At 30.9% G+C, this 59,588-nt stretch overlaps 11 protein-coding genes across 19 annotated transcripts; 4 read left to right on the forward strand and 7 right to left on the reverse strand.

Moving 5' to 3' along the window:
• The first annotated feature begins 764 nt into the window (after nt 1-764).
• Nucleotides 765-4,318, forward strand: LOC107626304 (E3 ubiquitin-protein ligase RHF2A). Its single transcript, XM_016329156.3, has 10 exons — nt 765-930; nt 1,038-1,155; nt 1,826-1,960; nt 2,080-2,126; nt 2,494-2,556; nt 2,651-2,759; nt 2,842-3,191; nt 3,289-3,393; nt 3,492-3,856; nt 4,101-4,318. The coding sequence occupies exons 2-9, from the start codon at nt 1,150-1,152 to the stop codon at nt 3,802-3,804; spliced, it is 1,128 nt and encodes a 375-aa protein (XP_016184642.1). The 5' UTR covers nt 765-930; nt 1,038-1,149; the 3' UTR covers nt 3,805-3,856; nt 4,101-4,318.
• A 1,273-nt stretch (nt 4,319-5,591) lies between these two features.
• LOC107626302 (RNA polymerase II subunit B1 CTD phosphatase RPAP2-like protein) lies at nt 5,592-10,262 on the forward strand. Its single transcript, XM_016329154.3, has 7 exons — nt 5,592-5,740; nt 6,589-7,206; nt 7,442-8,260; nt 8,349-8,542; nt 8,656-8,919; nt 9,240-9,398; nt 9,881-10,262. The coding sequence occupies exons 2-7, from the start codon at nt 6,615-6,617 to the stop codon at nt 9,983-9,985; spliced, it is 2,133 nt and encodes a 710-aa protein (XP_016184640.1). The 5' UTR covers nt 5,592-5,740; nt 6,589-6,614; the 3' UTR covers nt 9,986-10,262.
• A 40-nt stretch (nt 10,263-10,302) lies between these two features.
• LOC107626303 (uncharacterized) lies at nt 10,303-14,429 on the reverse strand. The gene is made up of 9 exons (XM_016329155.3): nt 14,091-14,429; nt 13,453-13,699; nt 12,979-13,332; nt 12,772-12,866; nt 12,482-12,562; nt 12,314-12,392; nt 12,162-12,233; nt 11,790-11,897; nt 10,303-10,895 (listed from the first exon to the last, which is right to left on the reverse strand). Exons 2-9 carry the CDS (start codon nt 13,693-13,695, stop codon nt 10,512-10,514), a joined length of 1,416 nt encoding a protein of 471 aa, XP_016184641.1. The 5' UTR covers nt 13,696-13,699; nt 14,091-14,429; the 3' UTR covers nt 10,303-10,511.
• Nucleotides 14,430-22,211: 7,782 nt separating this feature from the next.
• On the reverse strand, nt 22,212-26,586 carry LOC107626306 (calcium-dependent protein kinase 26-like). Its single transcript, XM_016329157.3, has 8 exons — nt 26,138-26,586; nt 24,795-25,926; nt 24,237-24,380; nt 23,952-24,104; nt 23,657-23,772; nt 23,359-23,526; nt 22,693-22,917; nt 22,212-22,467 (listed from the first exon to the last, which is right to left on the reverse strand). Exons 2-8 carry the CDS (start codon nt 25,891-25,893, stop codon nt 22,339-22,341), a joined length of 2,034 nt encoding a protein of 677 aa, XP_016184643.1. The 5' UTR covers nt 25,894-25,926; nt 26,138-26,586; the 3' UTR covers nt 22,212-22,338.
• Nucleotides 26,587-26,988: 402 nt separating this feature from the next.
• Nucleotides 26,989-30,229, forward strand: LOC107626307 (Pentatricopeptide repeat (PPR) superfamily protein). The gene has a single exon (XM_016329158.3). The coding sequence runs from the start codon at nt 27,009-27,011 to the stop codon at nt 30,180-30,182; it is 3,174 nt and encodes a 1,057-aa protein (XP_016184644.1). The 5' UTR covers nt 26,989-27,008; the 3' UTR covers nt 30,183-30,229.
• Nucleotides 30,230-30,502: 273 nt separating this feature from the next.
• Nucleotides 30,503-33,407, reverse strand: LOC107626308 (DNAJ heat shock N-terminal domain-containing protein). The gene is made up of 8 exons (XM_016329159.3): nt 32,935-33,407; nt 32,163-32,259; nt 31,912-32,001; nt 31,597-31,662; nt 31,423-31,491; nt 31,143-31,285; nt 30,900-30,960; nt 30,503-30,775 (listed from the first exon to the last, which is right to left on the reverse strand). Exons 1-6 carry the CDS (start codon nt 33,309-33,311, stop codon nt 31,148-31,150), a joined length of 837 nt encoding a protein of 278 aa, XP_016184645.1. The 5' UTR covers nt 33,312-33,407; the 3' UTR covers nt 30,503-30,775; nt 30,900-30,960; nt 31,143-31,147.
• A 782-nt stretch (nt 33,408-34,189) lies between these two features.
• Nucleotides 34,190-39,085, reverse strand: LOC107626309 (polyketide cyclase/dehydrase/lipid transport superfamily protein). 2 transcript variants are annotated; one of them, XM_016329162.3, is made up of 11 exons: nt 38,716-39,085; nt 37,825-38,051; nt 37,580-37,698; nt 37,307-37,415; nt 37,168-37,207; nt 36,866-36,955; nt 36,675-36,774; nt 36,440-36,576; nt 36,121-36,223; nt 35,232-35,911; nt 34,190-34,830 (listed from the first exon to the last, which is right to left on the reverse strand). In XM_016329162.3, exons 2-11 carry the CDS (start codon nt 37,961-37,963, stop codon nt 34,536-34,538), a joined length of 1,812 nt encoding a protein of 603 aa, XP_016184648.1. In that variant the 5' UTR covers nt 37,964-38,051; nt 38,716-39,085; the 3' UTR covers nt 34,190-34,535. The 2 variants fall into 2 exon arrangements, with proteins under 2 accessions (XP_016184648.1, XP_016184647.1); XM_016329161.3 differs by having other exon boundaries at nt 38,311-38,726.
• A 2,780-nt stretch (nt 39,086-41,865) lies between these two features.
• On the forward strand, nt 41,866-44,788 carry LOC107626310 (L10-interacting MYB domain-containing protein). Its single transcript, XM_016329163.3, has 5 exons — nt 41,866-42,014; nt 42,921-43,267; nt 43,356-43,488; nt 43,597-43,979; nt 44,070-44,788. The coding sequence occupies exons 2-5, from the start codon at nt 42,929-42,931 to the stop codon at nt 44,655-44,657; spliced, it is 1,443 nt and encodes a 480-aa protein (XP_016184649.1). The 5' UTR covers nt 41,866-42,014; nt 42,921-42,928; the 3' UTR covers nt 44,658-44,788.
• LOC107626311 (dihydroneopterin aldolase 2) lies at nt 44,771-46,082 on the reverse strand. Of its 8 annotated transcripts, none has more exons than XM_016329167.3 (3): nt 46,008-46,082; nt 45,502-45,706; nt 44,771-45,119 (listed from the first exon to the last, which is right to left on the reverse strand). In XM_016329167.3, exons 2-3 carry the CDS (start codon nt 45,696-45,698, stop codon nt 44,918-44,920), a joined length of 399 nt encoding a protein of 132 aa, XP_016184653.1. In that variant the 5' UTR covers nt 45,699-45,706; nt 46,008-46,082; the 3' UTR covers nt 44,771-44,917. The 8 variants fall into 8 exon arrangements, with proteins under 8 accessions (XP_016184653.1, XP_020972290.1, XP_016184651.1 ...); XM_021116631.2 differs by having other exon boundaries at nt 44,771-45,134; XM_016329165.3 differs by having other exon boundaries at nt 45,502-45,734; nt 46,008-46,065.
• A 1,298-nt stretch (nt 46,083-47,380) lies between these two features.
• LOC107626312 (uncharacterized) lies at nt 47,381-50,512 on the reverse strand. The gene is made up of 3 exons (XM_016329170.3): nt 50,207-50,512; nt 49,200-49,376; nt 47,381-47,668 (listed from the first exon to the last, which is right to left on the reverse strand). Exons 2-3 carry the CDS (start codon nt 49,349-49,351, stop codon nt 47,593-47,595), a joined length of 228 nt encoding a protein of 75 aa, XP_016184656.1. The 5' UTR covers nt 49,352-49,376; nt 50,207-50,512; the 3' UTR covers nt 47,381-47,592.
• A 287-nt stretch (nt 50,513-50,799) lies between these two features.
• LOC107628012 (agamous-like MADS-box protein AGL80) lies at nt 50,800-52,328 on the reverse strand. The gene is made up of 2 exons (XM_016330816.3): nt 52,240-52,328; nt 50,800-51,872 (listed from the first exon to the last, which is right to left on the reverse strand). The coding sequence occupies exon 2, from the start codon at nt 51,870-51,872 to the stop codon at nt 50,913-50,915; it is 960 nt and encodes a 319-aa protein (XP_016186302.1). The 5' UTR covers nt 52,240-52,328; the 3' UTR covers nt 50,800-50,912.
• Between the last annotated feature and the right edge of the window lie 7,260 nt (nt 52,329-59,588).

Here is a 59,588-nt window from a genome sequence, read left to right on the forward strand (position 1 = left end):
TAATGTTCATAGAGCAACTCTTTTTTCTTAATTAAGTGTCTAATATATTATAATAATCTATTAAATGTTTGTTTGGGTACTATTAAGTTGACAAAAAATTATTTTTTTAATAAAAAAGATTTTTTTAGCGTATTTAATAAATTTCTAATAGTAAAAATAAAAGTATTAGAAAAATAAAAAAACATCTTTTTTAAAAAACTACAATTTACATAATTTTTTTAAAAGATTTTTTTTCTTTAAAAAAAATATTTTTTATATAATAAATAAATAAATAAGTACTTTTATATGATTATATCCAAACATAATTAATAAATAAAATATTTTTATTACATAAGATATTTAAATATAAAAATTATTTTTAATTTTTTATAAGATCTTTTAAAAAAACATAATTTAAAAAAGATCCTTTTTCACCCAAACAAGCCTTAGATTAATTTTAGTAATTGTCTTTTTTTTTTTCATATACCTGTATATTTATTGTTTATTCTCAATTAAAAAAATGATAATACAATCTAACTTTTTCTAAATAATTATTTATATTGATCCCTAATAACAAATTTAAAGTGTTAGAAATAAACAATAAATTACTAGTTAGGTGGTGATTGGATATTCATCATCATCATCATGATCTAAAATTCTTAATTAAACATCTTATCATTTTTTTTTCTGTATTATCATCATTGATTCTTTAATTTAATTAAGATTTTATTATCATTAATTGATAATAATAATAATAATAATAAGGCGTAGAAAGCTATAAAGTTGAGTATACTTTATTCTTCTTTGTGTCCTTTCTGTGATGCTTGTGGGGTTAGTGGGGGTTTCTTGTCAAAAATCAAAATTCTTCATTTCACACAAACACAAATTTGGTAAAGAAACCCATCAATCAAATCAAATCAATAATCAATAATAATCATAAAATCCAGCAAGGTAAACTGCAACACTCTTCTCTTTGTTCTTTTTGTTTTTTTCTTTTCTTTATGATAATCATAATTTCTATTATTGAATTGTTGTTGTTTTCTGCACTGCATCTATAGCTGCTACCTTGGAGGTTTTGAATTCAAGGCTTTGTTTGGTGGGTTCACAAATAATCACTACAAATTTCTTGAGACCCCTTTTTTCTCTTTTGTGGAGCTTTACCAATTCTCAATGGAGGTAAATCCTGTAACTATTCGTTTGTTTGTTGAATTTTGATTGCAAATTTGTGCTTTTTTTCCTTTTTTGTCAAATACCCATTTCAATTTATGTTTCAAAGATTAAACCTTTATTATACAGGAGTTCATTCCAATTGCATCCTTACATGATCCCTTTACTCTGAGCTGTTGTTTTTTCTTCCATTTAACTTTTCACGTATTGGCATATATTTGGTACATGTTTAGAAGGAATAAAAGATGTTTCAGGCATAAATCTGATTATATTTCTTTAGGAGAAAAATGATCAAATTTGAATTCCAATGGCTAGGCTTAGGTAAATTGTTAGAGTTGAAAGTCTGAAACAAAGATCATTGTTTTGAGTTTATTTGCTGAAGCCATGGAAGCCTTACTTGAATAGTGTATAAAGCTTATTTTGGCTTCATTGTTTCATTATGGTTATGATGATGATGATTAATTGAGTTAGTGTTGTTTAATCGAGCTAATGATGTTTAATGTTATTGCGTTGTTCCATTCTCTGCTGTCATCTAGTACACGAGGTAATTCCGGGTAGAATCTGTATTTTTAATGTACTTATCGAAACCATATGTGGTCCATATTCTGTTTGATAAAAATAATATGCACTCTAAGAACTTGGGAAATATTTTCTGAAGTTGTTGGCTGGTATTTAAAAGGTTCCAGAGATGGAAGGAAAGATTGAAAGCCATACAACATCAGCAGAAGCCTTTGTTGAAGGGGGGATTCAAGAAGCCTGTCATGATGCTTGCAGTATATGCCTTGAGGATTTTTGTGACAGTGATCCTGCGTCGGTAATGTTTTCTGCTTTTGATTCATGTGTCTTTTGATTCCGGAATTAGTACTATAATAAGCAACTATTTGAGTTCAATCGAAAGACATTTCTTCAATTTCTCCACCTCTTTTTTTCCAGGTGACTAATTGCAAGCACGAGTTCCACCTACACTGCATTCTTGAATGGTACAATACATGTTTTGCAAGTTGTGTATCTTTCGGAACTTATTACGTTTTAGTTACTGGTGCTTTACGTTCCTTTACAGTACTCATAGGGATATGCATTATGTCATCTAGTTTGGTTTCTATTTATTAAAACGCCTTATAGTGTTTCACCAATAACAAATTCTCATTGACAAAATAGAACCAGAAGTAAGAAAGCAATGATGTACTTATATGCCATTTCCGACTTTCATGTTTTGTTTTCTTTTGATCTTCGGGTTGGGCAAAGTGGAAGGGACCAAAATTTCGACATGATAAAAGGGGGTTACTAGCCGTACCGATGTAAATGGAACTATATAACTTTAGCAATTTTACGAGTGATTGTTCACAGGTGTCAAAGAAGCTCCCAATGTCCCATGTGTTGGCAATCTGTTAGCTTGAAGGATGCTACCAGGTTGTTTGTTTATGATTTTTCTTTTCAAATATGATATCTATTTTATAATTCTTTTTTGGAATTATATTATTAAACTCGTATGCATTTATGACAGTCAAGAATTGCTTGAAGCAGTAGAGCAGGAGAGGAGCATAAGGGTTACCCCATCAAGAAATGTTGATATCTTTCATCATCCAACCCTTGATGATCCAGAATTGCAGCAGGTCGGTTATCTGTCATCAGTTTCGAAGTTTTGGTTTGATTCGCTTGGTTAAGCACATCATAATATGTTTTCACATTATGCAGTTTGAAGAGCGAATAATTCAACATATAGCTGCTGCGGCAGCAATGAGGAGAGCACGGCACCTTGGTCACAGGGAAGGTCCTAGTACTCGGTCATCTGCTCATGGCCATCCACATTTCTTACTATTCTCGGCACAGTCGAGTGCACATCCATCTAGTCCTGAATCTGTTGCCGGAGATGGAAATGAACTGGCTGAAATCCCTGTAGGAAGTCCATCTACGCCACTTACATCTGATGGAGACGAACCATCAACGTCTCAGCTGATCGCACATATTCAAACTCGGAGCCCTTCTTTAGCTCACAGGTCTACTGTCTCGGCTACAAACCGTGAAGGGATTCACCCTAATGAAAGGTACTTAGTTAGGTCTTAATGATTATTATCTTAGGGATCATTATTAGTAGTTTGGATAAGTGGAGTTATGTATTCTTTCTTCCCTTGCATGCCGAAGTTCTACCACTCATTCTTCGACTTTGGACGGAGACAGAGCAGGGCCATCCGATCTCCAGTCATTTTCTGATTCTTTGAGGTCCAAATTTAATGCAATGTCCCTGAGGTACAATTTCTTAGAAAGCAATGGCATGTGTCCTTACTCCTTAGAAGTATGTATTTTCTCAAATTGACTTATACGGTATTGAATTGTTTTATGACTAGATACAAAGAATCGCTTTCGAAGGGCACAAGGGGATGGAAAGAGAGGCTGTTCTCTCGAAATTCTTCCGTGTCAGAACTCGGTTCAGAAGTCAAGAGAGAGTTGAATGCTGGAATTGCGAGTGTATCCCGATTGATGGAGCGCCTCGAATCTAGAGAAAATAATAGAGTTGGGGATGCATCTTTGTCGAATCATTTGGCGGATTCCTCCATCCCTGAGACTAGCAACCAGCACAATGTGGAAGCTCTCGGAAGGAACTCTTCGCGCGGCAATAATTCTCAGGCCACTTTTTCTACTGGCTCAGATTCAAACTAAGCATTGTTTTTGTTTCTGTGAATGCATACTCCTCAGCATCTCATATTTGAAGGTGAGCTTTGATCTTTGTTGTTTGTTGGTGGAACCTATTAGCCAGAACAGAATCAGCAAATCTTTCATCAAATTTAAAACCAAAATATAGCTGTAAAATGGTTCTAATGATAACATATTAAAACTCTTCCATTCACCTCAATATTTACCTAGAGATGGAGGATAATACAGAGAAATAATTTACATGATTTTTAATCCCATATTCATCCATATAGATTCTAACATAACTAATTTTCTTTTTTCAGGCTAATTGTTTGCCCAGAAATGACATGCTGAGGAGATTATGCCTTTGTTATGTTCTGGTTTTCAATTTTTTCTTTTAAAAAAAAAAGGGTCTAAAAGGATATTTGTGTCAAAAGCTGAGAACTCTTAGTCTTATCTTGTGTATATTAAATGATGGGAACATGGAGGAGTTTGTATTTAATCTGATGGAGAAATTGGTTTGAAATTGAATTATCAGAAACTGGTGTCCTTATATTAATTACTTTTGGTACAATGGAACCCAATGGGAATATATGTGGATCAAGGTGTGCCAATTTTAAAGGTTCATTAAATAATTCAGAAATTTTAATTATGCACAAAAAATGGCCATATATAGTTTTCATTTTTTTTTTGTCTAAAGCACCAAATAATTGAGAAAATTATTATTGGTCTCATCGTTATTTCATATTTTTTCTTTTTTAATTAATTATTCATTTTAAAAATTTTGTTTTTCCCAAATAATTGTTATATTACGTTATTAGATATGTCGAAAATTGAAGGAATGGATTTTTCCAATTTTTCTTTAAATTATTTGGTAAAATATAATCTCTTATTTTATTGTCTTTAAATGAAATCAAGAGAAAATATAAGAGAAAAGATATTAAATAATAAAAAATTACACTTTACCAAACAGCTCTGATATGCTCTATGCATGGGCTTGTACGCATGGGCGATTATTAGTATTCTTTAATAAGTGAAAGACAGAATACCAAAAAAATAATAAGTGAAAGACAAGGATGTGGTATTTATAAGTATTTGATTCGCACCAAATATTAAATAAATAAATAAATAAATAAATAATATATGTTATATTTATATTTTATTTTAATTAATAATTATTATAATAAATATTATATTATTTTAATTTTGTTATTTAAAAAAATTAATTTAATAATATTTTAGAAGTAAACATATTTAAAAAAATAAAAAAAAGAGTTTCATTAAAATAAAAAAGAGATTTTATTGATTTTTTTATAGAAATAAACTTTTTTATATATTTTTTCATTTTGCGCGTCGAATTGAAATTTTAGCCATATACTATTGATCCGCGAGACCGCGAACACCCCTAATAAATGAAAGAGAATAAACAAACAAAATAATTAAATAGAATAATCATTAATATTTAAAATAATTTTATAAATTATTTTATAATTTCAATAAAGTTTAGTTATTTTATTAATTCAAATGAATATTTTAAAATAGAGAGTTAATTAAAATTATAAATATAAATTTTAGTTCAAGTGATCAAGTCACATGAATACTTATTTTAAGTTTATTTGTATGATGGATTGATGATGGCCCTTGGTCATTTTTTTTTTTTGGATTAAATCACAAGAAAATAAAAAAGAATTAGAAAAACCACAATAGGAATTACTGAATTAGGAAATCACCATATTGCATTATTGCTTAGAGTCTTAAATATAAATTTCATTATTAAAATATTTAAATTAGATAAAGTGTATAAATACATAAATACCACCTTGTCTCCAACATACATTCCCCAATTCGGTTGAATCCCTAAAATCTTCTCTTTCCCTCTTTTCGCTCTCCTTCGCGCCCATCACAGGTTCCACTGATCCACCCACCGCCACTCGCCACCGTCCACCGTCAAGTCACTGCCGGAGTACCTTCCCTCCCTCTGCTTCTTCTTCTTCTATCCATAAACCCTAGGGCTTTGCAACCTTCTCAAATTTTTATCTATGACAATTAACTCTATTCTAAGTCACTTCTCTTGTTCTCCTTAAAAACGAAATCAATTTTATCACTCGGACCAATTGGTTTCAAATGATTTTTTATTCTTTGACCGTATTCGAAAATTCCCAACCTTTTTGAGCTACTTAGTGACTTGGGATTTTGCAAATGTGGTCACTTTTTAAATCAATTTTTTTTTTTATAAATATTTTAGCAATGTATTTAGTGCAGCTAAATCTTTTTAAAAAATAATTAATATAATCCAATTCCATATTATGCCAGCTTTGGTTGTTTTGTTGAAGCATGAAAGAGTTTAAAATACTTGCATTGGAATGAAGTAATAAGGTTTATATGAATGTACAAATAACAACTAAAATAATAAGGGATGTCACAATATTTATATCTGCATTGCATCTTTGTAACCAAGTAATGTACAGTAAGAGGTACAACTTGGTAGTAGCTATTTGACATTGAGTAGTATAATCTATGTTTATATGTTGAGTAAGCTGAGGGGAGTAGTTGAGTTAATTCTAGGAGCACGAGGATGATTTGATTATTGTAATGAATTTTGAAATCTAATACTTGATTATGTTTGTGTTTGAGGGAATAGAATCAATCTTAGAAAGCTTTGCTTTCAATATTTAATTATCATGTGCAATTGTTTGTCTTCCTGTTTTTCTGATCAGTTATTGCCCGAGTGCTTTTGAATTAGAAATATTTATTTTTTGTCTGGTGGTAGCTTAATGTTAGTTTTTTTTTTTTTGCATGACATTATTCCAGATACTACCTTTTAAGGATTTTGTTCAATGGGAAAGGATCAACTTGCATTTGTCAAAGATGCTGTTTTCAAACTGCAAATGTCCCTTCTTGAGGGCATCCAAAATGAAGACCAGCTGTTTGCAGCTGGATCTGTGATATCAAAGAGTGATTATGAAGATGTTGTGACTGAACGATCCATCACAAATGTGTGTGGTTATCCACTCTGCCACAATTCTTTGCCATCTGATCGGACCCGGAAGGGTAGATATCGGATTTCACTAAAGGAGCACAAGGTCTATGACCTGCATGAGACATACATGTTTTGTTCATCGAGTTGTGTTGTTAACAGCAAAACTTTCGCTGGGAGCTTGCAAGATGAGAGATGCTCAGTTTTAGACTCAGAGAAACTAAACAATGTTCTTAGACATTTTGCGGATATGAATCTAGAACCATTGGAGAAGTTGGAAAAGAGTGGTGATTTGGGTTTGTCTAACTTGAAAATTCAGGAGAAAGAAGAAACCGGCACTGGAGAGGTGTCTTTGAAGGAGTGGGCTGGACCTTCAAATGCAATTGAAGGTTATGTACCAAAACCAAGAGACAGTGATTCCAAGGGTTCTTCTCGGAAAAATATTAAGAAAGGTGAGAATTTATGGAGTCCTGATATGTTTAGGAGCCTAAATTATAAAATAGCCATATGCTAGTTCTTGTTTAGGGGTGATATTTTATTTATTCTATTATGTTCAATCAGTGGCATGTGAGTAAATATGATTGAACTGAAGCTGGCGACCTGATTTCTGAGAAATGGAATAGTTTAACTTTTAGTTCTTATCCTTCTTCACTTTCCGACAAAGTGGGCTTTGATTATGCGTTGCAGGGGCCAAAGGTGCTCGTGGCAAGTTGAACGGTGACAAAAATTTAATTATTAATGACATGGACTTCACGAGTACTATAATTATGACCGATGAGTATAGTGTTTCGAAAGCACCACCAGGTCAAACAGACACCAAAGTTGATCATCAAATTAAACCAACTGCATCAGTTGAGAAGCTGAAAACGGTTGGCAGTAAAGAGGTAGTTGCAAAAGATGGTAAGAGTATTGAAGAACTGTCTTCCTCTTTTAAGAGTGGTCTAAATTTAAGTGCCTCAGAAAAAGAGGAGGAGCCAAGAATCAAGGAAGTAGCTGAATCTTGTGATGCTGTGCTCAAAACCCCTCTTGACCCTTTTGATAAAAAAACAAATGTTAATTTCGTCTCCATATCTGAAAGACAATGTGATGTTGAAAAGAACAATTCTGAAGTGGCACCAATAAAAGATGGGGAATGTAGAGTTGCTGTTAATGATGGTGCTTCCACTTCCAATGTAGATGCAGCCAATGATGATGATAAAGTCCAAATGGAAAAAACAACCGGATCATCCAAGAATAAACCCAAGTCTTCTCTTAAAGCTGCTGGTGGAAAGAAACTTAGTCGCTCTGTTACTTGGGCGGATGAGAAAAGCAACAGTTCCGGGAGTAAAGATCTTTGTGAGGTTAAAGAATTTGGAGACGCCAAACATAAATCTGACTTGGTAGATGATACAGAAGTTGATGATGATGAAGATATGATTCGTCGCACATCTGCTGAAGCTTGTGCAATGGCATTGAACCAAGCATCGGAAGCAGTTGCATCTGGAGGATCCGATGTTGCTGATGCTGGTAACTTTTGTTTCTTTCATATGTTTTCTATTTATATATTAGATGAATTTTCACCTTCTTTTGGTGTCCATCAATGTGTCTCCTGCAGTTTTGGAAGCTGGGCTCATTATTTTGCCACCCCCACAAGACGGTGTTGAGAAAGAGATTAAGGAGAATGATGATATGGAAGAAACTGAATCGTTTACTGTGAAATGGCCACAAAAGCCTGGATTTCCCGATGTTGATTTGTTTGACAATGAAGACTCATGGTTTGATGCTCCACCTGAAGGTTTCAGTTTGACAGTGAGTCTCTAATCTCTACTGAGTTCTTTAACAAATATCCAATATCCTAAACTGTGCATGCTTTCTTGATTTAATCCATGCCATACCTTGATCCTTTTATAATTTTGTTTCAGTTATCACCTTTTGCAACCATGTGGAATGCACTCTTTACATGGATATCATCTTCTTCTTTGGCATATATATACGGGAGTGATGAAAGTTCTCATGAGGAATATCTATCAGTTAATGGGAGAGAATATCCATGCAAAATCGTATTGTCAGATGGTAGATCATCTGAAATAAAGCAAACTTTAGCCAGTTGTCTTTCTCGAGCTTTACCTGCAGTTGTTGCCGAGCTCAGGTTACCAGTACCAATATCAACCTTGGAGCAAGGGGTGGTAAGATTTTGGCTTTACTTTGTTCTATATACTAAGTAATGATGTATTACAGTTGTCAGACATCTGGTTCCATCTTGTGTTTACTAAGTAATCATGTGTGGTTACCTAGTAATGATGTTTCGTGTCGTAGGACAAAGGAAATTGTTTAGATGGGCACTGTGGAGAGTTCTTTGCACCTTAGAGTTATGCCTTAATTTTAATAGTATGAGTTGCATGTAGTTTTAAGTTATAATCTTCATAACTGTACAGAGAAATATCTTGTAATAATCCAGATACTATTTTTATATGGATATGAGTTACTTCACTTGATTTTCTTATAGGCATGCTTGCTGGATACAATGTCATTTGTGGATCCTCTTCCGGCTTTCAGAACAAGGCAATGGCAAGTGGTTGCTCTTCTGTTCATCGATTCATTGTCCGTTTGTAGAATCCCTTCTCTGACCTCATACCTGACAGATAGGAGGCCCTTGTTTCGCAAGGTGAGAGATGGTGATATCAGTATCTTTACCCTGGCAGGAATCTTATTGATACTAAGAAAAAAAAAACAATATAGTTATATTACTTAGATATCATGTCCTAAAATCTTAATCCTTTCCATATATGAGCTTTTTGTTGAGGTAGTTCAATTAACATTCAAGTATCTACATAACAATCTGCAAGAGAGATTGCTTAATTTTCATCTGTGTTTCCTGTATAGATGTTTTGCCACCTCTTTTTATTGGTTTTGGTGCAAAACTTAAACAATATAAGCCCTTCATGGTTTAGCAGATCATGCTTGATTTTCTTCACCTTCTTCTACTAAGATTTAATAGCCACATTTTACAATTCTATAATCAAGTTTTTTGAAATGAATTCTTATATCTCTTAGGTGCTGCTTCTTATTCTGTGTTACTTCTGATTTTGTTGCATAATCCTTTAGTTTTCATTCATAATTTGTTAACTATGGGTTTGATGAAAACAGGTTTTGCATGGTACCGAACTGGATGTGGAAGAGTATGAGGTGCTGAAGGATCTCATGGTACCACTTGGCCGCGCGCCTCAATTTTCTTCCCAAAGTGGAGCCTGATCACATGATGCAACTTCAACTTGAATTGATCATCTTCAACAACTGAATTCTGAAGAACTTACAATGATTTGAGTGCAATCTTTTTATTGTTTCTTTTTCTAGGAAAAAAATTGCATTTCAAGCATTGCAGTGATTGGAAAATTCTGTTTATACTTGAAACCAAGATACTTATATGTTGGCACTTGTAAGAAACCCAAGCAAGATTGGAACCAGATTTTAGTATGACTCAATTCTATTGAGAGTGATGAATGAAAGATTGATTTTCAATTTTGACAAATTTCTGATATGAATTAACACACGAATAACTTGCTAAACAATGAATAAACAAGGCTTTTTTACTATAGGTTATAAAGGTATGAGTTCAATACAAGAAGCAAATATAATTTAATACATGCTTTTGATGAACAAAGAAACAACCTCATTATACATGATATAATATAATGAAATGAACATGGGAACAATAAAAACAACTTCAACAAGGAATCCTAAGTTTATATAATCAATATATTTGATCTGGATTTAAATTCTACCCTCCAACAGTAACCTCATATGATACAACCAGTGCATTATTGTTCTGACCATGAGGATTTTCAGATCCAAGTTCCATGCCACCTCTTTGGTATTCAGAATTGTTAACTTGTGCTTCTTGGCATTCTTCATTGCTTCCTATACCTGAGACCTTGATTATAGACTTTCTAGAATCATTTTCAGTTTTCTTTGAAATTTCCTTAGCTTGTGGCTTGGTTTGAGTTTTGTTCATTGGTTTCTTTGAAGTAACATCTTTGTGAGCTTTCACCTTTGATTTGGTGGCTGAATCATTCTGAGAACAAGATTTATCTTCTGAATTGTTGCTCACAACAGACCCTTTATTCCTTCCAAGCTTTGGGGATATTGGGCGAGTTGTAGGTATCTGATTGGTAGATAAAAATGCATTAGAATTGGTTCGCTAGATAAGAAATATGCAACTCCGAAGAGTATAGAAGAGACATGTTATTTGTACTTATTTTGTCTTATAAACTGAGCCCATACAAGCAAGGTTGTCAAACTCGGGAGTCTAGGTAAACTCGTGGAGTTGACCTAGACTCGACTCATAGACTCGTATGAGTTTACCTGTTATAATTTTTTTGCAAAAAACATATATATCGTGTATAATATATATGTTTATTCAAATACAGACATTCAAACTCAACAATTTCAATATCAAAAAACATAATAAATTAACATAATACTTCAATTATAACAAGTACTCTAGAACACACATTCAAATCCTTCACAAGTATGCATCTAGTTCAACATAAAATGCAAAAAGGGCTTGGAGAAGAGAGTGATTGAATGAGTGCGGCAAACAAAGTGAGGAATTTAGCTGTTTAGGGTTACGTTCATACGTTGCTCCCTTTTTTCCTCGTTTTTTTGGGCCCAAAATGGCTCCGTTTTTGCAAAAAAGGCCAAACAAAGCAAACTCGTTGACTCGTCCGTAAACTCGCGAGTTTGACCGAGTTTATGCGAGTTTACCCAGAAACGAGTTTGTGTCTGAATTAACTCGATTCCACTTTAACTCGAGAGTTTGACAACAATTAATACAAGTAAAATGAGTACTTAAAACAGTTGAGCAAGTCAGCATTACAGAAAAGAAGAATAGATTCTCTAGCTAAAAAAACACACATTAGCAATATGAACTTGCTTTTTTATTTGCCATGAAAAGCCATGAAAACAAGCTTGGATAAATGGAAAAAGAAAAAACCACTTAGTTCTGACTTCTGAGAATGGAGAACTTCTTTAGAAGGCATTGTGAGAGATAAGTTACCTTCTTGAGTTCAACCTTTGGAGGAGGTTCCTTATAGAAACTTGGCATTGGAGTGGCCTTGAATGTCATGGCTTTCCTCAATTGCTTGATCTCTGCTTCCTGGTTTTCCTGCACAAAATCCACAAGACAAAATGAAGAAAATAATTTAGAAAACTAAGATCACAACAAGGAATAGAATCCATTTTGTTCGCGCTAGGGAGAATGCTATGATGCATCACTTTAAACTCGCTACATCATGCACTAAGGTAATCCCAACGGCTCAAATCCGGTGCATAATAGATTGACTTAAATCTACTCAGTTGGATTACCATAGTGCATGATGCATCGAGTTTAACTTGGTGCATCTAAGTCATAAACCCATGCCATATGTACCTTTGATTTCTCTTGGAGATTAGTCTTTTCAGCTTCCTTTTCCTGAATTTTCTCTTCCAACTTTGAGAAGAACTGAGGGAAACAAAGGATCAATATATCACAATGACTATTAACATAATCAATAAGATAAGATGCAAGGTTGCAGCAATAACCTCCTTCCTCTTTTCAGCTCTCTCTTCCAATCTGAAGGAGAATCCAGAACCACTGCTCCTCCGGCGAGGAGTGGTGCTTCTGATAGCATGTAAACAAAGTTTGATGAATATTTTAGTAACACAAAAAGAATGAACTAATAAGTGTGAGTGATAGTGTATGAATCATACGAAGTTGTGGATTGACCATCCTCATCTTCCTTGTTTGTTTTTTCAGATTTTTTTGAGTCTGAATTTTGATCAACAACAGATCTGCAATAAGGCCAAAAAGCCATAATGTCACAGTCCAATCAACAGAATATTGAATTATTGATCATCCAACTTATAGTATTGATGAAGGATAGATTTAATTACTCTGTAGTCTCTTATAGTTTCACTTAATTATCAATTTGATACTATAGTTTAAAACTTTATAATTAAATCCTTATACTGAGTGAAATTATAGGGAGGCTAGCACTTACATGGATGGTTGAGATGGTTGAGATGGCTGAGATGGCTGAGATGGTTGACTCTTGGCAACATCATTTGCCAGCGCGGCCGGAGTTGACCTTCCAAGCTGGTAGAACAATGAAAAGAAGCTATCATGAGCATGGACATGGATACCAATGAGGAAGAATTTATAAGTTAGACAGAGAAAATGCAATGTAGAAAAAAAAAAAGAATCTAACCATAGGGCGTTTAAAGCTAGAAGTTGATGTCAAATTCTTTTGGTTTGTTTTTACTTCCTTTGAGCTAATTTGAGAGTTTGTCAACTTGCTTCCATGGCGAATCGAAGACTCGGCTTTAACACTATTGCCTTGAACATGCTGCTTAGCTTCTGTTTTCACCTGAACTCCATCAATGCTTTTCTTTATACCATCTCTAGTAGTTGCTGATTTTGATGGGAATGAAAGGCTCTTAGAAAGATTTTGCCTTTGCTTTTGCTTTTGAGAAGATGAAGTTGAAGCCTTCAAATCTGGTTTGTCTTTGATGACAGCAAGTTTGTTGTTCTTCACAGCAACACCACCTTTTCCACCAGGTTCCTAACAACATCAACTTGTTTATATATTTCTATCTTGAAACAGTTACCAAATTCGCCACACTCGCTAAGTGACATTAACATTCACAATGTGATAACTGATAAATAACCATTAATGTGGTACCTTAGCATGCTTTGAGCTTTTACTTGCTGCTGAAGATTTTGTTTTTGCTTCAACTTCAACTTCAACTCCATCACTAGCAGAATTTGAGGCTTCACCTTCTACTTTGGGTTTAGATCCTTCATTCTTTCCATGATTCTCTTCATTGTTGCAATTGTTTTCAACTTCTTTATCCATGTTCTCATTAGTACTCACCCCAATCACATGTTTCTCTTCCTCCACAGCAACTCCATTTTCAGATTCCATATTGCTATCATAATGAAAAACAAAACCAAAAAACAAAGGAAAGAAGACGAGGTTAGCCGAAATATGGTTATTGATTCAAGAACTCAAAGTTCCCCTGCTTCTAAATTCTATATGATTTCTATAGAAAGGTGCATGGACTATTAAACATGCCATTGGAAATTCTTGAAAAGATTTGATACATCAAGATTAACTATCAGATTCCAATGCTACATTTTCTCAGTATAAACAATAGATAACATAACATTGGATCTTCATCACAAACTTGAACATTGACCCAGATAAGATGAACATCAATTATATCAAAACCACACAAAAGAATCCATGCAGAATCAAAATCAGAACAAAACCAAAAGAAAGAATCTGAAAACAGAAATTCAGAACAACTGAGAAAATACCTCTAGAACTATGAGAATAATAAGCAGTGGCTAATCAAATTCAAAGGCTGAATTATGCACAAGATTGGTGTCTATAGTGTAAAAACAGAAGAGAATAATAGAGTATGAAAATTTTGATTATGATTTGGATTAAAACCACTAGAAGAAGTGGATTTTTAAGCACTTAAGGTATGTATTATAATAGTTGAAACTGAAAGCTCTGGAGTTGGTGACACAATACTTTTCCTTTGAGAAAAGAGAGATATGAAATTAAATTTTTGGAGATTTTTGGAAAAGAAATCTCAAGTGGAACTAGCTTTCAATGAACTGGAATACATAGATAGATTAATAGGAACTGTCACAATAACTTTTCTATTATTCTTTTTAACATGTAATTTTTTTTGGTACAATTTTAACAGTGAGAGAGATAAAATTAGAATATTAACAAAATTAATGTAACTAACATTAAAGTTATGTTTGGTAAAATGTATAAAAATATCTTGTCTGTTTCTATATATATTATTATTGGATGAAAAAAAAAATAACTATAGCCGGAATCACTTGTTTTTTACTTTTTTTTTGGTGGAACCAACAATGGAAAAAACAAAAAACAATTAGGGTTGTTTTGTCTTTTGATAATAATCTATGTGCTAAATTAACTTTGATTAAGGTTGATTAGGATAGAGGTTAACTCCTTAACAAAAAAAGTTTATATGCTTATGTATCTGCATAACAGCATAAGTGTATACTTAGTTTAGTTTATTTTAATTTAATTTAAATTAATTAGTCAATTATTTATTTGATCCAGAAATTTAATGTAATAAACCAATCATTACATTCGTATGAATTAATTAAGATAATTCATAATTTGTCTCAATTCCTCCAACTAACTTCATGGAAGAGGGTGCCACTGCCAGCAATAAAATGTTATTTAAAAATAAAAAAGGTGATTATTGCCACAGTGTAAAAGATTCATTTATTTATTTTTTATTATATTATATATTTTTTTGGAGATTTTGGTTACAGACAAGATTATTGACTAAATAAATTAAGAATTCCTAATAAGGATAGTTCTAGTTTCTTAGGAGTAATCAAGAGATATTTGTCCATCTCTAAAGAATATATATATATATATACATCAACATCACATTTCTTCTAAATCTTATACTTATTAGAATTATTAAGATCAAGATATGCTTTTGGCTCCATGAATATATATAAAGGACCTTCAACACCCTAAAAGAAAAATTACATACTTATAAAATTTGTTCTATTTTTTGTAGTTTACGTACTCTGTAGTCCTTATAATTTTATTAAATTTATAATTAGGTCTTTTTCATATTAAAAATATTAAAATTGATAGAATATTTTTTTCAAAAAATATGTGATAAAAAATTTAATTAAATTCTTAATTATAAATATCTTTAATTTATAAAAAAATATTCAATTGACTTTAATATTTTTTATACAAAAAATAATTTAATTATAAAATTAAAAATAATATAAAAATCTAATTAAGAATTTAATAAAATTATAAAAACTAACGGATTAATCAAACATTTTTTTCACCTATACTAACCTTCCTATATTATAAATCTAATATGTGAGAAGTCTTTGTCATCAATTTTAATTAATTTGAGTGATGTGGTTATAATGACTATTTAAACACTTTCGTGCATATCCATTTTCTTCTAAACTGAATCATATATGGCTTTCTTCATTGTTTATTATTTATATCATAATCTAAGTTTGTGATAGAAACCAATCATTACCTATAATTTTTGCATATAAATGGTTATGGTATACTTCCAATACATTACACTGTTCCATTCAATGTATACAAGAAAATTACTATAGAATTTCTGATGAGGACAAATATATTTATTTATTCATTTATTTTTGTGTTAAAATAAATGTAGGCAAATAAAAATTTGTTACTTATAAGTGAAGTAAGACAAGATAATATTCTACCTTTCAAGTTGCAAAGTATTTAAGGAATTAAAAAAGATTGCTATTCAATTAGTTGAGTTATGTATATATGTATGATTTCATAAATATATGTTATAGTAAAAATAAAAATAAAAAAACAATAATATGAGAAGAAAGTGAAATAAGACAGAAGACAATGAATGAAGGAGGCAGCAAAACATATGATACTGTTTCAGAACATGGAAATGTAAGGAGTGAAGAGGGGCCAGGTTGTGGTATTTTTCTATTATAAGACATAACATTTATTACAATCTTCTAAAAAATAAAAATAGAAAATGAAAAAAAAAATATTTATGAGTAGTGGTTTTATTATTTACTGGAATATTGAGCTAGAATTTTTGTAACATACATTTATCATTGTTACAACATTCTGTTTTAAATTTTTAATGTATTATAAGGATAAACAATCATCCATGTATTATTTGGAGTACCAATATTTTGTTTTTCATTTAAAACTCCCTAAACCCGATTGTTAAAAAGATAATAGTTTTCTTATTTATATAATAGCTTTTAAGATTACACAAGTATTTTTCAAGTTTTATAATGTTATGAGAATAGAAATTACATGATAAATTAATTATTTAGAATTTAATTCAAATATTATATTTTATATTCAAATAAAATATAAAAAATATTTATTTTACATGTTAATAATATGTGTATAATTAAATTTATTATGTAATAATGTATGCAAAATAGTAATTTATCCATTTAATTTTCAAAAACACTAAAATAATTGTTTTGAGACTTGAGAGAATATGTTAGGTTTTCTTTAATATATATTACTCTTCAGGGAAGACTAGGTTTTGTTAGAAGGCCAAAATAACTTGTATCAAAATAAGGTAGGAGTGCGATATTTTTCGAAATTAACTTGTTATTGAAGGTGAAAAAATAAAAAATAAAAAATTTTAAATTTTAAATTTAAATTATTAATCTAAAATAACATAAATAAAAAATTAAAACTTTTTTAATTAAAAAAAATAAACATTTAAATATAATTATTTTTATATAAAATTAATAATTAAAAATTATTAAATAATAATTTAATTAAATATATTAAATTATTTAATAATTTTTAAATAACATCAAATAAAAATAATTACATATAAATTTTTACGGTTAAAAAAACAACATTTCTTATATTTAATAAAAAACAGTTAAAGAGACTTTGGCTGAAAATAATTTTGTAAAGAGAAATGAGTAAATGTTAAAAATAAATGAGTGACGTGGCAGAAGCATGGAACATGATTAGTCGCACATTAAGCCAAAATAGACACCCCACCGTTTGGCGCCAACCTCACGTGAGTTGTCAGAATCTGCATTTATCGGACGGCTGTCAAAGATCTTTAGCTACAATCTGCGTCGTCCATATCCGTCCAAAATCTAAATCATTCTCCACGTTTCTGTAGGTCCCACCCATTTCCCCTTAGACCCTGAAACGTTTCTTTTTGCAGAGGCTTTGCCTCATTATTTGTATTTTCTCATTATAAAAATAACTATATATTAGTTTGGTGTATAAAATAACAATATAAATACAAAGGAAAAAATTAGAAAAATGAGTATATGTGTGCATCACATTGTGAATTTTTTTTGTTTTGTTTCCTCTAAATTATTTAATACAAAAAGAAGAAATTATATATTCCCTTTCAACATCACATTATGTTACAAATATTCTTTAATTCTTTATATATATATATAATACTCTAGGAATAATTTGAATATTATTTATCACTTATTATTAATAAATAATTTAGATATACATAAAAATATTATATTAATAATATTTTTATATTAGAATGTATAATTTTTTATTTTAGTAAAAATATATATGAGAGTACTTTTAGAGTACTGTATTTATATTTAAATTATATCTAAATTTTAATAATATTTCTATATTAAAATGTATTATTTTTTACTCTAATAAAAATATATATGAGAATATTTTTAAAATACTGTATTTATACTTAAATTATATCTAAATTTTAGAGTACCGTATTTATATCTAAATTATCTATTAATACTTATTTATATAAAAGAATGATTCACTAATTAACCTTCAATATTTATATTAACAACTAATAAATTTGATCTAAATTATTCAAACTAGATAATTCACACAATATAATATGCATTATTTTAAGCCCCACTAATATTTATGTGTAATATTGTTAATTTTGTTTTTAAAAATAAAAAATAAAACTCGAATTCACAATCTTTTATATGAATATAAATAGATTATATTATTTAAATTATAATTCGTAATTAGTGTCACAAAAATGAGACATTATATTGCATAATAACAAAAATCAATTAATGTCTTTAGCTTATTATTATTATTATTCTTATTATTATTATTATTTTGTTTGGAATTGTGTGAGATATTATATATGATGATTTAGGATTTTGTGGGTGATACGTTGCATTTAAAAGGCAAGGCTGGGTGGATGGGATAGCAGCTGTCTCTATAATATGAAACCTTGCAACCGATCATTTCTCTCTGCAATCACCATCAAATATATATATATATATATATTTGGTTTTTTTTGTTGAATGGTTTTTAAAACCGTTTCAGAAATATGTCTTATAGTCTGTCTTTATTATTAGTTATTAGTAAGTGTACATGCAAGAAGAATAGCAGTTGTTGTTTCAGTCTATATTTTTAACTATTTTAGTTTTTTTGTTGAAAAAATAATTGAAAAAAAATTATTTTAAAATAATTAAGAATATTTTGTTTGTTTTTGTTTATGTCAGAATATAATTTTATTAATGACTTTGAAAGTTTCAAGCTGAGTGATCACTCTTCATGCATACACACATCATAACTAGTAATTAATTATATGTCCACATATGCTAGAGTTATTAATTATTTTGAAAAGTGTTTACAATAAATACACAAAATTTAATAAATTTCTAAAATATTTATTATTATTTATTAAAATAAAACATTTAAGAGTTTCTAATGATAGTAATGCGTTCTTAAGTAGTGTTTGGTGGAGAAACAGAAAAAAAAAAACTAAAACTGAGAGACAGAGACTAAAAAACAAAGATTGAATAAATCTCAGTATTTTATTTGGTGCAGAGTGGAAGACAGAAATTAAAACAATAATAAAATTTATTTAATTTATACAAAGAGTAAAATTGAAATAAATTAATTGAAATAAAGATATTTTAGGTATAAAATATTATTAAAGTTTCAGTCTCTGTCTCTCAAAATTTTAGTCTCTTTGTGTCCCTACTTTTTAAATGTACTGAAATACTAAAATTTTAAAAACAGAAAAAAAAATTTAGTATCAGTCTTTGAACTAATAAACATAATACTGAGTCTAAATCTCTCTCAATTTTTATTGCAGTATAATTAAACTCTTAACGAATTAATTAATTATTAATTAATATACAAAACAACAAGTCATTCATGCATCTATAAAGTTAAATATAGTTACAATCTAGTAATTAACGAAGATACACACTACCTGCTAAGTCAAGAAACAGACATAGATGATATACATATATATATGACAATATTATTATCCAAGGTAGCTAGCAATAAAAGTAAAATAATAGAGCATTGATATAACAATATTATTATTTATATTATTGTCATTAATTAGTTGTTATTACTTGCTACATTATGAAGTTGGAAGTTGACCATGTTGATGGATGAATACTCACCAATCAAGCAAATCTTATGGTGACAAATTAAGCTCTAATTTGTATATCAACTGATCAAAATTAAAGATTACTCCTAATCACTTGATTAGCATGATACCCCACTTAATCAAATAGTTCCTTAATTAATTGGCAAACCTCATCTCACTTATTTGGGTGCCATAACTCATGACCCCATTGACAAATACACCCAACCTCTGAATAGATAATATAATATAATAATATAATATAAGATATAAACTAAATGGATGTTCCTGTTATGCTATGCATTACCAATGAACTTTCCTATACTTTGACATCATCGTTTGGATTATAAAATATATATATATATATATATATATATATATAGTTATCTTGCACTAATTAATGTAACACCATCATGTTACTAAAGAAAAATTAGTAATAACAAATCAATAGAAACAATGATAAATTGGATAGCAACATATAACAATATCTAACCCACAAATTGAGCTTTAAAATGGATGACATTGACCTTGGTTTTATTTTGTTGTATTATTGTCTACTTCACAATCTCATTTGATGAGCTTAATTTGTGTCATTGTGTCTGTGTGTGAGTTCAGAGTATTTCCATCATACAACTAATAATTAAAATTGGATCCATATATTAGGAATGAAGCATTTTTCTTGCTAAGTCAGATTTAAGTCTTTTCAAACAATAGTTAGATTTGGAAAGAGAACATGTTTTTCTTATGATCATGCTTTTGGGTTAAAAAACATTAGTTTAATTATTCTATTAATTCTTATAATTTTATCAAATTTATAATTAGATTTTTATACTTTTTTTTTAATTGAATTTTTACATTATTTTTAATTTTATAATTAAATCTTTTTTAATAAAATAATAGAATATTCTATATTCTAAATCTTAAATTTTTAGTTAATTTTTATTTCGAGCCGACTTTTGTTTGGGGATTCAGTTTATCAATTATATGGTATGGTGACTTGTCAAGATGACTTTGAAGTTTAGCTTGGTGTATGACATTAACTCTATCTATCTATGATTATTGGCTAGCTCTATCAAAAAATAAATACAATAGTGATGTTTTTGACCTTAGGTTATGACATTATAACCCTTTGAATCCTAAGTATGAAGCATTACAATTTATAAGTGCCATTTTGAGAGCTACTCTTTACCAAGATTCATGTTAAAATTCGAATTGAATTTTTTTTAATAAAATTAAAAGAGTACATAAAGAGTATGCAAAAATAAAGAATGCTTTGTTATATATTTCTTGATTGATTGAATTATAAAAGTAAAACTAAATATATAGAGTATTGTCTACGAAAAATAAAAGCAAAAAGATAAGATAAGAAGGTAATATAAAGATAAGATGATAAAAACTAAAATTAAAACTGAATTTATGTATTTTGTTGGACTTTGTGGACCGTGAAACTTTTTTATTATTGTCATGGACTAAGGTAAAAAAATAGTTGAATACTTTTACACACTTAGGAGGCTGCAAGCTATATTCAAATAAATGTTGATCCTGATAAATAAATAATGTTACAAGAACTTAACTCTTAAAAGATCAATCAATTAATTAATTGGTTCCTAAAAGTTTTCTTTTTCTTAAGAATTATATATATAAACAAGATTTATCATAGGAGTAAATAATCGTATTGATAATTTTAAAATTATATTCACGCTTTAATCTAATCATCTCCAAAATTTTAATTTACTCAATTTAATTTTCTAACTTAATATTCGTGATTCACCTTAGTCCCTAATATTATTTTCGTCGTAGAATTGTTAACTGCGTGTTGAAATAGATTAACGTCTGTCGCGTTAAACTTCTTAACGACTATCTGATGTCGCAATTGAATTTTACCTCAATTACTTTCTAAGAAACTTTTAAAACCCTTAACTAAAATTAGGATTAAAATTTTAAAAGTTTCATGAGAAAAATCGAGGTAAAAAAATTCTAATTTTCACATTAAACGGTCGTTAGAAAGTTGTCCGTTTATCTTAGTATATTGTTAATGATTCTTTGACAAAAATAAGGTGAAGCCGATACAAGTCACAAATGTCAAGTTGAAGGACAAATTGAGATTGAAAGTGCAAATATAATTTCAGAGATTAATTTAAGTGTTAACTCTTGAGATACGATTAGTTAGTAAAATATCTATTAAGATGACATTTAGTTCTAAAGACATACGAGTCGTGTCACTTCTTTTTATCTTTTTATACATATAAAACTTAGCATAAAAATCTTTCTTAATATCGATACATGTTTTTTGCATTTTTCTATTTTAAAAAGTCAATCTTCTTAAATATTATTTTAGATAAAAATAATTTTAAACTTCTGTCTTTGTCTCATATTTTCAAATAGATTTTGTTCTTTACATTTGTGTCTTTTTTATTTCACAACAGAAGCCAAATGCTACTTTTAAAACATATATATTATGTGTCAGCACTTAACATTTTAATAATCTTTTAAGGATCAAATTGTTGGTTCATCCAAAACAAAAACGAACAAACCCTTTGTAATGTTTCTTCATCCAAAATTTACATGAACTAGGGTCAGTTCAGTTCAATACACACCTTGGAGAAAATTGTCTGTGTTACCAAAAAAGAAACTCATACACTATTTTCTTAACATACAGGTAGTGGTTCCCTAAATCCAATGCTAAAACTACTGCTACCTTTTCTTCCCCTTCTACCCATATCAGCATTGCCTTTTTGCATCATTGCCACAAATTCATTGTAGTCTATTCTTCCATCCTGATAGGGATCAAAAAGTAAACATGACAAAGATATCAATACATGAATGGAATTTGAAATTTATAAAATCATGTCCTCTGTTCTCTCTTTTTTCTTTGCAAAATCCTAAAAGTAGAAAACATAGAAAATAAAAACACAAATCAAACGCATAGTATTATATGATTTCATTTGATTTAATTTTTTATTTTTTCTGTATGTATGTAGAATATATATATGTATACTCACATTATCCTGGTCAACTTCTCCGATCAAATCCTCCAAGCGAACGTCCTCTATTCCAAATTCTTCACAAGCTTGTTGAAGCTCATCTTGAGTGATGTAGCCACTACCATCTTTATCAAAAAATGAGAAAGCTGCAGCTAAATGATCTTCCTTCTCAATTTTGTTTAAGTGCAATGTTGCTGCTAAGAATTCTCCATAGTCAATTGTGCCACTGTTATCAACATCTGCCTGTTGTTTTTCAGAACAAAAAGGAGTTAGATTGATTAAGACAATGTACTACTTAGAATGAAGAAAATTATATTTCCTATTTTAATATAATTTAAGTTTAATTACTCTAGCGATTCTTATAGTTTCTCTTAATTTTTAATCAGGTCTTTCTGTGTTTATAGATTTTGTTACCAAGTCTCCATACTGTTTAACGGATATTTTAGAGAAAAAAGAATAGTTTATTTTCGAGTATAGGGATTTGTTTACAAAAGTTTTAATTATAAGGACTTGACTGCAAGCTTTTATATTATTCTAATTGAAAATTGAGTGAAACTATAAAAACCTCGATGGTAATTTAACCATATTAATCAATCTATTATTATACTTTTCCTAAAATTATGATTCATGAAAGTTTAGGTTTAGTTGAGGTAAGAAATAAGATGATTCAGAATTAGTACTTACAGCTTGCATTAGGTCATAAATTTCAGACTCATTGAGATTATGACCATATCTTTTCAGTCCAATTTTTAGTTCTTCAAAAGTAATGTGGCCACTGTTGTCTGTGTCTATATTCTTAAACATTTCTTTCAATCCAGCAATCTCATCTTCATTGAGATTCTCTGCAATTACCTGCATAGAACAATATAGATAAATTCATTAAGGGTAAAATTTCCAGAATGAAGTCAATATATTTACATAGATATCTTTCTATTAACCTCTAATGCAAACCACTTTTCATAAAGATGAAAATAATACTCACTCTAAGAGCCATTTTCTTGAGCTTGTTCATTGCAGTAAACTGCTTCAGCCGAGTCAAAACTGCAGCATCAAGAGGCTTGTCTGGAGCTGCTCCATCAACCTGAATCCAGGGGTGTCCTGCATTGAATCAAAGAATGATCATTAAACGATGTGGTGACAAAATTTCGATAATCACAAGCCAGAATTTTGATTATTCAGGGCCTAATTAAGATACATGACACCATAAATGTGTTGGATAAACAAAAAAAGCTCATGTTTCAGAGTTATGTCAACATGTTAACAGTAAGGAAACTTACTAAGAACTTCAAAAGCGGATATTCGTTTGCTAGGATCTCTGTCAAGCATCTTCTTAACCAAGTCTTTTGCACCATCAGAGATACTAGGCCATGGTGCTGATGAGAAATCCAGTTTACTCTTCAAAATTGAGTCGAAAATCTCTTGCTCCGTTTCTATTTACCAAGGAACAAAATAAAGATTACCATTTTTAGAAACAGCTTTTACATCTTGGGGAAATAGAAATTAAGCACAATGATTAGAACTTGGATCATTGTGTGTTAAACTTAGAATTCTTAGTTTCCTACCTCCCCAAAATGGAGGTACACCACATAAGAGAATGTATATGATGACACCAGCACTCCACACATCAGCTTCTTGGCCGTAACGCTTTCGGAGAACTTCAGGTGCAACATAATAAGGGCTTCCTACCACATCATCAAAAATGTCTCCTGCAAAAGAAATTGTTGACAAAAGTTCATGGCACTTTAAAAAGTTGAAGGATGAAGAGACATTTTGTTATGTTATCACACTAATTTCGTTTAGTTATGCATCAAGATAGCATGATGCACATAAAAACAAAGTCTCTAAATACACAAACAATTATTTTTGTTTCAAAAACAAGTAACTTGTTTCACAAAATCAACAATGCTCTTTGCATTGTTTTGCAAAAATCAACTCAAACTTCACTTAGCATCAAATGAAAAGCTATACTTTACTGCATATTAGAAAAATGGCCTCAAAAGGATCTCAAAACAAAAAGAACAAAATATGGATAAAATTCTAAGATAACTCCTACTCAAACAAGGGAAGGAAAAATGGAAACGTTTTCTTTATTATTTTAGTATTATTATTTTTTGTCAAACCTGGTTTGAAGAAAGTAGAGAGGCCAAAATCTATTGCTTTAAGGACTGAATCTTCCTGCTTATCGACAAAAAGAAAGTTCTCCGGCTTAAGGTCGCGATGCATTACTCCAAGTGCGTGGCAAGACTCAATAACACCAACTATAATCCTTGCTAGTTTTGCTGCTTTTCTCTCTGTGTAATGCCCTCTTTCCACAATCCTATCAAAGAGTTCACCCCCTGCACACAACTCCATCACAACATGAACCGCGACAGCGTCCTCATAGGATTCCTTAATGGAGATCACATTGGGGCAACCTGCCAAGTGATGCATTATCTGAATCTCCCTCCTCACATCTTCAACATCTTCATCAGTCACCAATTTCCTCTTCAAAATGGACTTGCATGCATACTCGGTTCCAGTAGCTTTCTCCACACAAAGGTAGGTTGTTCCAAATTGCCCTTGTCCGAGCTTCGGTCCCAAAGTATAGAACTCCTTAAGGACACCAGTTTTCCTTTGCAAGATAGAACCTTGTTTTAGGCCTGCACTTATTTGCCTCTTCACAATCTGAGTCTTCTTTTCTTTTGCAGGCTCTCCTACTTTAACCTTTTCTTCCCATTGGTTACTTTTTGTTGTTGGAGCTGGAGCTGGAGCTGGAGCTGGAGCAAGAGCAGGAGCAGGAGCAGGATCAGGATCAGGAGCAGGAGCAGGAGCCGGAGCTGGAGCCGGAGCCGGATCAGGAGCCGGAGCCGGATCAGGAGCCGGAGCCGGATCAGGATCAGGATCAGGATCAGGAGCTGGAGCTGGAGCTGGAGCTGGAGCTGCCGGAGCAGGAGCTGGAGTTGGTGCTGGCAATTTAGTCTTCTCAACTTGTTTTATAGATTCCAGACGCTTAGTTTCATTCTTAACCTTTATGGATTGTGTTGGCTTCTCCACCTCCTTCTCAATTTTAACAACCTCTGGTGCCTTTTGTTGAACAGGTTCTGTCTCCTTTTCAGTTTTGCTCACATCTTCGTCTTTATCCGCGCACGCAGTTGCTTTCTTCGGCCGGCACCACGAGATGAAACTTGTATATGTGCCATCTTTGGAAGACTTTCTTGGTGCAACACAGTTGTTTCCCATCTAACATCAATACTCATTCCTTATTCCAAGCATCTAACAAACAATAACAATCCAAATATAAACAAATATTATAATTTAGAAAAATTATGATCCCATTTCAGTTTTCTCCTCAAACTTCAAAAGGCTAACATGATTAACATTTAGCTTAACATGAATTTCTCCAATTTGGCACCCTCTAATCCCTAACATTTCAAATTAAGAGAGAGAATGCGGGAAAAAGAAAATGAGGGTTTTTGCTACGTACTTTGAAGCATGAAGATGCAAGCGCTCATTCCTTCTTCTGATTCAGGATTCGAAGGAAATGCCGAAATAGCTCTCATTAATGAGAGGTCCCCACACTCATTACCATTATCATTATCATACGAACTTCAACAAACCCTATTCTTGCAATTAAGGAATAATAAAGGAGAAAATTCGCTGAATTGGAAGGGGGTTTTAATTTTGAAGGGTATAAAGGAGGAAACTTTGTGTGGAGACGGGAAAAAAATTAAATGAGGCTTGTTTTAAGGTGAGAAGAGAGAGTCAAAACTCAAAAACATGAGTTGTGTTAAGCTGCCAACTTTAATTTTGGATTCTCTAATGATGTTTGGTTCCAGGGAAAGAGGCACCAAAATGGAAAATGAAATTTTCTCAGAGAGGAAAATAAAGTTGGCGAGAGAATGAAGAAGGAGGGAAGGAGGCAGTTACCGCCTTACCGGTAATTCTGTTATGAAAGGTTTAAAAATTGGAGAAAACGCGTTTGACTCTATGAGGATCCAACGGACCAGATTCTAAGATATGCAAAGTAAAGTCTTATTTATACCTTTTTTTTTTTAAATAGGGTGGAAAACATATTTTATATAAATTTTTATGATAAAAAGTTAACAAAATTATATAATTAACAAATATTATTGTTTTTTATTAGTACTTAATTAACAATAATTTATATCTATATTTAGATATATTTTATACGCAAAAAATATATAATTTATATTTATATTTATAAAAATTTTACGTAAATAAATTAATAAAATTTATTTATTAAAATAAAAATAATTTAATATTTATATTAATAAAATAATTACTAAAAAATTATTACTCCTGTTTTTATTTCTCGCTAAGGACTTCTCCCTTTCATGGTGATGTCTGCTGTGTGCGATTTGCTCGGAGCCATGAGATCAATAAGCAAGCTCCGAACTCTGAATCAACCTTTGAGCTATCTCCTCTCACTGCCTCAAGTTCTTCATTTTTCTTCCAGCTCTTCCAATTCGTCAAAGCACTCACCTTTATTGTCTCGCGCAGCAACCCAACAATCTGATCCCGGCATCTACCGTGCACTTTTTGATGAAATTACTGACATTTTAGGGGCTGGCCCTGTGGTCCAGGACAATTCCTCATCTGGGTTTTTGTTTTTGGAGGAAGCTGATAAGGGGAAGTCGGGTTCTGAAGTGGAACATGATTGCACCAAAGATGTTTGTGGAAATGCCACAGCGAGTGTATTGCTTGATAAAGGCAAGAGCTTTGGTGTTTTTGGAGATTCCAAGTTGGGGAACATGAGTGAAGACGATGTGAGCCGAGTTGTTGGTGAGATTACTAGGATTTTTAGAGGTGAAAAGGATTGGAGTCCTGTGGAGGAGAAGTTGGAGAATTTGAATTTTGAGTTGAGAGCTGAGGTTTTTGATATGGTATTGAAAAGGTGCTTCAAAGTGCCACACTTGGCTTTAACAGCTTTTGATTGGGTGAAGAACAAGGAAGGTTTTAGTCACACAATGAAGACTTATAATACTATGTTGTGGATTGCAGGGGAAGCTAAGGAGTTTGGGATGGTGAATAAGTTGGTGGAAGAAATGGATGACTGTGGAATTGAAAAGGATGTTAGGACGTGGACTATTCTCATATCCCATTATGGGAAAGTGAAGCAAATCAGCAAATTGTTGTTGGCCTTTGAAAACATGAAGAAATTTGGTTGTGAACCTGATGAGGTTGCATATAGGGCAATGATACGTTCGCTTTGCAGTTGTGGGAAAGGTGATATTGCTATGGAGTTCTACAAGGATATGGTACAGAAAGATATGGTGCTTGATCTAAGATTATATAAGTTGCTCATGAACTCCATGGCAAGGGTAGGTGATGTTGCGGCTGTTCATTTCCTTGGAAATGACATGACACGGTTGTCTCTGATGCCGGAAAACAGTGTTCAGAGTTGTATGCTGAAGAGTTTCTGTATTTCTGGAAGGATTAAAGAAGCTTTGGAACTGATCCGTGACCACAAAAGTAAAGACTTAGCTATTGAACCTGAGTTTTTCGAGACCTTGGTGAGAGGGCTGTGTAAGGCTGGCATGATTACAGACGCTTTAGAGATTGTTGAAATTATGAAGAGAAGGGATATTGTTGATGGAAGGATTCATGGAATTATAATAAATGGATATTTGGTAAGAAATGAAGTTCACAAGGCACTTGATATGTTCCAAAGCATGAAAGAATCTGGTTGTGTGCCCACAATTTCCACATATACAGAACTGATACAGCATTTGTTTAAGTTGAATAGGTATGAAGATGCTTGCTTGTTGTACGAAGAGATGCTAGGAAAAGGTATCAAGCCTGATGGAGTGGTAATAACGACCATGGTTGCAGGTCATGTTTCTCAAAACCGTATATTCGAAGCATGGAAGTTATTCAAGAGTATGGAGTGCCAAGGCATCAAGCTCAATTGGAAACCATATGCACTGTTTATTAAGGAGCTTTGCAAAGCTTCAAGGACAGATGATATTATCAAAGTATTGTATGACATGCAGGCTTCGGAGATTGTAATTTTAGATGAAGTATTCCACTGTGTTGTAACATACTTGAAGAACAAAGGGGAACTAGACATGAAAGCGAAAGTTGAGAAGATTTATACAGCATTTAAACTTGATCTACAAAAATGCAGTAATTCCGAAGAACAAGTATCTTTGAGAATTAAGGTGGAGAAGGATGTGGTAATTGATCAATCAGAATCACAAAAAGTAAATTACTCCTCAGTTCACCCACATGATAAGACTTACAACGAGCAGGATGTTCATGAAATTTGTAGGATTCTTTCATCTTCCATGGATTGGTCCTTAATTCAAGAAAATTTGGAGAGAAGCACGATATGGTTTACCCCGGAATTTGTTTTGGAGATATTGCAACATTGCAGTATGCATGGCAACACTATGCTAAAGTTCTTTTCATGGGTTGGAAAGCAGCCTGGATATAGGCACACTGTAGAGACATACAACATGGCAATTAAGATTGCAGGTCGCGGGAAAGATTTTAAGCACATGCGCAGCCTGTTCTTTGAGATGAGAAGAAACAATTATCCAATAATGCCAGAGACATGGACAATCATGATAATGCTTTACGGTCGAATCGGTCTAACAGATCTGGCCATGAATTGTTTTAGAGATATGAAAGCTGAGGGTTACAAACCAAGTAGAAGCACATACAAGTACTTGATCATTGCTCTTTGTGGAAGGAAAGGAAGGAAGGTTGATGAAGCTATCAAAATATATGGTGAGATGATTCGTGCCAGACACATCCCCGACAAAGAATTGGTTGAAACTTTCCTTGGTTGTTTATGTGAAGTTGGTAGGCTTTCAGAAGCTAGGAGATGCATAGATTCTCTCAAAATATTCGGATATTCAGTTCCTCTTAGCTATTCCTTGCTTATCAGGTCTCTTTGCAGGGTTGGAAAAATGGAAGAAGCATTGGCATTGGTTGGAGAAAGTGGGGCAGAGAAACCAACTTTAGATCAGTTTACATGTGGAAGCATTGTCCATGGCCTACTCCGAAAGGGTCAATTTGAAGACGCCTTAGCCAAAGTGGAATCTATGAAACAAAAGGGTATTAAACCTACCATTCATGTTTATACATCTTTGATTGTTCATTACTTTAAGGAGAAACAGATAGGAAAAGCCATTGAAGTATTCAAGGAAATGCAAGAATCAGGTTATGAACCAAACATTGTCACATATTCTGCCCTTATAAGTGGATACATGAACATGGAGAGACCAACTGATGCATGGAACATCTTCTACCGCATGAAATTGAAAGGACCCTCTCCTGATTTCAAGACTTATTCCATGTTCCTTAGTTGTCTTTGCAAGTCTGGTAGATCAGAAGAAGCCATGAAGCTTATTTCTGAAATGTTAGATAGTGGTATTGTTCCTAGTACTATTAATTTTAGAACAGTGTTTTTTGGGCTAAACAGAGAAGGTAAACATGATTTAGCTCAGCTTGTATTGCAACGAAAATCAGAATTAATAAGAAAGCGCAAGCTCATAACTTGAATTTTTCTTTCAAAGAAAAACATTATTGAATGGTATGAATGAACTTGCGCAAATCCTTTTTTAAGTGCTCTTTTATTTCACATACACAGGACTTTCCATAGTTATGAAGTTTTATGCATGAATCAAGAAAAGCTCTTTAAATATCTAATGTAAAGAGAGAATTCAGCAGCTCATTTTTATAGATCAAATTGCTTAACTAGCCACTAGGTGCGAATCCATTAGTATAAGAACATGAAACACTTTTTTTTTGGGTCAAAATTCTCAAACTCATATCCACTCTTTATAATAATTATTATATTATTAATAAGAAATACAAAGTGTTGGTTCCTGATTAGCATTGATCTGTGAAAAGGGTGCTTCTGCATAGTATGTGTCTCATGATCTTGTAACAAAAATGTAATCTTCTATCATTTTCATAAGGGCATGACATCCTTTGGGACATTTGATTAACTCAATTGGTCATTTACTAATAGACCACATTGGGAAGAGAGTATGACTTATTAAAATTCTTCACACACAAATGATTATGATTCTGCTCCCCAAAAAAGAATAGCATCATGTTTGAAGCCTACACTTCATAGATATGGCTACCCCTGAAAAAGAAAATAAACAAAATAAAATCAGAGGCAAAACCCACAGTTACACAGCTTAATCAATATATCACATTTGTAGAATATAGATATATGATGGAACCACAAGTTGTAGAAAGAAATATACATTTTATTGTGAAAGGATGGAAGAACAAACAGCAGAAGGTGGCTACCACGGCAACAATATCCTGTAAAAATAATTGATAAAAAATAGTAAACCAAGTATCACTATTTTTTTTTTCTTCTAATAATTTCAGTAAGCATTAATCTCGCTGTTCATCCTAAGCTTCAATTCTTGTTTTCAAATTTCTTACTTTCATCCTTACTAAGTATAGCCTAAGGAATCAAGCAAAAGCAATGACCATGTTACCTTCCCTAAAGTTTCTTTACAACTTCATCAATTACACGACTATAATAAGTCATTCTACGAATAGAATCTTTTGCTTCCTCGAAGTTCCGACTTTGAAATGCGGTAGCAAAGGTGTTCGACCAACTTTTCAGGTTCTCCTCCATCTGAATGAAAATGACACGACACGACGATATGAAAAAGAACATCAAGGTAATCATCAAGGTAGTCATAATTCAAAATCAATAATTGATTATGCAATATCTTTGGAGCAAGCCTTGAAAATTTGAGTTTCCAGACATACCCGAGAGAGAATTTTCTTCAAAGACTCTGACTCAGTTGCTTCTTCAACCGCTTCTCTGATTTCCATAATCTGCAGTATAAGTTAACAACACAAAGGGGGTTATAGAGGCTAAATTCATGAATCCAGGTCTCTTTGCACATTAATTAAAAACAAATTAGGCAAATATTCATTCACCTCAGCTAGTAATTCTGGATCGGAAATTGTTTGTTCCTCATCAACTTCTAATCCGTCAAGCTTCATCTGGAGGAAAAAAATGACATGACATTTCTTAGCAACAAGGCGGAAGAAAAAACATTTGACAATAAATGATTGAAGAAAAGTCTAACGAGGACAAGTTTGATTTAATTGTCCTGATGTAAAACAACAGATTTCCTCATCACAAATATATTATCATCATTGAACCTTCGATAGCTTCAGATTATGCAGAGACTTCTACAGATGTGATAAAGCATCAAGAATTTTGGAATCTTCACAGCTGAGTATGCTTACCATGTAAATCGCTCTAGATAAAGGCTTGCTAAGCGTACGGTATGCATCAATCACCCTTGCAGATTGCTCAGCAGAAAAATCTCGTTCTTTCTAGACAAACAAACGACAGGATTAAACAAAAATGTTAGGTTCTCCTAGAAGTCATTCAAATTCACTAACCTCTGACGGATTCACCAAAGAGTAAAGAGGCAAAGCAAAAAAGTACAGGGAAAAAAAAAATCAAAGAAGAAAGGTTATCCCAACAGACCGACCTGAGATTTTGAATGTACTAAATCAGGATGCAATTTCTTTTGCCAGTCTTTATATTTGCCCTCCAAATTCACACCCTCTATATCATACTTCTTCTCCCTGTTTTAGAATTTTTGAGGGGGAAAAACAAAACACTTCTTAATTTCTAAACCAATCTATCAAATTTCTCAGACTATAGATCAATACATCCCTCTTTTTCTTCACTAAAGAGACCGAAAAGCACTAATTTAACATGCCAGCAGAGAAACTTTTCTCTTTGCTTGATGAGAGATGATACACTAGCACACATCAAAACCTTCAACATGAAGCAAACCACCAGATTGAATAACAGTATAACTACAATTGAAACGATATCATTTTGTTCTATCATAAACCATGTCTATAGGCAAAATATTAAGTATAATTCGTGTCATAATCCGGAACAGGAAAACAAAAATAAATACATAAATAGCAGCAATTTCCTAAGAACTATAAGTTCACCATCTCAGTAAAATTTTCATATGCCTGAAAACATAGTGAATCAACAGCAAGCATAACTTACACTCCTTTTCCATTTCTCAGCAATACTTAAGAATCCAATCAAGGTGAAAAACGCATGAACCGTATAAAGATCAAAACTTTGCAATAAAATTCATCCCCCCAAAACAACAAAGTTCCACAGCTATCTCAGAAACCAATCAAGTTGAAATCACATGAATTATCACAAAGAGCAAAACTTTGCAATAAGCTCAATCACCCAAACAATTAAAAAACCAAAATCATATCGAAACTTACAATCCAAAAATCTCGAAATAGTCAATAGAATCATCCACGGGTTGAATGCACCTGCAGGAATCACAAACCAAGAACGGTGCTGCTGCTGTTGATTCATGGCAGTTCCAGCACCTACTACTTCTTGCTTTCACACTCTCCGCAGATTTTGAGCACAACCTTTTCCCATCAAAAGTGAGATACCCAAAAGAATAGAACCAAGTTGGGTTGTGAAAAGAACGGCCTTTTGGTGAAAAAGGTGGAGGTGGCGATGATGTATGAAGAAAATGGTTATTAGAATGAGAAGAAAAGGTTAAAGGTGAGTGGTGTTTAGGAACAGAAGGTGTAGTGTGTCTTAAAATGGTGAAGAGGGTGCATCTGGTGCTGTTCTTCTTCAACATTGTTATTGAAGAAGGTGAGGTTCTAGAAATTAGAAGAAGAATAAGAAGCGGCAGAGAAAAAGGGGAAGGTGCCAATTCCTGTTCTTTTGGGGAAGAAGATGCTGCACCAGCTATAATAAGCTACAGTGTTGTAGGGACTAATTGGTAATTTTAAGCAGAAATAAAAAATTGGATTTTTGTATTAAATAAAAATTTATAGTTACTAATTGTTAAATAAAAAATTTATAATTTTTATATTAAATTTTTATTAATTGTTATTAATAAAAAATAATTATAAATTTTTAAATTATAAAAATTTAATTAAAAATTTTAACAAAACTGTATGAACTAACCGAATAATTAAACAGAATTAGTAATAAAAATATATTATGATTTTTGGGATGATCAGATTTTAATAGAGAAAAAAAAAACAAAAGAAAAGTCAGTCTGTCTCACTAATAGTAGAAATGAAAATAAATATTAAGAAAGATTAGTGGAAGAAAACAAAGAAAAATTGGGGAGTTTTATTATTATCGTTTGTATCTTATCATATATGATAACCAACATTTTTATTGTATGTATTTTTTTGTTTTACCGAAAATAAAAAGATTCGAACTCGCAATCTCTTATGTGAGTATAGAGAAACTATACTATTTGAGATATAACTCATTAGTTTTTATTGTATGTATTTAAAGTTTTAAACATGAGGTGATACATTAATTTTACTCATTTTATTAATAATTTTGTTTGGTGTTGTAAAAAGAAAAGTTGAATAATTAGCAAAAATTTTAATGTCAAATTAGTTAAAGATATACAAAAATGCTCCATGCAGAAATTTGTGGCAACAAAATATCAAGTTCACATTCTCATTTCTAAGTTCTTTCAGAAGCATCCAAATATAACTTTGAAGATAGATAGATTAAAAAGCTAAAGAATAATATAAGGTTACACATTACAATATTGCAGCTAGAAAAGTAAAAGAGAAAACACAATTTAAACAAAAACTGAAGGGAACAACCCTTTTGGCTCAGAACATTTTTGTTGTGGTTTGCACTTTGCACACTATTTGAGGCTTGCAAACTGCCATATAAATGTGCCTTAAATGGCTCATTTCAATGAGGAAAATTTAAACCAAAGAAGCTTTTTATATTACAAGTAACATACAAGTTCACAAGATGAAACTGAAAAGCCTTTCTTCTTTTTCTTTCTAAGCTTCTGCCATTTGGTATTTACCTAGAAACTTAGCTAAAGCAGAAAACACAAGTATGCAAGTTTTCTTCGCCGCCTGCTCGGCTCCTTTGACACGTTTGAAGACATGTCTTGGGGTACAATGGTGTTTATTTTTTTCTTATCACTTGACTTATTAGGGTCATCTAGAGACATATCTTGAACCGAATCAAATTTTAGTTGCTTGTTATTGCATATTGTTTGGTCCGAAGTTACCCTATCTTTCCATAAGGCCGGTGGTGTTGCTTTCTTCTCCGGTGATGTTGGTATGTTAGAATCTACTTCATTCGAGTTAGAATTTGTTCCTGTGTACCTGAGGGAACCAAAGGAAAACAATAATTCAATATAAAAGCAAGAACTATATAAAGAGTAAATACTAAATTTGGTTTCTGATGATTTTCACATTGGATAATTTCATTCCTTATCAGTTACCAATGACTATTACCCTTAACTTGGTCCCTAACAATTTTCGTTAATGATGACGACAACACAAAAGTTGGTGAGAGATGATATCATCCTATGCAAAAATTGTCAGGTACCAAACTAGGATTCATTCTTGTGCAGTATAATTCCACAACCACAATTAACCAGATGATAGTTGTGTACTATTAGAAGTTAACTCTCAAATCCCAAACAAACCATGTAGAGGAACACAAAATCATATACATGCATAAACTTTTATTCCTTTAAACATAGATAGTAACATGACATCACCTGAAGTCAGAGTTAATGCTAGTTGCTTCTTGCAAAGTTCCCTCCGGTATATCCCTATTTGTTACTTCAACAGCAACCTCATTTCTTGAACTTGGGCTAGTAAACTCTGCTGAATGCAGATCAACCCTGCCATCATTTTTCATCGAAGGAGGCTTCTCGGTTGGAAAGCTAAAAGAGGATGTACGCGAATGAAGCTTGTATTGCCGAACCACTGAAATAGCCTTGTCTAATGTTTCTAGAGCTTGTGCTACCTCTGAGCTGATATATGTACTCTTTGTGCTCTTCGACACACTCATATCGACTTCCTCTTTTGGAATGTCATTTACTTCCTTATCCTCCTCCGCAATTTGTATAATATCTTCACTATCTACTTCAATGATCTCACTGAATGTTTTGCTGCTATCTGCTACTACTCCATTCACCACCATCGACGTGGTACTATTTGCATATTGATTGCTCTTATCCTCTTCAGCTGCATCCTTTGCCTCATCTTGCTTACTTTCAATAAGGTCCTCTTCAGCAGGGAGAATATCCGCATCTTGTTTAAGCTCAAGCTCTTCATTGACCTTCGCCTTTGATCCGTTACTGCTATATAGAGATTCACGAATTCTGACATATAATGGATCCCCCAATGCCTTGCTCAATTCTTCTTCACCATGGCTCATCATAGAAGCCACAGTCTGCATCAAAATGAGGGTAATGATGATGATTATTAAAGAATCCACAGGGTAGATGATTTGGTCACAGAATATATTAGATGATACACATTTTATTAACTTATGCTTCTTTTTATAGAATGAATTACTATGGATAACATAAAGTAGTAACAAAGTAAATATCAGTCGAATCCGGAAATAAAAGAAATTGATATCTGGAGAAACTCTGTGACCTTCTTGTAAAGCCTGAAACCATTGCCAATCAACTGCCTTGAAATGAAGTTTATGAGAGATGGAGGCACAAAATCCAGCTTTATGTCCATATTTGCTATTGTCCTACAAAATTTGAAGTCTTTCAATCAGGTTGGCTTAATTAAAAATACATTTTCATTTCAGTAGCTTCCTTAAACCAATTAGATAACAAGGCAAGTTTAACATTCAAATTTCTACTATAAACTACCAAAGTTGGAAACAAAAGCAAGCTACGAACAGGAACCGATGACATCACTTAAATTAAGTAATTTCTTATGTTTGAGCAGATTTAAAACTCACCGAAAGTAACTTCTTTCTGATGTCACCTTCTGCAATGCAAATCCCCCTACCAAATCAACTCTCACAACATCCTTTGCTTCAGGAATCACCTCATTCAAACCATTGATGGTCGAATTGACACCATTTGACTCAGGAACCTGAAACCAAATTAAGTACAAATTCCTTGAAGCTTAGAACTAGTTTAGAATTAACATTTTCCAAAAGAAGTAAAAAAAAGAGTTAGTTAGTTGCCTACCGAATTTGTAAGAACGACTATTAAGTCATCTTGAAAGTACTCAAACAGATAGTAGTACACTATAGCTTCTCTCATAGACAGTGGCCATGAAACCTTCATCCTTTCTTCCAAAATTCAGAGTAAAATCAGCATTCGAAAGTGAAGCTTTTCGTCACAGTAAAGGGAAATTAAAATGGCTAATCATGACAAACCTCACTAGTGATATTTGTTCCCCAATCCGGACCTTGTGCAAACATTCACATGCTAGGATTTTGAAAGTTGGAACAGTAGATTGAGGCCACCTGATGAATGAAATTTGTGAAAAAAAAAACAAAGCAGTTAGATTTGTATACTGATTACATTACTCGGATTCGAGATAAAGCATTCTGGAGTATAAAAACAACCTCCCGTATCCAGCTCATAACAAAAAATCAATACTAATGCTGACTGTTGCATTGAGACTAACACATAGAAAACTAGAGGCACATATTACAATAATGAACATGGTTCTCACCATTTTTTGTAGAGAGAGGCCTCCCATGAGATGCATAAACCTGTAATGACAAAAAGAACTTGTTAAGGGATGCATATTGAAATCAATAGAACAGCATTTTTTAACACAAGGGTGGTGCTACTAATCCATTATGACTCACAAACATCAAGAGGCGCATCTACATAGCCTTCAACTAGCAATGTATGAAACGGAGTTCCCTCTGGTCCTTCCCGATACATGACACGGAACTCATCAGTATCTTGTTTTAACTGTTGAAAGAAGTGAAATGATGAATATTGACAGAATAACTTGATTGAACATGGCAAGTATCTTCATATTCATCCAAAAGCGTAAAAGGAGTTAGGCTTGAAGATAACATGAGATTGTATTAGTCCATTGAATTGTAAATATATATCAATGGTATATGGCATACTTTCCAATCGGCGTGCGATGTATTAGACCTTCCGCTATCATCTGAAGAAGCACTCCTTAACATATCAAGAAAATTAGATACCTCTGCAGTCTTTATTTCTACCAACTTCTGCTTGTATCCTAATTAACCAAACAAAGCATCTTCAGAAAATATACAAAGAATAATTTAACTAAAAATAATGGCTCCACCAAGCTAGTACCATTTCTGCCTAAATGAATTCAAAGGAAACAAGGGAATGTTATGACCTTCTACTTCTTGTTCCGAAGAACATACAAGTTGGCTTTCGACAAGTTTTTTGAGCATCTCATCATTTGTAAGATCAGGTGAGGCAAGGGTCCTATCAAGTCTTTCTCTGTACTGCACAATCTTTTGTTTCTTCTCCATCTTTGCATCTCCCGGAAAATTGGAACAAGCCTTCTCTTAGGAATTCATGTCAAGCACCATGTGATCAATACAAGTTCCTACTTTGCTCCTAAATCAACAACAGATGAAATTCACCATAGTTATAAACAAAGACTAGCCATTCATGACTAATTCAACATCTCATCATAGTGAATTGGTGCTTAATAATGATGGACTAAGACAAGCATGAACTAAAAGAGCTCAATGAACTTTTAATTCAGAAAAAGCTACAAGGAAATCATATCAAACTACCCCAGAAGAAGCTTCTGCTTAAAAAGATACAAACTTCATTGAAACCCCAATAGAAATATATAAATAATCAAACATACATGAAACTTCACTTTCTGGGGTTGTGATTTTCAATATCCTTCTTATGGTGAGAACCCAGAATCAGAAAAACAAGAAAGTAGCAGATCTCAAAGAGAAAAAAACAGCAACCAATGATTCAATCCACAATCAGAGAGACAAAATCAGCTGAATTGAGAGCACCAAGACGGGTACATAACATGGGTGGTTTCTTCCACTTTGACACAAAAAATAGTAAATCCACCACAAGATCAAATATGGGAACAAATAAATAAAAAAGGTTAAAAACTAAGCCAACCCAATATTATATTCCAAATACATAACAAGAAAATATTAAAAAAGTATGGTCTTTTAAGACAAAGGAATGGGCTTTGAAGAGAGGCAGAGAGAATAGAGATAGGAAAATAAAAACAAAGGAAAATTCTTACATAACAATGTTGATTTGTGCTGAATTTGATGACAACTAAGTTTGAAGGGTCAAAGCTTATTAGGGGCCACACGTGAGGACAAAAATGTGAAAGACACAGCATGGATAAAACACAAGTGAAGTGAAGCTGCTTCTTAGGTAATAATAAGGTTTTTTCTGTAACAGAAAGAGTGAAAGCCAAAAATGGTGTTGTAAGGTGAAGTACGAAGAAAATTTTGTGACATGTGTTAAGGAGTTGTTGGAGATAAAGTGGCAGAGAATCTGTTGGGAAAAAATGGAAAATTGTGGAATAGATGCGTTATGCTTTTCTTTGTTGATTGCCTTGGTGAAAGAGTAAATAATGGCTTTGGTATTAAGCAAAGTGAGCGTGTGAGGAAGTCATATCAACCAGATTCTGCTGTTTTAATCATAATTTCCCTAATAATAATAATTTAGTTTACACTAACGTTAAAGAGATTAAAAAAAATGGATTTCGATTCTCTAAATTTTGAATTTTATTTTAGAGAATAAAGTATGATTTATCACTATTTATTTCATAGGTGGAATTAAGAGAAAGCATTCAATTATAAAAAATCTCACTTTATCTTCTAAATTAAAAATCTAAAATTTAGAGGGTCTAAATTTATAAAAAATAATCAACTTAAATAATTTAGATTTTACTTATTTAGTATTTATTTATTGTAAAATATATTAAATAAAAATAATATTAGGAAGATAAAAAATAAGTTAAAATTTATTTTATTTAATATTTATTAATTATTAATTATTATAATAATTAATAAATATTAAATAAGATAAATTTTAATTTTTTTAACTAATTTATTTTAATTATCAAATATTTTTTATTAAATAAAGTAAAAAATAGTAAGTTTTGACAATTTTTAAATAATATTTATTAGTTATCAAATATTTCCATTTAGCTTATAAAGCATAAAAGTTTTGGCTATGTATTAAATGTTGGATTTAATTAATTTGTGCGCTAAATGCATATTTTAAAAATTTAATAATAGAAACTTTTTAATGTTTTTTATGTATTCAATGCATTAAAAACGTAAAAAAAAATTAATTTTTATAATAATTTTTATAAAATATTTTTTTTTATGATATGCTTAATTAATGTTTTTAGAGTACAAGTTAACAAAATCCTTAAATGTTTAACAAATTGAATGCTTTAATTTGATAATTAATAAAAGAAATTAGAATTCTTATTCCATCCTGTTTAGAACATTGATTAGCAAAATCAAAATATAATAATTACTGGGATATACCCTATTTATGTTGTAATATGTGTAATGAGTAAAGTATCGTTTTTGTCTCCAATATTTGAGATAAGTTCTATTTGTGTCCCTAACGTTTAAATCGTCCTATTTGTATCTTTAACGTTTATAAAAGTGATTCAATGTTATCCTACTATCAATTATACTAACAAATCAGATTATATTTTTCAATTATCTTGGATGTATTCATTCTCAATTAGGTCTCACTTGGATGTGTTCGATTTTAATATTATACCTATTATTTGTATTTAGATTCAATTATGTCCTTAGAAAAGTGAATTATGTAAATGTTGTAGGAATTAGTTTCAACATTTGATGAGCTATTTTTCGGAGTAGATTATCGATTCTATCCCAGACATTTGTATTCTAACTTCAAGAAGAGATTTTTAAAACTTAAACTAAAGCGCTCATGATGTGTAATTGACGGCAGGATAATATTGAATCACTTTTACAAACGTTAGGGATACAAATAAGACGATTTAAATATTATGGCACAAATAGAATTTATCCCAAACGTTTAGGACAAAAAACGATACTTTACTATGTGTAATTGTATATCAAGGTTAATACTTAATAGACCAATATTAGGAATTCATTAAAAATTTATTTCACCACCTTATAATGGGGGCAACTCATGTCACATTCCACCGCTAATTTATTAAGCGGCGGTAGGATAAATGAATCCTACCAAAGGAAATTTAATTGTATGGCATCATCTTCTTAGAAGAAAAAAAGAGAAAAGGTGATCTTGCATGTTAATATTGTGTATTTTATTATATGTTTTGAGACCCACATCATATTCATATAGTCTCATATTTTATTCAATATTGGAATATAAAACTATATAAAAAAGAGGAAATTAGCTTGGTCTAAAGAAAAATTAGAGTACAAGTATAACTTTTCTTGCTGAAAATTAACAACATGTGAGGTAATAACTAATAACTAATAAGATTGTCAACATTTGTGGGTGATACTAATTAGACTTTTTTTTGTGCACATAATTCAATCATTGGCTGCATAATTTGGTGTAAGCGTTATATTAAAATTAAAAATAAAAATGATTAAAAATTAATTAATCTCTTATAAAAATTTATATATTATTTTTTTAAAAAGATAATATTATTATCATTATTTTTTAAACTATTATATATATATATATATATATATATTGTGTGTTTTTATAATTTAATATTTTAAAATTTTTTTATAATAATTTTAATTTTAACCAAATACAATATAAATAAAGTCATGTTAATATTAAAATAATAAAAAAATATTTATCTAATAAATTTAAAAATAAATAATATATTAATAAAAAATAAAATTAATTTTTTAAAAAAAATAAAAAGTGACTGATAATATCTGTTGAGCCGCTAATATATAATAAAAATAAAAATAATACTAAATTAAAACAAGTTACTAAAATCACTTAAGTAGTAGAGATTTTATTTTGAAAACTATTAATAAAAAATATATTGGCATAAAATATCTTTCTTTTTTTTGCTAATTTATCAGCCAGACAGCCACTATATTTATCGTTTAAATACAAACAACGGAAAAATATTCTATAAACGTCGCAATAAAATTAAAATTTTTGAAGCAATTTCATTAACTTGCTATAAATTTTTTAAAAAACAATAACTGATAACTTAATAGGTCTGAATTCAATGAATCTCAACAATAATTAATTTAAATTGTAGAATTTTTTAAATAACAATCAAAATGATTCTAAATATGAATTGGTATTTATTATAAAAAAAATATATATGACAAATTGTATTATATTTTATATTTTATAAATTACTAAGGTCCTGTAACTATTATATAAATTAAATCTCATTGGAAATTCTTTCATATATATATAAAGCTCAAAGAGAGTTAAGCCAAACAGCACCTTTCTCTTGTTTTGGGAATAACTTTATTCCCGTTTGGTTAACAAATGATCGAAACTTGAAAGCTCCCTCGCAACTGACATCGTTTTTCTTTGCTTGGCTCGCTGCTATTCCTCGCCGTTGTTTGTTTTGTAAGTCCCATTTACTAAATTTTCCCTCATTTTCTCTGCCTCCAAACAGAGATTTAGGGTTTTGATTAATATCCCAGCTGTCAAAAATTGTTGAAATTGATTGATTGCTGAATGACCCTTTGATCTGTGTTCCTGGTTTGGTAGATAAAGCTTCAAAATTTTAATGTGAATAAGAGAAAGATTCCAACTTGGAGTTATTGAGACCTATTTTGAGATTGCAAGCCTGTATAATGGTTTTAATGGATGGTGAGTGAGAGTGTAAGATTCAGTGAGATCAAAATAACTCAGAGATCAACCCATTTAACTTTTATGTTATTATCTCATTGAGCTGAAAATTGATGATGGGTTGGGTGCACATATAAATGATTAACTGAATTAACTGGCAATTTAACTCTATTTCTTCCTGAATGTTCTGTTTGTTTATCATGTCATGCCCATGGAATTTGATTATTGAGAATGAGTTCTACCAACCAATTTGGCCCTAGAGAGTGTTTCAAATTTACACTTCTCACTAGAATGTGTTCAGTTCTTGAGAAGTCTTTTGGTTTGTTTCCCATTTCTAGCATCATGCCAGCAAAATTTATCCAGAATTGTTACTTTACATGAAAATAGTAAAAGAGATTTGATTGTAAATCTTTTGAACTTTAAACACATATCTTATGATAAAGGATAGTTGTTATTACATTATTGCTGTTATGAAAAGCATAGTGAAAAATGTGTTGTGGTTGATGATAGTGTTGCCAATAGATTCAAGTGTGCTAAGATGAGAGGAGATTTCGATATATAAGTCGTCATGACTGATGCATTGTAGTACACTTTTTACAGCTGGATTTATCTTTTTAAGTTGGCAAAGAATTAGGGAAATGCTATTAATGCTTCTAAGATAGTAATCCATTTGAGTTGCAGGTGATGAAATGGGGGATGAAAATGATTCTTCTGTTAATTTGGATAGCTTGAGGGCTAATTGGAATCCATCTCAAGACAAATATTTTCTTGAGCTTTTGCTATCTCAACTGCAGCTAGGGAATAGAATCAGCAAAGTCATTAGCAAACAGGCATGGCCGGTTATGGTTGAACAATTTAACAGCAAATTCGGATTGAAGTATGATATAGATGCATTGAAAAACCGTCACAAACGATTCAGGAAGCAATATAATGATGTCAAAATGATTATTGGTCAAAATGGATTTCGGTGGGATCATGAACTAAACATGATAATAGCTGATGATAAAACGTGGGATGAATATCTTAAGGTATATATATTGTCCATCAATCACATATTCCACAAGCACTAATGTATGGTTAGTCTTTACATGCAACTGAGTGTTTTTCTATTTGCAGGTTCACCCTGATTTTCAAGGTTTCAGAAAAAGAGTTGTTCCTTATTATGATGATCTGTGCAAAATTTTTGGCCATTCAGTTGCTGATGGGAGATACAGCCTTTCATGTTTTGATGTAGGTTTTGAAAATGAAGGTAGAAGCATTGATCTGTAAATATTATTGTATGGTTGAAAGAAAATTTATTTTAACTTTATTCACCGAATTGAATAATTTATGAAGAGTAGCTCATATTTTGTCTCAGAAATTGCCTCAAAAGAATTGGATGATCAAGCCACTGCTGGCAAAGGAGACGACGATGAGACTGTCCCTATCATTTGTAGTCAAAGTAAAATTGACTGGTCACCAATGATGGACCAATTCTTTGTTGAACTTATGCTGAACCAGATGCATAAAGGGAACAAGGTTGGCCGTTCGTTCAAGAAGAAAGCCTGGGTGGACATGACAGATTCGTTCAATGAAAGATTCGGATGTCATTGTGGTAAGGCAGTCTTGAAGAACCGTTTGATTGTCCTCAGGAGGCATTACTTCTCCATAAATGTTCTACTTAGCAAAGAAGGCTTCAGCTGGGATAATGCGCACCAGAAGGTCGTGGCTGATGACCAAGTTTGGGAAAATTGCATCAGGGTATGAAGTTGAAAGTGTTTTTCCTCATTTTGTTCTTTTCATTTGGAATGTTTTCGTTTTATACTGTCGCCCAATCAATTATATTTGCAGGTACATCACAACTACCGGATATATAGAACTAAAAGCATGCCTTTCTATTCTAGTATGTGCATATTATGTCACAATGAAGATACTCAGCATTGCAAACTGAATTCTGGAGAGGGATCTTGTGGCAGCAAGAAATCGATGCCAGATACCGAACCACCCCCTATTGCAGATGACACAGTATTGCATATTGGTGCAGAAAATAATTCTACCAGAAAATCTCAGCCTCTTCCTGATGCCGATAAAGAACCTTTGCATTTAGGCGAAGGAAGAAAGATTTCCGGTCACCAAAAGAGGCTCCAACCTAATATGTCCTCAAATGAATATAAGAAGGCGAGAAACGATGGCGAGGGTATGGTGGCAGCTTTGAAACACATGGCAGTTGCAGTTACCTCCCTAACAAAGCAAACAAAGATAGAAGATACCTTCTCTATAGATAAGGCTATTAAGGTGCTTCAGGCTATACCAGGCATGGATGAAGATCTAATACTAGATGCATGTGAATTTTTGGAAGATGAAAGAAGAGCAAGGATGTTTATGGCATTGGATGATAATCTGAGAAAGAAATGGTTACTGAGAAAGCTTCGTTCATAAACTTAAGTTAGTTTCATGCAAAGCATGCCATAGCTTTGAAGGTTCACATTAACCCCCAACAAAGTTTGTAATTAAAGGAATTATCTTTTGTTTTTCTTTATATATTAGTCAAGTAGAGATTAAATTTAAAACCATAGCTGTCTCTGTGTTTGAAACAATAACAACCAAGTCTTATCTAACCAAGCATTATTGGAAGTTCAATGTAATGAAAAGACAAAGTTAGAGCTACAAAACATTCAGCACTGAAATCAAACTAAATTCTAGTTTGCTACATCACTTCTGAACCTATGAATCTCAACTCCTAAGTAATCAACTGGACCCATAACTGCAACATGGGGTTTTCCAACTAGAACCCTAACAGCAGATATCTGATGGTGATTGGTTAGAGTTGTGCTTGCAATCTTTTGAGCCACTGATTCCAGAAGGTTGTGGGGTGGCCCTTCAATAATTTCCTTTACTATTCTGCATTCATCAATACTGCACAAATTAACATAGTACTTATGCAAAATGAGTTTAATTTTGAAGCACTGACATTGTAAAACGTTCTACACAGTCGTTTAATAACATGTGTTTGCGCAATTGGATGCACGTGTAAAATTGCTTTATACTGACAAAGTACATCAAAATTAAATTCTTTTTCAGAATGAAATCATAAATAGCTCATTTTATAAAACTAAAGTCTTATTCAACCCTAAAAAAATTATTAGAATGCAGTATGCTGATACTTTGGAAACATAAACAAGACATAGCACTTCATTTTATTTAATAATTAACATGATAACTGGATTAGCAATTCTTGTTCTGATTTTAACTATGAAAAGATTGAGTGTTAATTATCACTGACCGGTATATATCTGTGTAGCTAACTGAATCTGACAAGTTATCAGATTTACCAGCAGCTCTAAGATCCATCCAAGCATCTATATCTACCAAGAATTTCTGACCAAGTGTTCTTTCTTCTGGATTCACACCATGAAAACCATGGAACATTACTCCCCTCAGAATGAGCTTGTCACCCCTCATAAGTGTTTCGGTTTCCATTGTTGTTGCTGCTATCATCAAAGGTGAACACTAACACTGAATTGAGCAATAATAATCCTAATTCCTCAATGCAATGTTGAAAAATTACAAAATAATCCTAAATTCTTATTAGTGTTGAGATTGAATCCAATCAAATTTGAATGGTGATAATCTTTGTGTATGTTTCCTATGCTATCAATATATATCTCTTAACAGTTGCAAAACCAAATTTAAACTCAAGAAATTGGTTAATCTATTACAAACGCAGAATTCACATGTGTGTGTTTGGTTACATGATTAAGAGATAAGCATTTAGAGATAGTTAGTTACCTTGGAGAAGCAGAGGAAACAACCTTGTTCGTTTGTTTGCTTTGTAATATGAAAGAAGAGAAAAGAAAAGAGATGTTTTATTGTAGTGGAACCATGGTGGATAAAGAGAATATTTTTTTACATTGATTCTTTAACTTTTTTATTTTTATTTATTATTATTAATTTGTAGTTGTTGAAATGAAGATGATTAAAATCCTACCAAATACCAATTACCAATAACTCTTGAGTTAAATGATTAAGTTAATTAGGGAAGAAATGTTAGGATAACGTTTTGGGTTGGAATATTAAAAAAATTAATATGGTTTTTTTTTTTTTTTTTTGTTATTTACTTTCTTAATTTTTTCAAGTTATGTGAAAGAAAATAAAAATATTATGTGCAAAAAAAAAAAAAAAAAAAAACAGCTATCAAATTAGTCACTATATATTTATATATATTGTTTAATTCATCTTTAAAATATTTTTTTATATTTTAATATATTTTTTTTATGATTGGCTAATTTGGTATGTTCGCTTAGCATAAATGAAAAAAAATATGGAGTGATAATACTAGAATTTTTTGTTTATAATAATAAAATCCCTTTCGCACGCCTCACAAGTCATATATAAAATATTGATATCAATTATTAAATAAATAAAATCATTTTGAAATCTTAAATTCTTAATCATTGTCTATACGCACTAGTTAGAACTTTTGCAATATATAATATTGATCAATAATAATGTTAAATAATAGTACACATAATATTCTTTGATTTACTATACTAATCAATATTGTTATTGTTTATATTTATAAGAGAAGTTAGTGTTATACTTTACAAAATATAAGATTATTATATATTATTATTATTATTATTTAAACTTTAAGATTGTTTGATAATCGTCTCATAAATATCATTCTTTAATGAGAAAAACATAAAAATAAACAAAATTTCTACTGAGACAATAAGAAAAAATGACAGTGACATTGTCTTTTGATATTTCTGTATTTGTGATTTCAACAAACTCTATATTAGGAGCCAAAAATAAAACCCCTATACAATAACACCATTAACAATAAATGCAACCTTACTCTTGCAACTAGCAAGTAGAGTCTCTGTTTCTAAGATTAACTCATGCATTTCAAGTAATGTAAAGTTAAACATAGCAATCTTATTGTTACATCAAAACTAATTCAAAATTTTGATTTTGACTATGGTGCCAACAAGGTAGTGTTTGGCTCCTAACTCGAGACAGAAAGATCACAGATAACGGGACGGCGAAACCGTTACTACGGCTCTTCATTTTGGAGGTACATAGATTTACTTAAATCAACATCCTGAAATGGTCATTCAATTCAAAAACAAATCTGCTAAAATTAAATGGGAATGTAGAAATGTGGAATAACTATGAATTTGTTATTGATGGATATGTATATATGAGATTGAGAAAACATGGGTCTGAAAGAGTTCATACTTTATATCAACAGACATAGATGATGAATCCATTTTAGTAACAAAAAAACATGCATTCATAAGAACCCAGTGTATAAGGGAAACAAAAAAAGGAACAACTGCACTAAACAAACTCCATCACTTTGCATAAAGATCTACTGCTTGTCCTCCTTAGGAGTCTCTTTCGGAGGCACCTTTGATTCCAATTCTTTTGCAGATTTCTGCATTTCCCTGAAAAAAGGATTGCAAGAACATATTACAATCTGAAAAATCTGTTAAATCTATGTATAATCGACAGAATAAATAAGCATCGCCTATGTCAACGTTGCAATATAAGAAGAAAAAAAAAAAATGAAGATATACAAGTTTAGGTTTAAGGTTTAGGACAAACATGCTTTGAAGTGCAATTCCAAATCACAAAAAAGCCATCAAATTATTTTCTGGTAGATTCATAACATACATTTTGACTTACTAATTTAATAACCAAATCAATAGTTCTAAGTTTATTTCTAGTAGTATTTATTTATGGGTTCAAATCCTAGAAATAGCCTCTCTACACAAAAGAATAAGGCAACAAATATCTACTCTCCCTAAATCCACCAGATCAGAGTCCTATGCACCAAGTTCCCTTTATTTCTAACAGTAGTTGCTTAACAACCAAGTCAATAAATCAAAGCTAAGTTCATGGTATGTTCCCCGACATATTCTGGATTAGGTGTTTTATTTGGAAAATAGCATTGATCCAATTCATTTATATTATGATACTTAGATTTCAATCTTCGACACTGTTGTTTTTGGTCTTACTACCAATTAAACATGCAGTTTTCCATCAAGAGAAACACTCGGATCAAATATACTTCTCAAAGTGGGAAAGCAGTAGCTCTAGAAATAAAAAATGCATTACAGAGAAAGCTCTTTCCCGTTGTATCTAGGGCTAACTACACGAATCAAAACGACACCATTGTAATGTATCATAAACAAGTAACAGTCCCTAAAGAGAGAAAAACAAAAAGGTTAGAGGAACATATTCTAACACAACCATAGTTAGTCATCCATATGCTAACAATGCTAGTACCATCAAAATCCAAGACCCTTAGCCTTAGGCATGATTACTTACGATAAGCGACACCAATTCTTTCTAGCTTTCTCAATATAAGCAGATTTTAACATAAATGTAGTTAGCTAAGCAAAAGTGAGCTGATTACTAGACAAACCTCACCCGCAAGGTCGGATTTCCGAACCGCCATACCATTCACTACTCCAGGCCAAAGCTTAGCCTTCTCCACCTAATTTTTTTAGGAGTAAAATTCCTTTAAATGAAGATGTAATATGACCAATATTTTTCCTTGTGTATTTGCCTTATCGACCCAATACTAACCAACATCTTTTTTTTCATTAATAATAAAATACAACGTTGTATTGAAAATCAATGCAATGTATCAATTTTTCCCTCTATGAAAGGATGATAGAACTTCACTCTCTACAATCAAATATAAGCTAACTTTGAACACAAAATAACATAATCCATAAACATAAGCTTCCAAGTTCAGAATTCCAATATCCAACCAATCACTCTATGTTATCCAAATCCCACTCCTAAACCGTAAACCCTAACACTCCCCAAAAACGAAAAATTTCAACAACAAAACCATCAACCGAAAAACTAAAAACAGAAGCAACCCAGAACACAAGATCAAAACTTGACGAGAATAAACAAGTACCCAGATGGAAATCAGAGAAAAAATGGGAAAAAGGGACTCACTTGGAAGAAGCAGCTGTTTCTTCTTCGAGCCAGTTACGGATGTGCTTAACGTTGCGCCTGAATATGTTGGCAGATTGCTTCACGTCGCTCCTTAGAAGAAGCACCACCGCACTCACACCAGCCACCGTCAGCACGAAATTCGTCAAACCCATAATAATAGCGAAGGATTTCACCACCCTGGAGAAAAAAAAAACGCTTTTTTATGATGTTTATGCTGCTGTTGCTGCTACTTTCAGTGCAGTGAGGAGAGAAAATCAAAATAGCGTTTTTTCTCTTGGACACGGTGAAGGCCAGACACACCCGGCCCACAATCCGGAACAGACCCGATCCAGAACCCGCCCGAACCGGCCTCCCAATTCAAACTACCCCTCTCTGTCGCTGTGATTATCACTCCCTCTCCAGGAGTAAAATTCCAAAGCAGAACTAATGAACTATGCATGCGGTATTATGTAATTATGTTTTTATTTTTGGAATATTTTTGCCATTTTGAGTGTCGTTTTTGTCCTGGGCTAAACCCGAAAACCCTACCCAAACCCACAACCCCAACCCACCCGAACCAAACCCCAAAAAAATCTTCTCCCTCCCTGATTTTTAACATTCCATTGTGACTATCCCTAGACGGTGGGAGCGTGGTCGCCGTCGTGATAGTTAAAAGGTAAAATCCGGGACCGGTAAAAATAATTGGCTAATACCACTAAAATGGATGAATAAAAGACGCCATGATTGTAGCCATAGAAAACCAAAGAAAAAACTTTCTCACTTATAATTGACGGAAAATCAAACACAAGGCTCTAAACTAAACATGATCAGCTAGAAAATTAGAAATTTCAAAGTAAGTTAGATGAGGGTTTGGATTGTTTCATTCCTCGACATTACATCAACCAATTTCAAGTTAAAACCCTCAATTACGGAGCTCAATTTCCGTTTTAAAATTAATTAATACATTTTCATTGATTAAATAAGACACTAAGAGATGGAGATTGGAGGTGAAAAATAATGGATATCACCTGCCGGGATCGGCGACGGGAGCAATGCGGGAGAGGGCGCGATTGAGGAGGACGGTGAAGAGGGAGGCAGCACCAACGTATATAAGGAGGGTGCAACGACGTCGTCGTTTTTGGATACCCAGTGGGCAAGGAAGTCGCGTTTTGGCTTCGGTCCTTTGTATCTGTCAGCTGAAGAAGAAGAAGAAGAAGAAGAAGAAGGAGAAGGAGGTGATGAAAGGTTTTAAGGTGGGGACCCGAGAAAGAAAGGAATGGTGTTTTCTCTGATTTTGCTGCTCGTTTGGTTATGGGAATGTGAGTGAGAACAGTGAGAGCAATTGTTCCTCTTTTTTGTTCAATTAGGATTTTAATTTCTGGGTTCAAAGTCTTGGGCTTTTTTATATGAAAGTGTGTATCTTTAATCAGATCCAAAAAATATGATAAAAAATCAAAAAAATTGGTAATAAATTTGCAGCTAGGAAAATATATGGTTTGTTAACAAAAAAAAAAATGATTTGCTTTAAAATAGTGAAAACATCTTGACTTTGAATATATAATACTATCATCAAAATATAATTGTTGATCGAAATTATAAATATTTATATAAATGAGTCAAAGTCAACACTGTTAATAACATACTTGCTAAATTAAGAGAATATAAACAAATAAAAAGAACAAAAAAAACACTAGAACTATATTTATTTCAATTTGCAACTCTAGTCTACTTCATTTACATGTTGAATGGTTGAAATTGGTGGTCATTGTTCTTCTCATCAGCCAAAAATCCATCCATTGTTATTGGTGGCAAGATTTGTGAAGATTGTGGCACATTCTGAGATTGATGAGAAAGAATCTCTTTTAAATCAGTCTCATATTGAAGTTGATCAATCCAATTCTCAACCTCAACAAAATCATCCCAATTAATAAGATCACCATCTTCACTGATTTGATTTGTAGAATCCACAATAACATTCTTTTCTTTAGAATTCATAATCGCAACTTGATTTGTAGTAGAACAATCTAGAGACACATTAACTTGGCTAATAGAATCCATGATCATCCCATTGTTCTTTGCCACAAAATAAGTAACATTTGGATCAAACTTAGGGTTTTGAGTTTGATATACCAAATTATCATGATGAAGAGCATAATCATGATTAGAAATGTTGTTCATGAAATTGAGTTGACTTTGATTTTGGTCAACATTGAAGTTGCTACCATTATCTTGATTACTCTCCTTCAACATGTCAATTCTTTTCTTACAAGCTTTAATTTTAGTGTTCACCAAAGCAATGAACTCCATCAATTGGTTCCCATCTAAGGTAGTAAAGATTGGATCCATGGTAGGATATTTGAGTTTGAATACCTTCTTTCTCAATTTAGAAATCTCGGCTTCAATCATGATCTTCTTGTTCTTGAAAAATTCTTCTTCATCAAAGATTATGGGGTGTGTCTCATTATTCTTTTGAACCTCGTACTTTTTAATGATGGATTGCACCTTTGAATGTTCTTGTGGCCAAGTCATTGGTCGAGAAGAATCATCTCCATAAACAATTAGACAAGCTTCAACTTTACATAACTTTGAAAATGTTGAAATTTTCTTCATGATTCCATCTTTTCTTTGCATGAAAGAAATTTTACGTTCTCGTTCGTTTTTGATGCATTCATAGACCGTTTTTCCACGACCCATCTGAAATTAAGAAAATATTCTAAAATATTAAACATATTATCATTATTAATCATAATATGAAATTAATTACATAATTACATACACACAAAAAAAAAAATAATAATAATCTCAAGTTCTTTATTCTCAATGTTGTCAAAATTGCATTATTAAAGAAATAAATACAGAGAAGAATTATTATATATCTTATTTTAATCTAACAAAAAAGAAAATTAAGAAATCATTCATAGCTACAACATGTCTTGTAGATAAACGAAAACAAGAAGGAAAACAAGAAAGAAGATAATAGCAAAAAAGATAAACAGCTTTCACATATAAATTAAAGTTCATGTAAATTTTGAAAATAAAATAAAAATAAGAACATTAATACCTTCGGCTTCAATGGCTGACCTCAGATTGTGCAGAGAAGAAAGTTATTTGAGTAAATATGAAGTTAATTGGTGGAAACTAAACATCAACTTATCATATTGTTTCATTAAACCCAACTAGCCTCTTATATATATAGTTTTTCTTATTTGTTGAAAATATGATTTGTTTAAAAAAAAAATATTTGGCCATCACTACTTAAAGATTACCGAAAATCTTTGATTGAGAAATATATCCATCAAGGAGATGAATCGTATTATAAATTTATGTACAAAAGATTTATTCATATTGACCGAATATTTAATTAATTAATATAGATATTTATATAATTCAACCACAAAATAGAGGGACTATAATTAATGTGGCAAGGATTGATAAGAAACAAATTGACACAAAACCTAAAGATGGGTCACTTCAACTCATTTAGGCCCATGTCTATTAAATTTGTGGACCGGGCTAAAATATTTTTTTATTTATCTATAGTTTTTAAAATGTATGTTTCTTCATCACCCAAAAAATATGTATATTTCTTGAACACAATATACGTTTTCATAACCAAAAAAATAACGTATCATTTCAAATCACAATATATGGTTCATTTTTATGTATTTAATATTGTAAAAAAATAGTTATTTTTTTTAAATGTTCGATTTTTGTATTCTAAGAGTATTTGGTAGAAAAATTTTAAAATATTATGAAATCATTTATCCCAAAAAATTTAAATTGATAGGAGAAGGCAACATTAATGATTATAAGTTATATCTATGATATTATTGACAACATTAATGATTATATTTTTAACATTTTTCTTTTTGTTTTTTCTTCTTTATTTGTCTTATGTTATTTTTTTTTTTTTTTTTTGGGTTCATCAAAGATCGAACTCTAAATCTTTCGATCATAGAGCTCTGATAATATATTATAAAACCACTCATTCTAAAAATTTTAGCCGATAAAAAAATCACTAACTTGAAATATATAAAAATAACCATATTAAATAATCTAACAACTCAGTAGGTATAAATTCCAATGCAAACTTTAAATTCCAAAAAATAATTTGATCAAACATTAGGAACATATAATCCATAGAGGCATTTTGATCACATGGGCATGTTCTTTGTTGTTCATCATTTTTCAAGACCCACCAAGAAACATAGAATCTGGTTACTTTTTATATCCATGGAGGAATTGCATCCATTGAGTCAACTATAGGCAATACCAAATATTATGGCTTCAAGATATTCATTCCGATTTTGTGATGACAATTTGACAATGCCCACACCTTATATTATGCTGTGTTGCACATTCTAGACTTGTCTTGTCACCCACAATACTCAATAGTAAATAAAGTTTCCACCAAAAATATCTCCTTTTCAACCTTGGGAGTAAAAATATCCATATACATATATACATATATTATATTATTAGGTGAATTTTATGCTATATATAATTATAATATTAAAAATTTTTAAAATATTTTTGGAGTATTTTAATGATTTTAATTATTAATTTTAATTAATATATATTATATTTTTTATAATTGAAATTAATGATTAAAACTACTAAAATATCAGTAATTTAATAATATTTAAATTCTTCCTATATTAATAGTTATTGTGTCTATAAAATTTTTATAATATTTAAAATATATAATTAGAATTAAAATCATATTTTGTTATTATTTGACAATATTTTTTAATTTAATAATTTTTATTGCTTAGTTAAAAATATTATTAAATAATAAAAAATATAACTTTAACTTTAGCTCTATTTTTTAAATATTGCAATTTTATGGGTGTCATAAAATACATCATATTATATATTATCGATTATGTTACATGTATTTAAAATTAGACATTAAAACCAGTCATTAATAAAAAAAATATATATTAAAATATAAATATACATTGAAATAAATTTAATCACACATATATTTATATATAGATATCTTGGTGATTAATTTTAGTATACAAATAATATTTTTGATATATTATTATATTCATAGGCATGAAAAGTGGGATGATAGGTTCAATCTTTACCACCTTTACCTTTAATATGTCAAATTAAATAGGGACCCATACAAGATTAAGATAACTTTATATAATTAATTTAGTGACTATAATAATTCAACGAATAAAATTGAATCCAACATATAATAAAAAGAAGAAATGAAATATTCTTATTAATCTATAGTGAAAGTTGGAGAAGATGCATTCGTGGAATGAAAAGGAGGCAGTATGCGTGATTAGCCACAAAGAAATAAAGTTATATATATTATGCCTAACAAATATTCCAAAAAGATTAAGAATGAGACACATAATTACTGTGGCAAGGATTAAAAAACCAATGAACATATATAGAGACCATAAAAGAATGACACATTGACACACTCTTTAAAATTTATGCATATGTCTCTCAAATATCTTCCAAAAGGTAAAGATAAAAGGATATAACTTATGTCCCTCTACTATTGGAGTTTTGCTTCAACATTTATCATGAAAATGGATTTTCCCTTATTATTATTATTATTATTAAGAATGTGTCCAAACAATAATATTTTTTATTTTTTTCAAAGATAATAAGTTTTATATATTGTAACGGCTGCTTCCATCGTCTAAAATAAAAAAAAAATCGTTACAAGAGATTTTCAATATCTTTTTATCTTCGGTTTCGTTGATTTTTTTTTAATTCTTATCCTTCTTTGCAAAAAGATAAGAAAAAGTATCGATTTCTGAAGATATATATCTTTTTTTTTTTGCTCAGTTCTTGTCGTTATATTTCATTAATTATTAAAAAACAAAATAAAAAGATATCTAAAAATAAGACATCATAATAAATATTTATCCAATAGTGTATGGTCAAAAATTAAGAAGAATCTTAAAAAAAATAAGTCAAATCGAATGAAACTAATAACTTTTTTCAGGGAGACGACAAATTAAGATAAAATTATTTAGATTTCACAGAACAACTCGACAAAACTTGTAAGAATAGTAAGTAGAACTTTTAAAGATTATTTTTAGCATTACTCCACATTTGATTACTAATTTATGAAAAAAAATGAAACAAAAATTAATCTATGTCAAATATAAATAAATAAAAACAAAACTCTAAATTGAAAATAACATTAAATTATTAAAAAAAAAAAAGCTTTTGATCACATCAACAACTATATATCTTCTCATGATGCAATGACTAAAGTCTAAAACTCCTTAACTTTGAGTTTTCAAATTCATAATGCATGCTGAGAGTGAGATCTTTTTAAAGACTTTGACTTTGAGAGAGTGTTTTAAATTCTAGAAGACACAACAATAGATATTGGAGTATTGATCATAACACAAAATAATAAAGCAAGCTTCATACGTGTTCCATATTTTATGACCACTCAAATTAGGAGTGTGGTCTGCCACTTTATGAAATGTGTTGTTTAACTTCTCCATAACCAATCATGACACATCCTTGTGGATGTATACATAAAGTTTTAATATGTGAACCTTAGTGTTCTTCCATCTCCTTTCAACTTAATTAGTCAAACCCTATCATGTCATATTTCTATCACAACAAAATAGGGTTTCATTTAGTTTCACATCTAATAATGTTACTTATTAAGACCTCTCATCACTTCTCTATGCCACTCAATAACTTTGTGGTTCGTATAGTAATAATAGTGATAATGGATGATTATAATGAGGGAAAAATTTTAAGTATACCGAGAACATTAGTGTTCCAGTACAGTTGTTTTAATAGTTGATTTCAATTAATATATATTATATATATTTTTTATAATTCAGATCAATGATTAAAACAACTAGAACATCGGTGTTTCCAGTACATTTAAAACTCTTCCTATAATGAGTATATTCTATAAAATTACTTATATAAAAAATTAAATTATAAAAAATATAAATAAGGTGAAAACTCAGGTGAAGTCGACTTCACATGAAGTTGATACCTGAAAGTCGTTGGATGAAAATTTAGTCAAATCAGTCAAATCATCTAACGGCTCTCAGATATCAACTTCACGTGAAGTCGACTTCACCTGAGTTTTCACCCATAAATAATTATATTTTTAATATTTCTTCTTCTTAAATAATTTTTTGTCTCTTTGTTATATATTCCCTAAATCATTTATAGGTCCTTTTTTTTTCTTCTTCTTGTTATGCTTTATTTATATATGCTGAAATTTTTTTTTGAATTAGTAAAAATTAAATATTAAACTTTTTTATCATAAAAACTCCTAATAATTTAAGTTGATAAAAAAATACAAATAAATAATAATTATATTTTTAATTATTACCTACATTTAATTATATAAAAATAAAACTATTAATTTGAATGTTGAAATATCTTTCACATATATATCTTTCGATCTTACTATTACATATATGATCAAAGATCTTATGCCGACCAAAGACCTTTTATCACTTTTTAATTTATATATTTCTTTTCAATGTGTACAATATTTGAACTATATATAACTTTTAGATAAAGAAAAAAATTGATTACCTATTGTCTTCGAATTTATATATAATGTATTTTATTACGTAAAAATTTGAATAAAAATTAAATTAAAAATTATATTAAAAACATAATTATTTATGTATCTTTGTTTATCAGTTAAAAATTTAAAAAAATAATTTTATAATATAATATCAGATTTTTTAAAACTTAAAAATTTAGAGTTTAATTTTATTTGTTTTATCCTAAAAAAAAGAATTTTATTTCAGTATAAAAAATTGTTATATAAAAAAATATATTAGTAATATAAATAATACTCATATTATTTTTTTATCAATTTAAATTTTTAGAAAAAATGATGTGATTTCATGTCAGACAATTTTCACTTGTAATTTACAAAGAGTGAAAAGTTATTAAACATGGGCATGATTATTATGATTGTTCTGATACACATGGATGTTGGGTTTGATGAGCATATGGCAATGAATTGATAGACCAACAATTTTATGGGAAGAGAAAAAGGAATTTGTCTTCAAATTGGAAAGCATAGTTTCTGGGATTCCTTCACAAACTCCATAGGATGAAAAAAACAAAGTGGGAACGTGTGGACCTCTCTCTATATATCCCACTTAGCAAAATCTATCATTATGTTCTTTGCATTTCAATTAATTTGATGCTCAATAACCTCTACCTTATAATAATTTAATTTTAAAATTAATAATGAAAATAAATAATATATATGGCAAATTCTTAACTCCAAATAAATGACACACATAAGGTAGTGTAAAGTCCCACATCGGTTGGGGAGGGGAACGAAGCATGCCTTATAAGGGTGTGGATACCTCTTCTTAGCATGATGCATTTTGACAAGTGAGTGTGGGGGGCTTCAGTTATCATCCCTATCGTCAAAGGCAAAACCGTGAGGCTTTGTGTGCCAAAGCGGACAATATCGTGCTAGCGGGTGGTCTGTACTAAATTTTCTGTTTCTATCCTCAAAATTTCAGTATTTCAGTACCTCTAAAAAGTAGGGACATAGGGGACTAAAATTTTAATAACATTTTATACCTAAAGTACCCTCATTTCAATTAATTAATTTTAATTTTACTCTTTGTACAAATTAAAATAGTTTCATCCTTATTTTAATTTTTGTCTCTCACTTTGTACTAAACAGAATACTGAAATTTATTTCAATCTCTGTCTCTTAGTCTTTGTCTTTCAGTCTCAGTCTTTTCGTTTCTGTCTCTCCATCAAACGATACCTAAGTGTATATATATATTGATACATACATACCTTATAATAATTTTAGAAAATGAATGTGTGGTTCTTGTGAACAATATCAATACAGGTTACGTAACAATATATTGAAAGCTAAAGCCAAAAAAAAATCAAAAGTTTAGGGAGTGAGTGAATGAATGAAATTGAAAAGTCATGAAAATAATGCCCATAATATATAATATATGCTTTGGTTCCTTAGCTTATTGGTTAATTGAATGGGCCATATAAATAATGTATAGCCACAAGAATATTTTGTTACATATATACACTGATCCTATTCTCTATTCTAACTTTGGTGTGTACCTTTCAATTCAAATTGTTTAATTGGTGTTCCGTTTGGTGGTGTTATTATTGGTGGTTTTCATGACTTTGTAGTGAATAATAATGATACCATAATGGTGTCCACTATTTATTATATTTGTTTATTTATTTATATGATATTTAATTTTATGCTTGTTAATGAGAACCAATGTTTCAATGATGGGTATATATATGTGTTTTATCAACAAATTAATAATATCAATAATAAACCTATCTAACTATTTAAAGAAAGGTACATGAGCTAGCAACCATTTATTTTTTTTAGAAATATTTGATAACAAAAAAAATTTAACTAAAAATAGTTTAAATTTATTTTATTTAACCTTCATTAATTGTTGTTAGAATTAATAAATAATAAAAAATAAATTTAAACTATTTGGACTGATTTTTTATTGTATTCCTAACTAATATTACTGTCATTTTTCATAATTTGATAAGTTACAAAATAATAACTTGCCAAAATAGGAAGTAATTCACATCTTAATAAACTAATTAGTAATTTCTTGTTAATTAATGAATAATAAACTCTATATTAATTTTTTTTTAATGATTGATGATACCCAAATAACAAATAACTAATACAATATCATCATTTAAGTAGAACTTTCTCAAAACCTTTTTTTTAATTATATGAATTGATAAATGAAATAATTAAACCTCCCATAATTAATTGATATTATTTAACAAAATCGTATGAATTGATAAATGAAATAATTAAAATGCGATAGATTCTATGATTATGTATTTTAAAAATAATATACAATATATCATAAAATTTCTAATAATTCAAAATTTTAAAGAATATTTTCAATATTATCTCAAATTGAAGTCATGCTAGCTGATGATGCATTACTACTGTGCATATTTATTTATATAATAATGATTAATTTGGATTATTGAACCGAACCAATTACCTTTTTTTTGGGAATGATGCAATGCTTAATTAATTTGATAGAATTTATAAGTAACATTTTTTTATATTCTCTTATTGAAATTTCCAATTCTAGGTTGTTGGGTTGGCAAAATTATTCTCCAGCTAGGGTTTGACTGTCTAATTTGCATGGTTGGCATGGTTTGGAAGAATAATATAATAGAACATCCATTTTTTTTAAAACACTACATGGCTTGTCCTATTGGATTATCAATATTGGCTTTTTCTTTATAATTTATTTTTATTCTTTTTTTTTTTTGTATTTTGTATTTTGTTTTCTGGCTGCCCTTAAACTTTGTCCCTTTCTCTTAGATTATTGGGTTGTGTTCTTATTTGGTTTTTCAGATATCATTAGTGGGTGTTGCTTTCAACGG

Source organism: Arachis ipaensis, chromosome B2 (assembly GCF_059453495.1).
Source record: "Arachis ipaensis isolate K30076 ecotype BB chromosome B2, ASM5945349v1, whole genome shotgun sequence".
Classification (NCBI taxonomy): domain Eukaryota; kingdom Viridiplantae; phylum Streptophyta; class Magnoliopsida; order Fabales; family Fabaceae; genus Arachis; species Arachis ipaensis.

Coding starts and splice junctions, on each gene's coding strand:
- LOC107626304 (XM_016329156.3), top strand. Junction 1,961..2,079: donor GTGACAGTGATCCTGCGTCG/GTAATGTTTTCT, acceptor CTTTTTTTCCAG/GTGACTAATTGCAAGCACGA. Junction 2,127..2,493: donor CTACACTGCATTCTTGAATG/GTACAATACATG, acceptor GATTGTTCACAG/GTGTCAAAGAAGCTCCCAAT.
- LOC107626306 (XM_016329157.3), bottom strand. CDS start 25,893: ATGGGAAACAACTGTGTTGCACCAAGAAAGTCTTCCAAAGATGGCACA. Junction 24,381..24,794: donor CTCTACTTTCTTCAAACCAG/GTTTGACAAAAA, acceptor TTTCTTTTGCAG/GAGACATTTTTGATGATGTG. Junction 24,105..24,236: donor TGTACCTCCATTTTGGGGAG/GTAGGAAACTAA, acceptor CTTGGTAAATAG/AAACGGAGCAAGAGATTTTC.
- LOC107626309 (XM_016329162.3), bottom strand. CDS start 37,963: ATGGAGAAGAAACAAAAGATTGTGCAGTACAGAGAAAGACTTGATAGG. Junction 37,699..37,824: donor TTCGGAACAAGAAGTAGAAG/GTCATAACATTC, acceptor TTGGTTAATTAG/GATACAAGCAGAAGTTGGTA. Junction 37,208..37,306: donor AGATGCGCCTCTTGATGTTT/GTGAGTCATAAT, acceptor TTGTCATTACAG/GTTTATGCATCTCATGGGAG.
- LOC107626311 (XM_016329164.3), bottom strand. CDS start 45,716: ATGATAGCAGCAACAACAATGGAAACCGAAACACTTATGAGGGGTGAC. Junction 45,135..45,501: donor AGCTACACAGATATATACCG/GTCAGTGATAAT, acceptor TAATTTGTGCAG/TATTGATGAATGCAGAATAG.
- LOC107626312 (XM_016329170.3), bottom strand. CDS start 49,351: ATGGGTTTGACGAATTTCGTGCTGACGGTGGCTGGTGTGAGTGCGGTG. Junction 47,669..49,199: donor GAAACAGCTGCTTCTTCCAA/GTGAGTCCCTTT, acceptor TCCTTTTTTCAG/GGAAATGCAGAAATCTGCAA.
- LOC107626302 (XM_016329154.3), top strand. CDS start 6,615: ATGGGAAAGGATCAACTTGCATTTGTCAAAGATGCTGTTTTCAAACTG. Junction 8,543..8,655: donor CTGAAGGTTTCAGTTTGACA/GTGAGTCTCTAA, acceptor ATTTTGTTTCAG/TTATCACCTTTTGCAACCAT. Junction 9,399..9,880: donor GGAGGCCCTTGTTTCGCAAG/GTGAGAGATGGT, acceptor TGATGAAAACAG/GTTTTGCATGGTACCGAACT.
- LOC107626310 (XM_016329163.3), top strand. CDS start 42,929: ATGGGGGATGAAAATGATTCTTCTGTTAATTTGGATAGCTTGAGGGCT. Junction 43,268..43,355: donor CGTGGGATGAATATCTTAAG/GTATATATATTG, acceptor TTCTATTTGCAG/GTTCACCCTGATTTTCAAGG. Junction 43,489..43,596: donor TGTAGGTTTTGAAAATGAAG/GTAGAAGCATTG, acceptor ATTTTGTCTCAG/AAATTGCCTCAAAAGAATTG.
- LOC107626307 (XM_016329158.3), top strand. CDS start 27,009: ATGGTGATGTCTGCTGTGTGCGATTTGCTCGGAGCCATGAGATCAATA.
- LOC107626308 (XM_016329159.3), bottom strand. CDS start 33,311: ATGTTGAAGAAGAACAGCACCAGATGCACCCTCTTCACCATTTTAAGA. Junction 31,663..31,911: donor TATCTAGAGCGATTTACATG/GTAAGCATACTC, acceptor TTTTTCCTCCAG/ATGAAGCTTGACGGATTAGA. Junction 31,492..31,596: donor ATCCAGAATTACTAGCTGAG/GTGAATGAATAT, acceptor CTTATACTGCAG/ATTATGGAAATCAGAGAAGC.
- LOC107628012 (XM_016330816.3), bottom strand. CDS start 51,872: ATGGGTCGTGGAAAAACGGTCTATGAATGCATCAAAAACGAACGAGAA.
- LOC107626303 (XM_016329155.3), bottom strand. CDS start 13,695: ATGGAATCTGAAAATGGAGTTGCTGTGGAGGAAGAGAAACATGTGATT. Junction 12,867..12,978: donor CTAGCTTTAAACGCCCTATG/GTTAGATTCTTT, acceptor TTGTTCTACCAG/CTTGGAAGGTCAACTCCGGC. Junction 12,563..12,771: donor CAACCATCTCAACCATCCAT/GTAAGTGCTAGC, acceptor GCCTTATTGCAG/ATCTGTTGTTGATCAAAATT.